Source organism: Mytilus trossulus, chromosome 8, assembly GCF_036588685.1.
Source record: "Mytilus trossulus isolate FHL-02 chromosome 8, PNRI_Mtr1.1.1.hap1, whole genome shotgun sequence".
NCBI classification, from domain to species: domain Eukaryota; kingdom Metazoa; phylum Mollusca; class Bivalvia; order Mytilida; family Mytilidae; genus Mytilus; species Mytilus trossulus.
Window position 1 is genome coordinate 10973552 of NC_086380.1, and position 72089 is coordinate 11045640.

A 72089-nucleotide genomic window follows, 5' to 3' on the forward strand; every position below is an offset into this window, starting at 1 on the left:
ATGTTTGGAATTAAAGAACTACAGACAGGATACTTACCGATGGCGAACATGGCAAAAACTATGATGCTACCTTACATATCAATAAAACTGGTAAAGCCGTATTAGGTCAACCCAACAGTTGTGACAGAAAACTTTGATGATTTACAAACATATGAAGGATTAATCAAATGCAAAGTGTGTCCTCCCCGTGAACTTAACATTCCGAAGTCACCTGCTAAGATTAACAAAAAAACTGATGTTTACCTTGGGGAGAACTTGTACAGAATTGAAACAACAAACCACTTATGAGCACAATCCTGAAGAACGATCATTTATTGTAACTTGGATAACAGACGAGTTAAAGATGGCATTGCAAAAGGGATACGCGGTGGATACAAATTATGAAGCATGGCACTTCAATGATGTTGAGCAATATGATCCAAGATCAAAATCAGGAGGAATCTTCACGGAATACTAGTACATCAATACACTTTGGAAAATGGAACAAGAAGCCAGTAGTTGGCCTAGCTGGTGTATTAGTGGAGAGCATAGACAGAAATATATTCAAGATTATTTTGAAAAAGAAGGAATCTTACTGGATTATGCAAAAATAGAACCGAACACTGGCCTCCGTTCCATTGCTAAACTTATGCTGAACAGCTTCTGGTGTAAATTGGGACAACGGACAAATTTACCTCAAGTTGAGTATGAGTCCGACCCTATAATTTATTTTGATATTTTTACCATTGATCAAGATTTTGTAACTGGAGTTAACTTTGTTACGAGTGAAATGGTATAGATAAGATGGAAAAACAAGGGAAAATTCCGTGAAACTTCTGGAAGAGCTAATGTAGTAATAGTTGCATACACAACAGCTCAAGCTAGATTAAAATTGTACAGTTATTTAGAAAAACTAGGACCCCGAGTCAGGTACCCCGATACTGATTCAATTATATTAACTGTAAACGAGGGTGAGTGGGAACCTCCACTTGGTGACTATCTAGGAGATCTAACAGATGAAGTCCCGTTTAATAACATCACACACTTTGTTACCGGTGGCCCCTAAAACAATGCTTTCAAGCTGGAAAAGCCAGATCCCATAGGAATTGGAACTGTATGCAAAGAACGCGGAATAACACTCAACTATAACAAGTGTGCACACACTGAAATGTCTCGCCTTCTTTACTAATAATTGATATTATGTTGATGGTCCTAAATATAAAGCTTTATTACAACTTTTACATAAACTTAACATTAACCAAGATAGCTAAACAAAGCCCAATGAACAATGAAAATGAGGTCAAGGTCAGATGAACCATGCCAGGCAGACATGTACAGCTAACAATGCTTCCATACAACAAATATAGTTGAACTATTACTTATAGTTTAGGAAAAATAGACCAAAACACAAGAACTTAACACTGTGCAATGAACCGTGAAATTGATGTCATGGTCAAATAAAACCTGTGGGACTGACATTTAGATCATAATATATTTATATACACCAAATAAAGTTGACCCTTGGCATATAATATTAGATAAAAAGACAAAAACTCAAAAACGTAACTTTGACCACTGAACCATGAACATGAGGTAAAGGTCAGATGACATCTGCCCGCTAGAAATGTACATCTTACAATCATTCCATACAACAAATATAGTAAACCTATTGCATAAAGTATGAGAAAAACAGACCAAAACACAAAAACTTAACTATAACCACTGAACCATGAAATGAGGTGAAGGTCAGATGACACCTGCCAGTTGGACATGTACACCTTACAATCCTTCCATACACCAAATATACTAGCCCTACTGCTTATAGTATCTGAGATATGGACTTGACCACCAAAACTTAACCTTGTTCATTGATACATGAAATGAGGTCGAGGTCAAGTGAAAACTGTCTGACGGGCATGAGGACCTTGCAAGGTACGCACATACCAAATATAGTTATCCTATTACTTATAATAAGAGAGAATTCAACATTACAAAAATTCTGAACTTTTTTTCAAGTGGTCACTGAACCATGAAAATGAGGTCAAGGACATTGGACATTAGCCCGAGATTACTCTGACGTCCGACGGCTGTTTAGCCAGACAAACTGGGGCCGTGGGACGTCAGAGCTTGTCCCATATCAAAAAGTGGATATTTGCCCACCCAAAATAGATGCGCTACTTCCTCGCTTCTGGAGCCGACTGAGGGCCTTGGAATTATATAAATTGGGCATCAATCTCTTCAGTTTTCATTTATCTCTTCATTTATGTAAGTTTCACCTACCTGCCAAACCTTTAATTTTCTATGTTTTAACATTTTTCACAGAGACCCATGATTTCTCCATTTTTGACTTTCACTTTCAAATGGATGTCAAGTTACGAGAGATTTCGTGGCCTCGAGACTGAAATATGCAAATATTTATATTTTGTTACCTCCTTTATAGGAGATCGATGAATAGCATTTAGAAGCAACCATGTTTTTTCACCTCCTTTATAGGAGATCGGTAACTAACATTTAGTTCCGACCACGATAACAATCGGCAGCTCTCGGACATTTGGGTAACTTACAGCGTAAATGAACAAGGTGTTATATTATGGTCATTTGCACTGTTTTCTCGTGGTCACGTGATAATCTTTCAAAATGAAAGGCAGAATGGAGAAATCATGGGTCTCTGTGAAAAATGTTAAAACATAGAAAATTAAAGGTTTGGCAGGTGGGTGAAACTTAAATGAAGAGATAAATGAAAACTGAAGAGATTGATGCCCAATTTATATAATTCCAAGGACTTCAGTCGGCTCCAGAAACGAGGAAGTAGCGCATCTATTTTGGGTGGACAAATATCCACTTTTTGATATGGGACAAGCTCTGACGTCCCACGGCCCCAGCTTGTCTGGCTAAACAGCCGTCGGACGTCAGAGCAATCTCGGACTAATTGGACATGTGACTGACGGAAACTTCGTAACATGAGGCATCTTTATATACAATTATGAAGCATCCAGGTCTTTCACCTTCTAAAATATAAACCTCTTAAGAAGTAAGCTAACGCCACCGCCGTCGCCGGCTCACTATCCCTATGTCGAGCTTTCTGCAACAAAAGTTGAAGGCTCGACAAAAATGCTCTAAGCATTAATTTATAATACCGTGCGCGAAATGTTGACAAATTTAAACGATCAAAATGTTATTACAGTTGTTGATGAAAACAAGATTTCGAGAGACCCGAAGAACGCCCGAATTATAACAAAAACAGAAAGTAAAGATTATAAAACTGTTGATGATTACAAGACAATACCATATGGCTTTTAGAATGTATGTTTAGAAATGACAGGTCTTGTGAAATTCTTTGTTGTTGTGATTTTTATACAATAAATTATATGATATATCTTACAGATTTTATACAGATTTTATTTATTTTGTAAGCCCACATATATTTTGAGGTATTTACACTTCAAACCTAATCTGGATACAAAACATTAAACCTTTAAACCAATGCAGTTGAAACGACCATACACATGTTTATTGTAAAAAATATTAAATGAATAATATATTAGACTCGGACACTGGTCAACACTAAGTTTAATTAGGAAATTTTAATTAATATACTGAGTTATATTATTAATTATCACAATTAACTTTTAATTAAAAACACAACATTTACTTAATTATGTTACTAATTAAAACAATGACCACTTGACCCATGTCGAAAATTCCCTCTTCCCTCCAAGATGGCGGCATTAACGTTAGGGCTATGGGGGAAAGTGGTATAGTCTCACAGGGATGACAACTATCGTCAACCCAGCCGAATTCTTGTGCTTGTCCCAATTATGAAGCATCTGGCCTTTGTTAGTCTTATATGTGTGTTTTTTTTAAATTCTAGTTTATTTATATGTTGAGAAGTTTAGTATATGGCGTCCATTTTCCTTGAACTGGTATACATTTTTATCCAGGGACAAGATGAGGCCCACCTCTAGTGCGGAATTTTCTCGCTGCATCGAAAACCCATTGGGACCTTCGATTGTTATCTGCTCTTTGGTCGGGTTGTTGTCTCTTTGGCATATTCCCCATTTCCATTCCAAATTTTACAATTTGTACATATATATATATATGCCGCATCTATCGTCACTTTGTGTCACAGATTTTCAACATAATTAGTTAAAACAGCCTTTTCCATTTAAAGAGTCAAATATAGTTGTGTAATGTTGCAGTTTTTCATTTAGGTGCTTGTTTATGCTTCATATTTGCTGGTTTTAATTTTTTTTAATATGCCTAAATATTTACCGGATAATGTGCATGTCTTCTTTGAAAATGTTAAAGTAACTGATAATGATTGCATTTTTGTCATAGCCTTTGAATGGCCATAATGGGAATTGACATATTGTGTTGTACTGTATCTTATCATTTGTGCTTCATTCACTGGTGTGGTAAGTTGTTGCTTACACACTTTACAAACAGAACTTAATGATCAAAGATCAAAGGCCTACTTTTATTCAATATACATATTTTTAACAGCAAAAAGCAGTCTAAACTTAACTTATACAAAAGAGAGTACCAGTTAAAAAAATGTAACATGTAGCTACATAAATATACACATACTATAACGCCGTTTGTAAATGTTCAAGTAATTAAACATATAACGCTTATTCGATCCGATCTGATAAGGAAACAAGGCACAATAACATGAAAACAAATGCATATTTGCCACAAAAACGCGATCATTTAACTCCATAAAAAATGTAAACGGGTGCATCTAATAATAGTCTTCAAAAGACATGAAACCATGTCTGTTATGTTGATGTGTAACACCGTATACCGGTCGCTTCTGTAGAGGTCCAAATATGGAATAAACAGGCTTCCGGTAGGTCGATGTCATATAGTTAGAGAAAGGATAGAAATTCTCCTCTTTTGTTAGGAACATACGGTTGATGCCACAAGCGCGTGTGGTTTCTGCTGGTGGTCGACCTTGTTTTAGGTAGCTGGAAGAGACGGGCCAATTCTTCCGGTCTTTGGTCCACTTTGGCACGGCTGACACGCCTAGCTGGTATTGCCAGGTCTGGTTGCAAGGTTCTTGTCGATCAGTTAGCTTTGGTAATTCTTCCCTTCTAAGAGTTGGATATCCAGAATCGTACCATTTGTCAGTCCAGTGCTGAAAAAATCAATGATTTATAAAACATAGACTAATGGGTCATAGACGACTAATGGGATATGTATGTATATCTGATCTGTAGTCAAGTCCCTATGAAATTGCTCTCATTCATACCAATATAGGATAATTTTGATCTACATATATTAAATCTTCCATTTGCAAGTCGATAAAAAATATTACCAAGTATTACAAAGTTAGATACTTTACAAACGAGGAGAACAAGCCAACTATCAATGAGTTTCAAACCTAGTGTCTGCATGAACGATAGAATTTACCATAAAATTGGAAACTGTACTACTACGACAAATCTGGAATTCCATGTTTCTGCGTCAACGTATAACTGGGCTGATGTATAAGTACTACAATTCATAAAATGTTCGGGTAAAATATATATGGGTCTGGCATGGATTAGGTTTATTGAATTATGTAACACATAAAAAAAAACAATTAGAGAAAATGGTGTAAAAATGAACGAATACAGCAATAGAGATCACAACAATCCTGACCTCATGTATGTAATATTTGCAAGCGGACAGTAATGAATTTGTCGTCGCTAACGTAAAGTTTAATTGAAGTGTTATCAAATTAGAAAAACACACATTCAAAGTTACCTGTGTCGACTTTCTTCCAATTATCCTCGTGTATTTTTCAGGAACTTCCCGTCTGTAAAAAAAATAAAAATAAAGATCATGAACAACAACAAGAGACTCCTTAGATCCTGAATCGCTCATCTTCTGTTTTGATTTGTTGATATTACATCAATGATGATAATGATGTTTTATATGTTTGGTTAAATGTCTTCTGAAGTTTCTATTTATTTTTCATAGTTTCTGCAACAACAACAAAAAAAAAAACAACAAGAGGAATGTGCACATGTATTGCCGGTCTTTATTGTTGTTTTTAGTTGATCTTTTTCTTTTAGGTTTCATTTTCCAAACACAAAATGGTAGAAAAGTATCATGGAGGGCAATCACTCCTTGTAGTTATTAACGATTTCGGAAAAACTTTCTTTTTATCTAAGATTGTGATTATTTTGGTCGAGTCTCGAAAGCGATAATTGAACTAACATGTTAATTGTTTAGGGGCCAACTGAAGCACGCATCTGGGTGCAGGATTTTCCATTTCCTTATGCCCATTCTCAATTTGATTCACGTTATTTCAGTCAGTAACAAACTCGCTTTTTAAGTTAACATTACACTTTTACAAAACTGAAGAACAGATATGGTAGGTAAGACACAGGGTTTCACGGAACCACTCACGATTTGTATTTAAGTGTTAAAATTATCTTTTATAATGTCTAAGATGATAGGTAAAAATGTTAAACAATGTAAACATTGTCATTAAAGAATAAGAACTCCAATAAGGAATTGACTGATCAGTTTGGCCATGCATGTTGACTTACTTGCAATTCTTCGTTGGTTCGTCACTTTTGCTACTTTTTTTTTATTGTTTTTTAAGCATAATACCTCCTATGAGATTAAGTTGACGGTTATGTCCGGTTATGTCAACTTATTTGTAGGTCTTGTTTTGTTGAACATTTCTACCATGCATTTAATAAATTTCTCGATATCAATAGGTCTTTTGTTCAAAATGAATGTCAATCTACAACGGTTTCCGAAAAAAAGAATAAGTAAAAAATAATAAAAAGTGTTCCTGGAGAACTCCCATAAAGGAATCAATTAACTAATTAATTGGGTTCACATTCCAATAACCATTTAGAAGAACTTAATTTGCTAAACCTTTTTGATTTTTAAAATCTCGCTTTATTTATAATACTAGTTTCAATATAGTAACAAAAAAAATCCTAAACAGTGACACGAATAATAATTTCTGCAGCAATTAATTAAAATTGGGCTGCAACTAAATTTACTAAGAAAATATATCTTGACATACAAATAATTTTTACTTCATCTCACTGCTTTATATATGTTAGATGTAAGAGGCAGTAAGGCACAAACCGAATTTTACTCCTATGCTCTTTTTGTTTGCAATGCCGGCCCTGGTTTCAGACTGACCATAATAAAAAATAACTATTTAAAAATGTTGCACAAGATACCATATAGGTGTCATACCACCAATTAAAAGTCCATACTTTGGTTAGTTTAAGTGAACAATGACATCAAATACACTATTTTTTGTCCGAGTAGGCCTACTTTCACATAAATGCATCAGAGAAGATCTTTAAAAAAAGCTTACGATAATGACGGAGACCAACTGATGGCAAAAATGGCATAACACTTGAGTTGTATTGACTTCATTTGCACATTAGCTTTATTAAAAATAAGATGTTGTATGATTGCCAGTGAGACAACTGTCTACCAGAGACGAAATTAAACAGAAGTTAACAACCATGGGTCATCGTAGGGCCTTCAACAATGAGCAATTCAATACCGCATGGTCATGCAGCTATAAAAGGCACCGAAAGGAAAAATGTAAAACTATTAACACAAAAAACTAACGGTCTGATTTATGAAAAAGATTACACTTTTTGAATCACCATGCATGCATATGCATAATCATAAATGGTTAGTAATACAGCAATATTAATATTAATGTGCAACTGATTTATTAGTTGTTCAGAATCAGATTACTTTTTTCGGCTTCGACATTGCAGTCCTATTGGCGTGATTACAAAACCATGCACGATATAATCTGTATCAGTGCGACTAGCACATGTGTAGAAGAGAATGGAGGTTTGTACATATAATGAATACTTACGAAAAAACACCTAACGGTTCAACTTACCTGAACATTTCTCGAGAACTTGGATATTTAGGAACGTTCGGTGGGTAGTTGTAGGCCATGTTCATGTGTTGACATGGTACATGTATTTATCACTATGACGTCATAAACACGTAATTTTTGGTCGAAATAGATATGAGCCAATGCCAGCCTTTACCGGTCAAAATAGACATTTTACATATATTTTCTGTAAGGGGACGAGCATTTGATTTTGAGGAGGAGTGATTTGAAAAATAATAGCCTGGCCTCGCAAAGATAAAAAATAAATAAATTGCACAAAACAGAGTATTAAAATAAATATTCTGTGACATAAATTAAAAAATACAAAAATTCTGCCCTTCCCCATCCTCCTCCATTTTCAAATAACCCCTTGGGCATTTATTCATATCTTTAAATATTAGCGACTCGATCTGAAAATAAGGCTATCGTTGCAGTTTTTGGAGTATTTAAATAAATGCAAGAAATTTGAAACTCTATAAAGCAAACATGATCAAACATGCACGGTGAACAAAAGTTAATAATACCATTTGGGACGACATCAAAACTTCATTGTAGGATAAAATAAACTTAATTCACATATTTTTTTCACTGACCCCCCCCCCCCCCCCCCCCAGTAGGGATACATGTAAAAATCGATGTTAGATATACAAAACTTGCAGAATTTTAACCTCCCAACCCCCACCCCAAACTATTTGATTTAAGTTTTTTTTTTTAGAAAAAGGAGAATAAAAGACAATAAAAGACAAAAGGCAGAATAAAGGGGAAATAAATTAGGGATAGAGAAAATTGTCTAAAAAGTTAAACAATAAAGAAATGAGGACCCTATTCAGATTCTTATACTTGACAGTCTAATACCCCATAAATTGTGCTGTGTTGATAACAGTGTTGTGTTGTCCTGTATTAATAATAGTGTTTTGCTGTATTGAATTGGAAAAAGTGTTGAGTTGGTATTGGTAATGGGTCATCATGTATCATGTCTATAGTACGTTAATTCAGTTGCTATCCTAGATATATGGTCATGTATCCAGAAATTGTAATTGTAATTGTAATTGTATTGTATTGTATTGTATTGTATATTGTATTGTATTTGCATTGTATTGCAATTTATTGTATTGTATTATATTGTATTGTATTGTATTGTAACTTGTAATTGTATTGTATTCTATTGTAATTGTATTGTATTATTGTATTGTATTGTATTGTTTTGTATAGCATTGTATTGTATTGTTTTGTATAGCATTGTATTGTACTGTCTTTAAATTGCATTGTATTGTATTGTATTGTTTTGTTTTGTATAGCATTGTATTGTTCTGTATTGTACTTGTATTTGTATTGTATTGTATTGTATAGTATTTGTATTGTTTTGTTTTGTTTTGTTTTGTTTTGTTTTGTTTTGTTTTGTTTTGTATTGCATTGAATTGTTCTGTATTGTACTGTCTTTAAATTGCATTGTAGTGTATTTTATTGTTTTGTTCTGTGATTATTTATTTTTTTAAATATTTCGGTTATGTATCATTGTTTGTACACATCTTAAAATTCTATTTCTTTTTATCTACTGTTGTCATATTGGTCATGCATTATTGTGTGTACACTTGCCTAGTATGTTAATTCTATTTTTATTTTTAAGTTGTTGCCCATGACCTTCACAAAGAGAACACAATAATTCGTGAGCATACTTTTATTCCATATAAATATAGTTTAACAGTAACAAGCAGAATAAACATAACATGCTAAACATATAAAAAGAAGAATCACTGTATATTTCTAGAAATGTAACATAAAGCTACATAGATATAAAAGCTGTTTATAAATGATTAAATCATTAAACATGGAACATACAATCTGTTTCAAAGGAGATATGGCACAAAAACGTGAAGTTGATGCTTTTTGATAAATTTAATATAAACCAAAGCTAACCTACATTTGGAAAGCATTGAAGACGAAAATTAACGCCAGAGGATTTGGGGAGACATGATATAATAATTTGAAAAAAGAGAAAAATCATAGTAATGGTAAGAGTACCTTGACAAAAGCTAAAAAACGTCAAAAAAATAAATACAAACACCCAATTTCCCACGCAAAAGTTGCATGTTTTGACAAAAAATAAATGTGTAACAATAATATCACAATATATAGCATAACAAACTTAACCATTAAAAATCGCAATGTATATATTAAACACAAGGTCATTAGAAAAAGCATTGCCAACACTATGTTATTTTTTTTTACAACAAATATTTATTACTACTATAGGTCATAATTGTACTGATTTTGCTCAATTACAGAATAGTGGTCATATTCATGGTTTAAAGTATTCACATAAAGTTTAAAAAAAAAAAAAAAAAGGTATTCAAGATTTGGATATATTTGATGGAAATATTTATTGCAAAATGAACACAAATGCATCTATGTGATAAAATGCGATCATTTAAACGTTTATAGAAAGTTCTGTAAACGAATGTATCTAATAATAGTCTTCAAAGGACATGAACCCATGTCTGTTGTGTTGGTGTGTTACACCGTATACTGGTCGTTTCTGTAGAGGTCCAAATATGGAATAAACTGGCTTTCGGTAGGTCGATGTCATATAGTTAGAGAAAGGATAGAAATTCTCTTCTTTTGGGAGGGACAGACGATTGATGCCACGGGCGCGTGTGGTTTCTGTTGGTGGTCGTCCTTGTTTAAGGTAGCTAGAAGAGACAGGCCAATCCTTCCCCTCTTTTGACCACTTCGGCACGGCTGACACGCCTAGTTGGTATTGCCAGGGCTGGTTGCAAGGCTCGTGTCGATCAGCTACTTTGGGTAATTCTTCCCTTCTAAGGGTTGGGTATCCAGAATCGTACCATTTGTCAGTCCAATGCTGAAAAGTAAATGAATTGTGAAACAGTTTGATTTTGCTAACAGTGTCGGATTTCAGATCGATTGGAATTATTTGGCAAAACATTATTTCTTCCAAGACAAAATAAAAAAAGATCCCAACTAAAAAATGAGATACTCTTCTAGTAACAAAAGTTTGTATAAATTGTATAGTGTCTCGCTTTCGATGCCTGCCTGCACATATAAGTGTGCCACAGGCACTTGTTTCTATCCATGGAAAGGTATGATTATTTTTAACCTTGGATAGTCTTTACACGTACATATATTTTTAAACTCAAAGGAAAACGAAGTCCTTTACCCAAAAAGAATACGAAACAATTTGCTTTGGGTTATGTCTTCTGATCAAGAAATAGCTTCTGTTCAAGTTTGGTAACATTTCATTAATGTTTGACAAAGTATGGTATCGTTGCCTAATAAAAACTTAAATAAGATTGTAAAATATACATCTTCTTAACTTTTATAACAAACAACCCCTCATTTTAATAAAGAAATACGGACCCTCGCTATATATATGATATATTGACCGTAGTGAATTGCTTTAACCGCAAAGTCCTTCAAATTTACCTGTGTCGACTTTCTTCCGATTATCCTGGTATATTTTTCAGGAACTTCCCGTCTGTAAAAACAAAACAAAATAAATGTCAATGCAAGTTGCAAGTTAATGCATAAAGCCGCAATTTTGCGCCTTTCCCCCAAGTCAGGAGCCTGTGGCCTTTGTAAGTCTTGTGTATTTTTTTCAAATTTGAGGTCACTTATATGTTTCAAGGTTTATAGTGTGGCGCCTATTTTCGCTCAACTAGTAAACATTTTTGTTTAGGTAAAGGGTCAGTTGAAGCCCGTCTCCAGTTGCGGGATTTTTTGCTAAGTTAAGACCTACTGGCGACCTTTGCCTGTATTTTTGCTCTTTGGTCGGGTTGCGGACTCTTTTACCCCCCCCCCCCCCCCCCGTTCTCATTATTAGTTTAATTGAAGCTGTATTGCATGCATTTGAACATTCATTTGTACATGATTTATATATATATATCAGGACAGATTCTGGATGATCTTACTAATCATTTTTTTAAAACAAATATTACGTCTTTCAAGACTTATTCAATTACTTTCATATTTTTAATGCATTTGTGGTTGTTATTATTTGAGTGAAAAGCATGTCATGCAATAATATGAAAACTGCAGTGAACTTAATTTATGAAGCTATAACGAAAAACTGAAATTTTTTTTTTATCATCATCGGCTCATCCTCCCTGTAACCGTATATGGACCATGATTTTAAATCAAGTTTTGCCTTCGTGGATTTTTATGAAATTTTACTAATCCACGTCTTTGCTAGCCAAGGGTTACGTTCCATTCCCCAGGAGATGACTAAAACCCGGCTTCCATTCCATGACTGGAGACCTACACTTACAACTGACCATGGAAGTAATATTCAATATAACTTCCATGAACTGATCAATCGTGAATATTCACCAAGAAGTATCTATTATCGTCTGCATTTTATACTTAGTCTAGAATACGTTGTCTTCTCTTTTTGTCATTTACCATAGTTTTGTTTTAATGTTGAAACACATTTAGAATATTATACAAAATGTATGTAACTTTCTTCACCGAGCGTACTTGTACATGCATTATACCAAAATAAATCTTGAATTGTGCAAGTACAGAGTCGGTTGCATCCCCTTACATGTATTTGCAGTGGAATTTGAATTTGCCGCAAGTTCAGCCTTCTAAGATGGTAGATTTTCATTCTTATAATATAATGTTCTTTCTTAAAATGTTCGAATAGATTTGATGATCGATTTTTATTAATTCTGCTTCAGTTGTCTAAAATCATGATTAAAAATCCGAAGAAAACGACAATCTCATGTATGCAAGATAATCTGAATCTGATAATCTATGTATGAAGAGAATAGTTACGCATGAAGAGTTTATAGTTACGCATGAAGAGAATAGTTAGTACTTACGCATATGAAGAGAATAGTTACGCATATGAAGAGAATAGTTACAATTTATGAAGTCAATTTGAATTAGACAACATAAATTGGTTTTCCATGTTCAACTTGCATTCACTGCAGTATATATACTTCCATATTCGTTATTCAGAATCTCTGACTATAGATTTAACTTGTCACTGGTGATGAATATAAGAATCGAAGTTGTGTAATAACAATCGTAATTTCGAAAGAAGATAGTCAAGATGTTTTGCTATTGTTTCAGAAAAAGGGAGAAGGTTTGGATCCATTAAAACGTTTAATCGCGCTGCAAACTTGAAATGTTTGCACCTGTCCTAAGTCAGGAATCTGATGTACAGTAGTTGTCGTTTGTTTATGTAATATATATACGTGTTTCTCGTTTCTCGTTTTGTTTATATAGATTAGACCGTTGGTTTTCCCGTTTGAATGGTTTTACACTCGAAATTTTGGGGCCCTTTATAGCTTGTTGTTCGGTGTGAGCCAAGGCTCCGTGTTGAAGGCCGTACTTTAAACTATAATGGTTTACTTTTTAAATTGTTATTTGGATGGAGAGTTGTCTCATTGGCACTCACACCACATCTTCCTATATCTAAGAATCTCATTCTGCTTGATAGAGAAATTGATCGTTTATATGAATGACTAGAGCCTTTTACAAATTAATAATTCCAAGGTACCATTATATACATTTCAAAAACTAAAGAGTATAACTACGACAGAACAACAATGAATGTCAATGTGACAATCAATCCTTATCATCAGAAGTCCACCGTATTAATAAACGTGTTATATCACCATGCAAATAATTAGTACAACAGTCATATTCAATGATTACACAATACATTTTTGTAATTAGTTTAGAACTAGATAAACGTTTTTGTCTATGACATTACAGTCTGGTTGCCAAGATTGCCATGCATTATAAACTAACTCCACTGTGACTAGAAAAAATATATACATGTGTACTGATGTAACTTCGTCATGCAAATTTATATACCTTACCATAATTACTTGACATTTCCTAAAATCATAAATTTAACTTGGTTGCGTTAAAAGGGCAGATTGTCGAATTCAACAATTACAATGTACTTTTATATTTGGAACAAGACTGAATCATTTGAAACTTGCTCGAGCTATTATAATTTGGCATATACGACAGACACCTGCAGTTATAGGTCTATCATGTTTATGTTTGATGATGCTTAACTTCTGTGACATGATTATACTAACCATCTTTCATGGTTTCAGTTGAAATTTACCGGCTTTCAAACTTTTAAATAATAACACATTTTAACAAATTTTTAGAGTGCTGATGGAATCAAACAACGTGTCCTTAAATTAGTACACGGCCCCCTATTCGCACTATCATTTTCTATATTTAGTGGACCGTGTAATTGAGGGTCATCATTCTAATTTGGCATTCAATTTAGAAAAATCATAGCATATGGAACATGTGTACAAAGTTTCAAGTTGATTGGACTTCAACTTAGTCAAAAACTACCATAACCACTGAAAAACTTAAACCTGAAGCGGACAAACGAACGACGGACGCACAGACCGGCCGAAAAACATAACGCACATAAATTGGGCATAAAAAGTGAAACATAAATAATTCTTTTTAAAAATCAGATATAATGTCTGTTGTCACGGTGGAAAAGAGAATACGGTAAATTGTGTCCATGTAATGAATTTTTAAAAGAAAATTATAAGATGCGGTTCAACTTACCGGAACATTTCTTGAGAACTTGGATATTTAGGGACGTTCGGAGGATAGTTGACATGGTACGGGTATTTATCCTGTTTCCCGTTAAAGAATAAAGTATCTGCCATTGCCATTTTGGTAAGTATGTCAGGCCCTGATAGACAGATAGAAGTTTCCAAAATAATAACAAATCCGATATTGTCGCTTACACCACACACAATAAATAGGTGCCCGTTACGGGTAGTAGATTAGTTTTATTTAACTACTTTAATCAACTATATATAGATTACTATAAGTATTTCAAGTTATTTGTGATTCAAATTGTTTAAAATAAAATAATGAATTTGATATTTGAAATAAATAAATACAGAATTTTCTTAAGGGTTTAAGCGACAGAGAAATGGTTACCAAGCAAACTATTTACAAACGTTGCCAAGTGATCGCTACTATCGCTTACGACATTCAAGGAACAGATTTCTGAAACGTTGAAGGACTTATCGGGTGGGGGGCTGCAACTTATTATTTATACACAAAGAAACATTTTAACGAAATTATTTATTCTTAACTCTAAAAAGAGAAAGGCATATATATTTTTTCAGTCACACAAGGGACACATAATATACGATGGCAGCAGCACAACAGTTTTTATCAACGCCTGCCAAACTCCCTAAGCAATGGTAAGCATACAGAGAATACGGTCTTAGCATCAATTTTAACAAAAGAATGTTTAGGACAACACTACTTGAAGATTTATTATCTTTAAAATCGCACCTCTATTGTTAAAAAATCGTATGTTTTGCATAAGGACTTTAAAATCTATAGACTATGATACAAAAAATAGTATAGAAAGTCCCTGTCTTGCATGACAAAAATTAACGGACTATTATATAAGAACGGCACATAGTCATAGTGAAAAGTGTTAGACTTTCAGTCGGGTTACTTTAAATGACTTCGTTAAATATCTAGGTATAGATTGCACTATGATGCCCCTACCTGCTATACTAAAATGTAGCTACATTTGTACCATGTTAGTCCAAATAATTATGATGTCTGGCAAGGCTATTTTTTTCTTTCTGGGACGCCTTCCTAGGAATTATTAATTATTTAGTCTTTTACCTTGTCAGAGTACCCATGTGAGTTAACCATTCACTACAATTTTGACGCTATAATACAAAATATCTAACAGCACAATGGAAAAGTGATTGTAGTATCAATAGACGTCAAGTTCAAGCAGGGCATCTTGAGTCAACCGGGACAGAGTTCCAAATGGGGATTAGGAGTATTGTTAAAAAGAAATAACAATCATAAGTTTACCACTAATTCATAAATTAAAAAAAATCTGTTTTAAAAGACAACTTGAAAGAACAGAGTAGAAATACAGTCAATATTATTTGAAGAGGTATTTTAAATTTATTTTCTTGTGTATAATTTCAGGCAACCTAAGTTAAATGAATGGTCTGTGTACCACAGTAGTCATCCAGATGTTGCTCAGGTATTAAAGATTATAAATTATGTCTAGTTAGTTTTAAGTGGTATAACATGTCAAAATAAATCTTACAAAATTTCACAATATGTTTAAATTTTCCGTAATGGGTCTTTTGGAGAGATTTTCGGTTGGTTTTTTTTTTAGCATCATTAAGGAAATGTGTAAATGTATATATTTTTACTATTATGTGTTATCATATATTTATGGGTTCACAGTATATCAAACTAAATGTAAACAAATCATTAATGTACATGTACACAGAGGTCACAGGTTCAATATTTCACTTTAATTTTAATTCACCAGAAACTTGTATAATTAAATTGTTAGAAAACATTTCTTATGAAATATAAAACTGCAGAAAAAAGGATCCTTGCATTGTGTGTCTTCACTTTCCATGTTAATGTCATCTATTTTAAGAATTAGTTATTTTACAGTGAAGAAAATCTTGGTATGTACTTTAGTGACATGGCTGCTCTTCGTTAAGAGTTTATTGAAAAGCATGAAGTTAAGATATATGATAATGACAGCCATGTTAAGCTGCTTGAATGTTCAGTATAAGTTTACATTGCATGTTTTAAAAAAATATGTATTTTCACTGCTAATGCACAAAATCACAATTTTTTTACAGTATGCTGGTTTTATATATATCAATTACCTTGAAGTAAGGAAACACTCATATTAACAGGAAAGGGGGGGATTCAACATGTATGATGTAGTAATAGGCTTTGCATGTTTCAAGTGTTAAGATATTATATATGGTACACATAATGATATTAAAGGTTGCTTTAGTTCACTAGTTTCAAATAAGATTATATATCACAACCATAACATATTACATTAATGATATGCAATGAATTATTCATTGTTCAATTGTGACCTTGCTGTTTAGGTGAACACAAGTTTTCCTTTGTTCCGCAGGAGGAAGTTTTATTATCAAAAGAAGGAAATATGGTATGATTTCCAATGAGACAACTATCCACTAAAGTCTTTAATAATGAAATGCATGTACATCATGAAAAATAAATTATTATGACAACCATAAATATAACCTGAAAAAATGAGAAAAACTTCATGTTATATTTCTCTGGAATATGAACTTGATGACATTGTATTTTCTCAAAGTTTTTTCAGGCTTCAAATTAGTATTGTATTGCTGTTTTAGAAATCTGAAAAACATAAGACCAATGGGATATACCTAAATCCTTTAAAACTGGTTTGCTAATAAAAATACTCTTGACAATAAAATAATGTATGCTTAGTTCTATGTTTAAATACTTTTAGGCTGGTTGGAGAAAATGGAGTGCCGAACATCCAGACTGGTATGCCAAACGATCTACCTCAAGACACCCTGATTGGTACAACAGACAAACTAATACAACCAGAAGAGGTATACACTAAATGTACTATTATCATGATTATAATGGCTACAATTGAAAAGATTTGTAACATTTTGACTTTGGAATCTTATGATGTTCAACAACCATACATGTAATGTATATATCACTACTGTTTAAAGCAGTTATTTGATACAGGTACCAATAAATTTAAAAGAAGAACAGGTGTATACATAAATAAGACATCAACTAAAATTAATAAAATCCAATTGTGATCAGAATAGGGTGTTCATGTTCAGGAAATGATAAAGCCAAAAAGACCATTTAAACCAGGAATTACTGGTGTAATGACTATTTAATGAAATGTTCATGGTTTCAAATTTTAGTTTATAAAAACTTTAAACACTATGACTTAAACATATAATTTTCTTCATTACTTTTTCAGTGGATTACAAAAATATAATTTTCTTCATTATTTTTTCAGTGGATTACAAAAATATAAACTGGCATTATGAGAGACCATCAAAACCAACAAGCCGAGTACATGATGACTTTATCCCTAACAATAATGAGGTCATGCACAAAGCTGTACAGAGACCCATGCCACATAATAAGGCCTACATGGGAACATTCTCTTATCCTCGACCATTCCCAATGGAAATACCACCACCAAAATGGGGCTTATACAACCCACCAAACTACGAGGAGCCAGCAAGATTTGACCATTTTCCACCTCTAAGATATAATGGATATTAGCAATAATAACTGCCTATAGAAATTAGAAACTAGCAAATTTACTATGTAATGCAAATTATATTATTCTGTCACTATATAGTATAAGATATTACCTGTTTAACCTGAGAACTTTGAAGAGGAGTTAGGAAATTTCTGTGCCAGTTTTAAGACATTATGATCATTAAGTGCTGTTTCATACTGCCATATGCACTTAAATTTGCTAAATTTTGAAACTATGAGTGGTAAATGCACTTCAAATTAAAAAAAATTATACAAATTTTTGAAAATTCTTCCTTAGATTTTCTGCATGTGAAAAAAAATTAAATTCCAAACTGAAATGATGAAATATTTGACATACATTTAACATGTTTAAGTAACTTAACAATTTTAATGTTACAGATACTTAGGTGTGAGACTGTGTGAACTTATATAAAAATAACATATTAAAATAAAACTATGATATTTTAATATACACCAGTTTTTTGTTTACATACATTTTTAAATTATAATGAGTTTTAGTTTTGACAACTTTTAATTATGTATCTACAATGTACTTACTCTTTATGTGCAGTTTACATTTTGCATGTAGCCTAAATTTCAGCTGGCTTGTAGATTATATTTTTATTAATTTTTATATAACATTCTTTTGATCATGCATAATTCACTTGACAATGAAGAGAAGTGTAATATTAGTCTTTTTTCACAGTTTGGAATCACATAGTGAGTGTTAGATCTTCACAGTTTTAAATTTTCATATTCATTATACTAGAGATAAATTTTGAGAGCTTACAATCACCGACAGCTAGTTAAATGTTTAATGCTGATATTTTTTGTGCAAAGGTAGAGATAAAATCTGGGGACACACTTAGAGGAGTTGTTATAGTTGTGATTTTCGACATTATGTTATTTATAAAATGCAATTACTAGGAACAGTGTCCTCATTATCTTTACCTTTTTCGAAACCTTATATTTTTTCGTCTCAACAAGCTTTAAGTTTCATATTAATGTAGTGCCATTTTTATAAACATATATAACTTTTTTCACTTAAATTCTCTTTTATTTTTAATTTTTTTTTTTTTTACGTAAACCAAATATATTATCAAAATTTATACCAATTCAATGGTAAAAATTTGATTGCTTATATCAAATTATTTTGGCATATCTTGGAAGAATTTGTTGGAAATTATTGTAAAGTAACAAGAGGTCTATTAACAAATTTCTATGTTACTAAAAGTCTATAGATAATCAAAAGTACTTGCATAATATTTACAACAAGAATATATCTGCAATTGTCGTTGAATAATTGAACCATGCTGTTTTGTATACCTCTATCTTTCTGAAACTTTGCTTTTTATATTAACTATGTCTTTATTTTTTATGGCTTTCCTTTGTCTTTGTCCTGGTGATAGGAGAATGAATGTGATAAAACATATTGGACCAAATTAAATTGATTATTTTATTTCATTTTCGAATCTAGAATCTAGATATCAATAATGCCAGAGTTATCTAAGGATATTACTAGAGTTTTACATACAGTTAAACTGATTAAATGGTATTTGGAATTGTTTCTAAACAACAAAAAGCAGAGTCTTTAATAACACTTGCCTTATGACAACATCATAATAATTTTAAAGTAATTACATGTACAAGTTAGTAAGAAAGTTCTATATACGTGTCTTACTTAAACATGTTAAAAGATTTAACATAAGAACTATTTTTATTAAACGTTTATCAAGTATGAAGTATTAATGGTTAGATCATAGCATATTATGCAAGAAGTTTTTTTTGTTTCGTTGTCTGAGTAAGCTCAACACTATTGCAAGTATCAAAACATTCAAAGCTATAGAAATAATTCCAGTTAAAACTTTAAAAAAGTTAATTTAATATGGTCCTAATATCAACCATGAGTTTGAGGGGAAGGGGAATAGAAGTTGATTAGATTTAACTTTAGAAGCTTTTGTTACATATTTATTTTTATTTGTTAAATCATTTTTGATTCTTTGTACAATTTTAATCCTGAAATAAACCAGTATAGAAATCTTATTTTTATTTTGACTCTTAATCAGTTGGAATTGGACAAATTGGCCGTTTCAGAATCTAAAGGACTATGAGTAATTTCATTGTTCATACCCCAAAATGAAAATAATGTTATGTCATTGGTTGAATTTCCATTATTTAAAACGTTTCTAACCAATCACGACGTTTTGGTGTACACTTTTGAAAATATTACCCAGAATGCATTAGATTCTGAAAAAGCGAATTGGTTTAATAGTTTGGATGTTCATCCTTGGGTTATACAGCAAATAATTTCTGAACTCCAGTATTTCTAACATCTGATTAGCCGGGACATCAACAGATAGATGTGAATATGTGAACAAATTTCATATGACCAGGACTTCTTTCATTTCCCAGTTATATAATGGAAACAAAGCGGTTGGTTTAGACCATACAATTATTTTTTTATAAGGCTTTGTGTTTTGTAAATGTTGGCAAGCAAATGACTATGTGTGATGTATTATGTCCAGTGACCAGTATTTAATAGACTATTATAATGGGAACTTATTATACAGTATTTTATCATGAAGAATAAAAGCTTGAAGAAAGGATACTTGAATTGCAGTAAAAGGATGAGGGCATGTAAACAGTTGGGTCTGATAATAAATTTGGCTCTGCAATATTTTTCATCGATTGCAGTTGTTGCAATTGTTCTTTAACATGCACAGACATTGGTACTCTACAGACTTGGGACAATAGTTGAGAAATTACTGGTATTTTGTTTGCATTTTTATTTGAAGAGAATCACAAGATCTTCAGATATCAACTACAACTCTCTCATTTTCAAAGTTTAATGATTATGTTTTGATGATGACACAATGTTCCTATTTATAAAGAATTTTAACCAGTGCTGCAGTCATTTTGATAATATTTTCAAACAGCTTTAAATTCTTTACCAGTAATTATGACTATGGTTCATACATGATTTTACTATCTGTCCAACTTAGTAATGTTCTACATTCCTTTTAAATTGCCTTTTTGTTTTTAAATTTCAAATTCAATTGAAACATTTACATAAACTGCATTCAATTTTATTTTAAGAGTTTCTCTCACTAAAATTTTCACTGAAGACTGCAACTTTAATCTAAAGAAGTCAATTCTATCATCGATCTGTTTGTAGGTATTCCATTTGTGTTTTTGTGCGAAAAAGTCATTCATGAAATCTCAAACCTTTCATATTCTTTCATGAAAACTCAAACTGTTCCATTTCTAAAGGATCATCTCCATACAAAAGATCATCTTTATTCATGAAAACTCAAACCGTTCCATTTCTAAAGGATCATCTCCATACAGAAGGTCATCGTCATTACAATACATGTCATATTCTGACTCCTCCCAACCATTGTCCATTTCAGCACCAGCAGCCACCACTGATACAGACACTGGTTTATTCTCACTGTTTTCATCATCTTCTGAATCTGTATCTGGATCTGTGAAATAAATATTTATAATTCATTTTGTGTTACCAATTTTGATCTTAATACTATCCCTACTCTAAATATATTTCTACAAAATGAAAAATATACAAACAGTAAAACGTAAATGAGAGAAGGCAAAAGACAGCACCCTTAATCACAATGATTAATAAAATGTGCATTGATGAACCCCCTGAAAATGCACATAGCTGAGAGGGTGACAAGAAACATTGCCAGCCAAAGCTTAGCCAAGGTTAAAATTGGTATTATGGCGGGTTACAATCATCTTGAGCTTGATCGTCTGATGTCATGTGCATAACAACTTTACAGTAATTTGAAGAAAAAAACTTCAAAAGTGATTTTTTTTTTATGTTGATAGTATATGAAGACTAACATAAATGTGAGCATTGTCTTTTCTTAAAATTATTGATGTCAATGCAATTCATTGCATTTAAAAATTATCTCCCCCTGTGCCATGAAATTGAGTAAATTATCTCCCTTGTCTTATAAAAATATGTGGTATGCTTGCCAATGAGAAAACTACAGTGAATTCATTTATTTTTGTGGGTACTGGGGACAATTTGAGTGTAATGGGGAAAACTTTAATTTTTCGTGGATATTTGATTTTGAGGTTTTGGTCTCTGCAAACAAAACCAGAATTTGTGGTCACTTGTACACACAAAACCCATAAAAAAGTAAATAGAAAGTAATATAATAAAGAAATAATTTACCTTCTTAAAAAATAATATTTCCTATGAGCTAAGAGGTTATTCCATGGTGAGTCAAGAAGAAAAACAAGCCTTACCTGGATCAGGGAGAATAATTCTTGTATCAGCTCTGAGGTAATTCTGAGATAAGTCATGTAAGTCTTACCTGCATCAGGGAGAATAATTCCTGTATCAGCTCTGGGGTAGTTCTGAGATAAGTCATGTAAGCCTCACCTGGATCAGGGAGAATAATTCCTGTATCAGCCCTGAGATAGTTCTTATATAAGTCAAGTAAGCCTTACCTGGATCAGGGAGAATAATTCCTGTATCAGCCCTGAGGTAGTTCTTAGATAAGTCATGTAAGCCTTACCTAGATCAGGGAGAATAATTCCTGTATCAGCTCTGAGGTAGTTCTGAGATAAGTCATGTAAGCCTTACCTGGATCAGGGAGAATAATTCCTGTATCAGCCCTGAGGTAGTTGAGATCTGAGATAAGTCATGTAGTCCTTACCTGGATCAGGGAGAATAATTCCTGTATCATCCCTGAGGTAGTTCTGAAATAAGTCATGTACAAAAACAAGTCTTACCTGGATCAGGGAGAATAATTCCTGTATCAGCCCTGAGGTAGTTCTGAGATAAGTCATGAACACAGAAAGTTATATATGGATGATTCAAATCAAGATCTTCTTCTACTACACTTGTACCTACAAATAGATGATAATTTTTAGCATGCTTACCAGATACTTTAATTGTAAAATTTCCTTGTGTTTTCGATATATTTTTTGTTGTTAAGGCTTTTGCTTTCATTGTGTTTTATAAGTGCTTCAGGATATACAAACAGTTGGATTGAAGGATGATGATGAAGGTTTGTCTTCTTTATCATTTCCTGATGATCATTTAAATAATTTCACATTTCATATTGTCTAGTCTACTGAATTTTACTTACCTCCAATACAAAGCATTAATTTCTTATCCTGATCAGAAACTGGTGACTCAAGAAATGAAGTGACTGTATGATTAGTAATATCCAGACACCCACTGACATCCAATGACTCCAAGTTAGGACAAAGACATGCAAGATCTTCAAATGCTGAAATTATAAAATATATAAAAAATAGAATTTTTATGATTGCCAATGTGACAACTATGCAACAATAAGGTCAATCAAAATATCTATTAAAACCTAAATTCCAATGCTTTATTGTAGCTTAACTTAGATACTAACCACTGTCTGTCAGTCCAGAACAGGCTCTGGCTGTCAGAGATCTCAGTCTACCATTTCTAGATAACACTTGTATACTTTCGTCATCTACCTACAAGGAAAACAGTAATATTTATCATGAAGAGAAATTTAAATATAGATGGAAATAAGAAGTATTGAAGACTTAGTTTACTGTGGGTTCATTTATTTTTGTGGGTACCAATTTTCGTGGATTGCATTTTCCTTGATATTTGATTTCGTGTTTTTCCAAAAGTCTGCATTTAATCATAAAGCAAATTTGCAATTGGTAGAACATTTATTTGTGGTTTCCCTGTACCCATGAAATCCACTAAAAATTGGTATCCAACGAATAATAATGAATCTACAGTAATAGAAAAACAGGGTTTCCATCAATGACACTAAATCAGTACATGCAAATAACACACAAAAACAAAATGACAGAGCTTTTATTGCTGTTCTTCATCTCAAAGTCACTGTAAAGCCTTCAACAAGAGGAATGTTGGCATGCCTTCAAACTAGTTTATCCCTGCCACAGTTTGTGTGTGTCTGTCTGAAGTCTGTAATTCTGTGGTTGTCGTTTGTTGCTGTATATCATATTTGTTTTTCTTTCATTATTTTGTACATAAATCAGGGTGTTGTCTCCTTTAAATTGTTCTATATTTGTAATTTTTGGAACCTATTTTATTTGACTATGCAATATGGGTTAAATTCATTGTTGAAGGCCCAAGATAATTAATGATAAATCTTTTGTCAGTCATTATAATGAAAAAGCTTCATGTGACAAATACAGTGGTAACAACTGGTATATGATGACATATACTAACCTTGTATAGATAACTAATATCTAATGTTGTAAGACTAGAACAGAATCCCAATGCCTTCACGCCTACTCCTGTCACATCTCTATGACAACTGCTGATATCTAATGTTCTGAAATAACAACAACAAATCACAAAATATTCTTACAACCGCAATGCCAACAGCTTACATTCAACGGTTAAATCTAAACTAAGATAAATAAAAAAAAAAAGAATCCAAATAACTTTTACCCCCCAGCTAGTTTCATCTGTATTGCACAAGCTAATACTCTATTGAAAAAAACTATTAAATGAGGTGCAAAATATTAAACTTTCATATCTCTGTCGCAATAATAATGTCCTGGAATAAAAAGTAAATAAGATAATTTGGTATATTTAGCTGATATCTAACATACTGAAATAATTGAGAATAAAATTTTCTGAAGCTTTTACTCCACTTTGAGATGCATAATGCATGGAAGCAGCTTGTAATCTTTAGTTTAGTGTGTAATTGTGGTCTTTTCCCTTTCTTGCTTTCAAAAAAAATATGATTTTTTCATTACTGGTAAGATAATCTCCTGAAACCTATAGTAATACTTAAGTAGGGCTCCGTGTAAAAATCGTGCAGCCATCAATGATATGGTGATACATGGGTCAGAACAAATGTGTGATGTTGCATGCTTAAAATGAAATATTGATTGCTAGCAACTTATACCCAGGTTTTTTTCTTCTAGAATGGTGTACTTGAAAAAATATTAGGCATTGTATTTTAACTATAATCATTGTGATATCCTTTAGAAATGTGCCATAATTCATCACCCAATAAACAACAAACCCATTCTATTACATAAAAGATTTTAGTTTTATAAAAACAATAATTTATTTGTATATACATAATATGATGATGTTACTTGTTGGGTTTTGTGAAAAAATTTAACTTCAAAATTGGTCAAAAACAAGAAAATTCCAATATTAAGAAAATGGTGTTGTTACCCTTTTTGGTACAGAGGTAACAAAGAAAAAAAATTTGAAATATCTCTTTATTTTTTGTTATTGTGTTTAGATAATATCTGAAAATAAATAATATATCACTGCAATTTGTCTTCTTTTTTATTTATTGTTTGTAAATGAATGTTTAATATACTGTAATTTGTGTATATTTGTCTAAACCAGAACACACAATCTGACAGTTGGTTGCCATGGCAACCAAAGTGTCCTAGCAACAAAAATGAATATTTTTTCATTAATCTTGATTGAAGGCAAGATAACATACCAAATTTGGTGATAATCTGTTGACCCCCATGTATCACTCATTGCATGATTTTTACACGGAGCCCTACTTAATACCACAACACACAAGTGAGACATGTTTTTCCTTATAATTTCATATTGCTTCTAATTTTTGTTATTAAGGGCCCTTCTTGATGAATATTGTAATTCCCAAACTTACTCTAGAAATGGACACCCTATGGCTATGGCTGATAGTAAGTCATCATTTACTACTAAATTCTGTGACATGTGTACATCTCTCTGAAACAAGAAAACGCAAATCACAACTGGAAATGTGTTTATTTTCCAGGGCATCCTTTTTTTTTATATATTGTAGATATATATATATTTAATATTGATATTTCAAATATTTTTGGTTTTCCACTTTGTGGTGTACATGCGTACATGCATACAAAAATTGTATCATTTGCTTTACATTTAGGTTGTTACACAGTATTGAGGTTTTTTATAAACTGTATGGTGTCACGAAAAAAAAATCAGTTCTTCAAGTATAAAACTTGTACATTTAATGTATTGAAAATGCATAAATATGATTAAGTAATGATAATAAGTCGTGCCTTAAAAAAATATTGGAAATAGATTGAGGAGTCAGCTGTCTTCATGAAAATAAGGGATGAGGTGCTTTATCAAGGTCATTTATGTATAGAGGTTTAATTCTAAGCTGCTAAAACTATGTCTAAACCATCATACAAAAATACTACTTCTAAAATTATATAATAAAGGTAAAATTAGAAATGAATTTCTATTTCTAGAATATATACCAACCAATTTAGAAAGTTTAGAAATCTTCATCAGTCCCTCTCTAGATACTGAAAAAATAAATATCAATTATCATTCAACTAAAATCACCTGGCTGGAATTATTACCTGCTGCAAATGTTTGCTAAAGTAAAGTACATACATAAAATGACAAATGTGGAAATGACAGCTAGAATTATACTTACACGAAAGGGGAAACTTACCTAAAAAAGGGGAAATATGGTACAATTCCAAATTAACAACTATCCACCAGAGCTCAATTAATGTTGAAGCAATTATTTAATCTGTATGGCCATGAACAATGAGTTAAACCTAACCTGTATAGTATACAATTTTCTAAGCAAACTATATTCTACTATTCGTCTTACCAATAAGCAACTACTAAACATTAAGTCAGAAAGGACTTTTGTTTTAGTTTGTGAAGGAGTTGGCCTTGTTTATACATTAAAACACTGTTCCAAATAACCTTATAATGAAAATATGAACAACTAGATTGAGATGAGATAAACTATTTTATAGCTCCCTATGTGGTATCATTGTTGAGTGCAGTACGGTGACCTATAGTTGTTAATTTCTGAGTCACTTTGGTCTCTTGTGGAGAGTTGTCTCATTGGTAATCATATCAAATCTTTTTGCATGAACCCCCTGAGGGGTTCATGCTTATATATTGGTGAGTTTTGAATGTGTCTATGGGCCACTCGATATCTCTCGGCCGGAAGTCAAAATAAATTTCTCGGAACGTCTCGATATTTTTCGGTCATTTATACAGATCTAAACAGGTTGTTATCTACGTCTTTGATATGGTCCCTTGGTGGCCCTTGACGAAGCAATTATATTTGTTTTAAAACGACCACTGTATACTGTGTGTATCTGGGTCAATTATAACGTTGTCTCGATAACATGTAAACTAATTATGTTTGAAGATTTATCCACGGGATACTGACAGTGTATTTCATCATAGACTTACGTGGAGAACATTCTGGTTATACTATTTATATTAGATCGGAAAACAGAAAGATGATATTCTAATCAAACTTATTTAATTCAATCGGAATGAAAGAAATATCTAACAAATTAATATACTGTATTTATGTTTCTGAAGAAACTAACAATGATTGAAATCAGAATATTTTCAGAGCTACAATCAAGGAATAAATATTTTATATGACAAGATACTCGGCTTTGATATTTTAAAATATTTATTTGCAAAGGAAACATACAAATAAGATTAAAATAAATTCTTGAATCCTACAAAAAAAATGTTTACAAACAATAATTATTATATTTCTACGTTTATTATTTCATCCCGTTTTAATATTTAATAGGTTTTATTAGTAATTATCTATTTTTTTGTATTGTAATATATCCATAAAACGGAAAGTAAGATGAATTTATTAAATATTTAAATTTTAAACGGTCGTAAATAAAAATACTTGTGTGTTCTCAATAATAGATTACATAAAGCATTATTTCAAATCTTTGCAGCTTACAACAACCGTAAAAAATAATTTACAATAATCACAACAAAATTTAATTACAACCATAATGTTGATTATTTTATACTGTTTTAGTATGGATTTAGTAGTCTTTGCTTATATTTTGTATAGTAATATATTCACATATATAGTGGAATGTTATGATTTAGATTCATTCGATAAATACAATGTCCATCCGCAAATATTTGAGGTTCGTGTTTATTGATATTATATAGTATATATCTAAAAGAATTTGGAAAAGATTACTAACAGGAACGTTAGTTAATTGTAAAATTGTGATTCAATTTTTCAAAGTTTAACCTTATAGCATCTACATATTTTTACTATGGTACGGTTTTAAAAATTGTGTTCATTGTGTTGAACAACTAGTTTACACGTCTTGATTCGTTCACCTTATAAATCACATGTCAAAGGCCAATGTCAATGAATCCGAAGTCAAAACATTTAATGTAGGCCGTTTTACATTCGAATTCAACTATGATATTAAGATATGTGATAACGCAAATGCGTATTCTTTTCCTGAGTATCAGTGAGATGCTTTCTATTTACTATTTCGTGCGCTAAAATACAACTTGCATACAATACTATTAAATTCACTCGTGAAAGCTTATTTTCGTTTTTGTTATCTAAATTCATAACACGGCAGAAAGAGCTTTACATGTGACTTCCAAGCACGGTCATTATAACTAACGGTATTCTGACCTCGAGATGTTTCTCTTTTGTTTCTTTTTTGAGTCACTGTCCTATTATAAACTTTGACATTTTCGAAACGTTATATAAGGATTGTCTACCCAAAGAATAGATTCCTTAACTTTGTAATGTATTTAGCCTTTTAAATTTTTTCATTAGAGCGTCACTGATGCTTTTTTTTGCAGACTTAACTCGTGTCTGGTGTACATCATTTTAATTCTGGTATATTTTTATAACTACATACCTTTTTATATAAATTGGTTATTTTGAAAGTGTATACAGGTAGTCATAAACTTCTGAACTAAGAAATTCTTTAGCAATACTAAGTTTCCCTGTATAATGTTTGAATTGATTTTAAAGTAAAATCAGGAAATCCTTAAAATTTGAGATGTTTTATGAGACCAAAATAAGTCTCTTCACAAGAGGTCCCAATCAATAGACCACTTTCGAGTTCATCCGTCACCGGCAAAAACTCGTCAATTATGCACGCCTTTATGACGTCATTTACCAGATTGAGGGGCTCGCCTGTATCCCTGCACTATTTACGTTCATCAAGCGTCTTAGTGATCGTTTTTGTGCAGGATAAACTAGAAATAATGGTTGCTCTGTAGGTACTTAATGACAATTCCCTAATGACAGCAGTGTTGATTGTCTATTTTCAGAATTCAATTTGCCGATTAATTCGTACAATATAGAATTAAAATTTTCCAACCACTCGCTCAACATTGTAAGGAAGTGACGACGCCCCTAAACGCACAAATGACGGTGATAAAGGCGCGTATAATTGACGAGTTTTTTCCGGTGACGGATGAACTCGAAAGTGGTCTATTGCATGTCACAGGTTTCACTGCATAAAACATCTACCATGAGTAAAGACAGCTTCAAATACGAGTTGGTCATAAAGGCATTCATGTAGGAAACAAAATATAAAGATATGATATATAAAATAAATGCATCCAGAATTCCAGATTATAAAGCAAAGTGAGAACATAAATTTATACTGCGATAGGTTTGTGCAATTTGCATAAGTCATCAGGTTAGGAGAAATGACAATTTGCCAAATGCTTATAATTGGAAAAATTATGCACATTCCCAAGTAATAAATAAAATAATTGAGCTTCTAAATGACTATCCAAATCGGCCCATTCAAATAAAAGCTGTAAACATATACTTTCAACTAGCATCTTCTATTTACAGTCAGTTATTTCAATACAAAAGCAAACACAAATTCAGCAACGATCTTTTGGTGACACGGTAGTCAGCGGTCTTAGGTTCATGTATTGCTTTTCTTTTTTTAAAGAAAGCAACTTGTTTTTTATATCATTAACTTTAAATATTGACATAACTCTGTTTCAGATGCAAAATATTTCAGTTTGATATTAGGCTCTAACAAAGATATGGTGGACTTTTGAAGGTCATTACTTTTTGTCTCTGATTATTTCTTGGAGATATATTGTCTTGTGTATATATCTTACAAGTTGAGTCCAAACTTATTGAAATTAATCAAAGAGCAGAATGCTCTGAGGGATACGATTGCCATAGTTTTCATTGACACATGTATAGCAGTTCTGCCAAATTTTCATTAAACAAATGCATGAGAGTTGGCCAAAATTCAAAAGATCAAAGAGGAAAGAAATAGATCCAAGAATACTGTTGCAAAAAAAGCATGAACATGCGCGAGTCTCAAGCATTTTTGGCCGGTAACCCTGGTACAGCTGGATAGTATTATTCTCTAAACTAATTCAACTGCACATGCAAAATGTAACAATCTGAATAGTCACTCAACTTAAAGAATAGCCAATCCCTGTTACAAGTGTATGAGCCATGTACTTATTGTGTTTTATCGAATTATAGTTATCCTGTACCATGTAAACTCGTACCATTGCTAACTGTTACCAACTTATTTAAATGCATTCAAATGGTGTTAAATGATGAATATACATGATATACGTTACTTTCACCCAATACCTCTTAAGTCTGTAAAATGTATATAATTTGAAAGTACAATGACCAATTTGTAGCTTATGTTCCTTGTATATTGGATAGAAAATACTGTGGCAGATGTAGATAATTAAGGTATATACAGTTTCACCCGAAGAAAATTTTTCATGAATAATTAAATCTTAGCAGTTAGTCAAAATGATTGCCAAAATTATTTTTACTATCTATAAATAAATGTAACAATGAAATTTAACTGATTCCTGTTAAGGGGGTCCGGATTTTCCCCGCAAAAAAAGCACATGGCTTTCAACAATTGTAAACATAGCATTCAATTTGTGATCCTGGATTACAGCTTTAATTAACTTAAATTGGATATATATGTCGTGTACAAGTTGCGTTTTTGTACAGGTTATAACATGTACAAAAATATTGTACGTGTTATAACTTGTATAATGCAAAAATACAAGTTATAACATGTACAAAAGTACCTCATACATGTTATAACCTGTACAAAATATTGCTTAAAAATGGTTCTAACTTGTACAAAATTTAAGATAAATCTTAATGAAGGAAAATGAACATTTAAATTCACCAATGCATAAAGAACAACAATAAATAGGCCATAACGTGTCTCTTTCTGTCGAGGACAATGATCACATAGTTACAGAAATATATGTTTCATCACTTATGTTGGCAAAATGTGTTTTCATGTGATTGAATGTTTTATGTAGTCCATCATGGCTTAAATAAGTGTGACACTATTTACTAAAAGCTTGTATTTCCTCAATGACAATTACATTAGATACTAGTACATGTAACTAAATTCTTCCCAAAATTTTAAGAACGATGCCTAATAATTTTGGGTAATACTCCTCCCTCTTGTTTTATAGCATGCAAAGACTAAAACAATGTCTTATATGCTTACTCTGTAAAATCAAGAGAGAGCTGAAAAAGTTTTCAATTGACTACGTTTCATTATAAATATCTTTGGATCTACTCTTCAACATTTTTGACCTTCAGCATGACTTATGTAAATTCATAACTCAATTTTTTTTTATAAACTATAAGATTATTTCATTAGGCGAATGTCATTTTTATGTTTTAAATATATATCCTCTACTTTGAAAGCATGTATTTGTGTCCTTTGGATGTTGTCTGCTCCATGGGCGGGTTGTTATCTTTTAGACACATACCCCATTTCAATTTCCAATTGGTTTTGTAGACACATCTTCCCTGGCTATCCTCTTATGTCTTTTAGTGTCAACTAGAATGGAAGTATTTTACTATTGCCTTCAAAGTGGACACTCACATTTATAATTCATCAAATAAAGATATGTCTATAGATAGTCATAAGAGAATCATAAGACACGTCCTAAGATATACATGCATCTTATGACAAGTCTTAGGAATGCTCCGTAATACCGACCCCTGGACATTAACTGTATTAAAAAAGGACAAAACACACTAACATGAAAGAATAATAAAAAAGTTATGAAATATTATTGATGTCAATAACATCTGTTGCGATAATAGAAACATATCCTTATTTTTCGATTTTGTACAAGTTAAAACCATTTTTAAGCAATATTTTGTACAGGTTATAACATGTATGAGGTACGTTTGTACATGTTATAACTTGTATTTTTGCATCATACAAGTTATAACATGTACAATATTTTTGTACATGTTATAACCTGTACAAAAACGCAACTTGTACACGACATATACATATTCAACATGTTCAATTTTAATAAGGTACAGTTAAAGCAATGTTTTAACTTTCCTCTGGGTTAAGTTCTACAGTGGCAGATCCAGAACTTTTCCTAAGGGGGAGCCCGCTGACTGACCTAAGAGGAGGCCCGCTCCAGTCATGCTTCCATATTCCCTTTATTATCAACCAAATTTTTTCCACAAAAAAAGGGGGGGGGGGGCTGGATCCGCCTATGTTCTAGTTTGAAAGATCAGTTAAAACATTAATGCTTTAAAACATTCTTTATTTTTGTCTAAGTTTTCATTTAACTCCTGTGTAAAATTCAAGTAATTCAACTTTATTTCCATTGAGTTTACAAACAGAAACCCATAAAACATCATATTTTTAATATATTTTTCTGAATGTTGCGACTTCCCAGTTGTACAAGTTAACTTTTTTTGGTTCCAATGCCGTGGTACGAGTTAACTTGCTTCCGTATCTTATCACCGTAATTCTAGGAGGAACCCTAAACTGGAGCCCTATCATATTGTGTTCACTTATCGATACACTGACCTTCGGTGCGAAGCTATATATAGAACGGCGGACCAGTTTAGGAGGAACCCCATTTCTTACTCTTTAATTATTGAAGTTCCTTCGGGTCAGAGGGCATGACTCCTTTCCGTACACACTCCTCTGTTTACATTGAGATCGTTCTTAATATAATACGACGTTTACCGGCATTAACGAGTTAATTCTTCTTGACGAATACTTCGAAAAGGGAGACAACTCGAAACGATAACATGGAAGATTCCATTTCTGCTGAAGGGGTGTTATAGGTAATTTTTACGATGAAACATTTATTTCAATTTAAATTAACGATATTTATCATGTTTATGCATATAGATTGAAGATTAAAGGAAACTGATGACAATCTTGAGTTTTCAACAGGTGTTCACTATTCGGTACAATAATTTTATATCAACAGAGTAGAGGAACAAGGATTGCTTGTACTATTTATTCTTAATCCATCAGCAACAAAGTTTAAAGAACTATTCAAACTGAAGAAATCAATCTGTAAAGATATTGAAGCTATTACAAGAACATTATGTTACAGTCTTCATATAAAACGAACTTTATTGAATCAGACTAAGGCTTGATCGGATTGCAAATTTATCAAATATACAAGAGCATTATGCTTAACATCAGAATGACAATCTAAAGTGAAAGACATTGTATATATTGAGAATGTGTCGTTAGTAATCAGGGCATAAAACTTGTGTATAGAGTGATGACTTTTATATATGGGTAATGGTGCTACTAATGGGTCCCTGTAAATATTCATATACATGTAAATATTCATATTCTTATCCTTCGGGAGTGCTCCTTAGATAGGAGGAACATACCAGTAACAGTAACAGTAACAGTATGCATGTGATTTAAAATCATGCAACAACAATAGCCCTCCATATGCAGACAGGCATAGAAAGAATCACATGAGTTTCAAATTAATCAATGAAGCGGGGAATCACTCAATCTGATACCCCTTGAAATCAGGAAAACTACACGCATGTGGGGTCTCACTAATTAGCGACAAAAAGCGTCAAGAAGCGACAAGAAGAAAAATAATAAGTGACAAAAAGCAACAAGAAGCTATTTAGCGACAAGAATACATTTTGTTATCACATACATTAAAATATTTTTTAGGATTATATTGAAAGATGAAGAAATAAAAAAAATTCGATGAAGAGATTGTGTACTTTTTATTATCATATTGATAGATGTAGAAATTAAACATGTGTAAGAGCAAAGGAAATGTAAACGCTATAAAATGAAAATAAAAACAAAGATTTGTCACCTTCCTTTTGAAGGATTTAATAAAACAAAAACATGAAATATTATTTCCTTCCTAACTGTACAAATAATTTTTCCGGATAGGACCAACATTAGCTGTGGCTTCACTCTAAGGTAATACACAATTAAGAGCAACAAATGAGATTAACTAGGTGCGTGTCCTTTGTTTTATTGCAACAATAACATCCATTAACACCTTCATCAATTACACGCACCAGAATATAAAATTATTGTACCGAATAGTGAACACCTGTTGAAAACTCAAGATTGTCATCAGTTTCCTTTAATCTTCAATCTATATGCATAAACATGATAAATATCGTTAAATGAGACAATACACTAAATAAAATGATGAAAAATATTCACATTTTAATTATGTTTTCCTCTTGTTTGATTTCAGTTCTTAATTTGTATTCCACAATATGTGTATGTATTTTCTGGACAATTATGCACAAATAATGCATTTTGCAAGTTAATTATATATTGTACAAAAATGGTTTTAAAAACAAATAAAAAGACAAAATATACTTCCTGTGATACCTTATAAAATATCATGTAAATAAATGTAGCAACTGAATTAGATTTACAAGTTTCATTTCCCCCCCCCCCCCCCCCTAATCAAAATTAACTTTCCTGTCGTTGAAATTGTTTTCTTTTGCATATTTTCTTAATATTTATTTCGAATAAGTAATATAAATAAAAAAATGTTTTCTTGTCGCTAAATAGTTTCTTGTTGCTAATATTATTCTTCTTGTCGCTTCTCGACGCTTTTTGTCTCTACAATTCTTTTTGTCTCTAATTAGTGAGACCACGCATGGACATTAATACATAAATTAATGTCCATGCGTGTGGTGGTTGAAGGTGGTGGTTGTGTAATTTATTGAGAGCCAGTTTTACAGATTTTACAGATTTTTACAGACTTGATAGTGTTTTAATGTGAACTTTTATTTCCTGTATTGCCAATGAGAACCCTGAATGATGTTTTAGCAAAGTGAAAATACATTTACTGCCATTTCTCGAAAGAAAATGAGATACACGAGACAAAGAAATAGCCGATTCATAGTCGCCATCTTGGTTTTATGAAGAAATTTTAAAGAAGTTTTTAATTAACAGTCCTTTTACCTTTTAAACATAGAACACTTTTAATATATAGTGAACAGTTTTAAGAAAGACAATTGTTTTATTTAAACATTTTTTCCAAATCACTTGTTTTTGAGTAGATACAACCAACAGTAAATTCAAAATGTCGAGAAGGTCAAGTAGAGAATTAGTTCCAACTAAAATATATACACCCAGCAAGAGTATTCAAACTACTAAGAATTATGTATTAAATGAGAAAAGAACTTTGAATAAAATTAAGGAAGCTGCAAATAGAGACATTGATATTCAAGCAACTTTGAAAAGGGGGAATTTAATCATACAGTTTTCATCGGCTGCATTTTTGCAATTCAATACATGCTTCGACCAGTATTTTAGCTCAAACCAAAGTTTAAAACTAACAGTACATGAAAGGTTCGATTTATCAAAGAAATTATCTGAGAGGTCAATTTCATTTGCTGACGTTAGTAATCCGTCAAAGCAATTATATAGGGTGAACATTTTTAATACAACATGTCGTATTGAAGTGAATGGGAAACAATTTATGTCATTCATAGATGAATTTTCTAAAATTGCATCGCATATGAGTAATGATGTAGACTATAAACATCTCAACACCAAAATTAAAGAGCAATGTGATTTTTTATTATCATCAATTAATAACGGTCATAATCCGTCAGTTGTAGTGGATAATACAAAGATTAGTCAATCTAAAGCTGTTACAAATGCTGCCGCTGGTAGTAATGACATTAAGGACCCTAAAGTATGCCCTAAATGTACTAGAAATTGCTTATCTAGAAGTGTCTGGTGTAATAGGGGTGAACATTGGATACACTATAATTGCGAAAAACTAAAAAGTGAAATGATTAACATTTTAGAGAATAATTCTGATACAAACCATTATATATGTTCAATTTGTGATATAGACTCCATAGATGATAAGCAAGTATTATCTGTGAATTCTCCCACTCATACTCAAGTATGTGATAGTATCAACTTACCTTTGGTCAACATGATTAATGAAGAATCTTTTTTAGAAGGAAATGGAATAGAATCCGATACTTCAGTAAAACATATAGATAAAGATCAAGTAATACCCAAAGTAACTTTTGCTCAATCTCTTTTATTGGAGGAATTTCCAAGGTCTTGTGCCTTATGTTTAGAGTTGTTAAATACTGATGAACAAATTTGTGAATTATGTGATCAATCTTATCACATAAAATGTATGGGAAAAGAAAATAAAATATGTCTAGGATGTGAAGCAACACATAGTCAAAATTCTGAAAATTTGCATTTGAATATTGAAACTTCAGTAAAGAAGGTTAATTCACCTCGTCCAACTTTAGTCTGTGTAGACAAAAACATTACTGATAAATCTAAAGAAAATCAAGATAAGGATAATGAAAATAGTGTGTTGAAACAGAAAGAATTGCGTCAATTAGAACTAAAATTAAAGAAAAAAGAAGAAAGTCTGAAATTAAAAGAGTTGTCAGTGAATGAAAAACTTAAAGAGAAAACCAAGCTTCTTGATTATCTTCACCAAATTGAAGCCCGAAATTTAGAGTTAGAACAAACCATAAAAACAATGAATAGGAAAATTATTATATTGGAAGAAAATCAAAATAACTCTTCCCTGCGTAATGAAAAATTAGAATCTGGAAATTTAAATAGTCATAGGGATAATAGTGAAGATTTACTGGTACAAGTAAGGAATAAAGTCACAAAATTTATTGTGGACAAGATTGAAAATGAATTGGATAAATTATCTGACAATATTACTGAAAGCAATGATAAATTAAAGGATACACAAAATCATGTTTATCAACAAAATGTGAAAGATAACTCAGAAAATCAATATTCTCAACATAATTGGGATTACCAAAATTATTATCATCAATATCCATATTATTATGATCATCACAACTCATATTATATAAATAATTATGGAACTGTAAATGAGAGTCATAGTGATTCAGAAAGTAGATGTGATTATGAAAATCAATGGTTTCAAGATACGTCTCCGGACAATACTCAAACTGTTACTCATTCGAATCTTATTGATGTATTAGCGTCAGACAACCAAGTAAGGACAAATTGTGATTCACAAAGTAATCAACCTAGGGACTATTTGGGACAAAATTTATATTTCCAAAGTAATAACATTGCCAAAACTTTACATGGAAATAATTTTTTATGGAAAACAAGCCTCAGTGTCCAACCGACATAATGGAACAATTAAATCATGAAAGTAGAGAGGATGATAAAAAGAAAGAACTTAATATTTTAACTTTTAATTGTAAAAATATACAAACATGCGGTATGTTTTTTGATGAACTTTTTAAATCAACAGATATATTTTTAATTCAAGAACATTGGCTGTTTAATTTTCAACTGAATTTACTTAATGAACTTCATCAAAATATTTGTGGAATTGGAAAAGCGGTCGATGATAAAGATCCAATAAATCCAACCAATTTACCTCGTGGTTATGGGGGAACAGGAATTTTATGGAGAAAAGACCTTGACAATTTTATTAATCCGTTAGATATTGGAAACGATAGAATTTGCTGTGTTGAACTTTTAGGATCTTCAAAGCTACTCCTAGTATCTGTTTATTTACCATGTAAAGGAACACCATCTGACTCATTAGAATTTTATAACTGTATAGACCAACTACATGAAATCGTTCAAAGTTATAGCGACTCTCACTCTATTATAATTGGTGGCGATTTTAACGAAAATATTTTAAGTAAAATAGATACGAGAAGAAACAAATATTTAGTAGACTTTTTGAATGAAAATAGTTTATATACTGAAGAAAATGGTATTACTTTTGTAAATTGTAGTGGTAAAGGAACTTCAACTATTGACTTTTTACTTTTTAAACAAGATTTTAAAGAGAATGTGATCAGTATGGAAACAATGGACAATGTAGCTACTAACGTGTCTGATCATTTTCCTGTTAAAGCAAAATTGAAATATATCATCAATGCTAAAGAAAAATTGAAATGTTCAAATTCAAATATTCTACCCTCTGGAAAAACTCCATGGAAAAAAATAGATAAAGACGCATATAAAACTTTAGTTGAAAATGGATTAGATAATTTTTCATCATCTTTAGAAAATAAATATGAAGTGGATATTGCTTTTCAAAATATGAACAGTTTACTCTTCAATTCAGCAAAAAGTTGTTGTCCAACTCCTCGAAAAAGATATAGAAAACCAAAATTAAAAGTAATGAATGAAGATATTTCTGGCGCAATTGCAATGAAAAAAAAGGCTTTTTATCAATGGAAGATTAATGGGCGGTCGGAAGATCCAAGGAATGAACTTTATATTCAGAAAAAAGAGACAACTTATAATTTACGTAAACACTGTCGCAAGGCAGTTGCGATGAATAGAATCGATGAAAGAGAAAAAATAATGGAAGCAAATATCAAAAACAAAAATTCATTTTATAGACTTATTAAAAAACAGAGGGGAAGATTAAGTAATCATATAGATGAACTATCTGTAGGAGACACAGTGTATAGTACAGAAAACAACATTTTAAGTGGATGGAAACATCATTTTGAAAATTTAACAAAAAATTCTATTCATGAACATTTTGATAACAAATATCAACAAAAGATCGAACAAGAATATATTGATATAATTGACATTTGTAGAGCTATGTTTCAGCACCAAAGTATTACTGAAAATGAAATAGTAGAAGCTTTGAAGTTATTAAATTTAAATAAATCACCAGATATATTTGGAGTTTCAACTGAAAACTTATTATATGGAGGACAATCTCTTATTTATCACCTTAAAGAACTCTTGGATAGTACTTTTAGACTTTGTTATATACCAGACGAACAGAAATTAGGGATAGTAATTCCGCTCTTTAAGAATAAAGGAAGTTGTAAAGACAGTAAAAATTATCGTGGAATAACAATTACTCCAACATTATCCAAACTCATTGAGGCTGTTTTAAAGATCAGAATTAATCCTGACATTATAAAATATCAAAATCCATTACAACGTGGCTTTACTAAAAGAACAGCACCATTAAACTGCTCTTTTATTATAGAAGAATATCACAAGGAATGTATCGAGTTAAATGATCAAATAATAATAACTATGCTTGATGCAAAATCTGCATTCGATGCTGTTAAACATGCTGGGCTTATCAGAAGATTATATCAAATGAAAATTCCGGAACAATCAATTTTAATTATTGATAATCTATATAAAAATGCTGTTTCTTGTGTTAAATGGAATAATCAAATATCGGACACTTTTAGAATAGAACAAGGCGTAAGACAAGGAGGGACTCTTAGTGCAGACTTGTACAAAATCTATATAAATACACTTTTAGACATTTTAGCTGATTCAGGATATGGAGGCAAAATTGGATCTATTTCTTGTTGTGCTCCTACTTGCGCAGATGATTTAGCCATTCTTAGTAACTGTCCGTATGAAACGCAAATTTTAATTGATATGGCCTTTGATTTTAGTAAACGTGAGGCATACTTACTACAACCAGCAAAAAGTTGTGTTATACAGTCTAAATCACGTCACCATGAGAAAGTAAATGAAAATTTTTGGAATTTAGGCAATTCTGTTCTTCCAACTTCTAATAAAGCAACACATATAGGAATATGTCGTACAGACGATGATTCATGTAAAGCAACAATAGATGAGAATTTAAAGAAAGCAAGAAGGACACTATATAGTTTAATGGGGGTTGGACTTTATGGCGAAAATGGACTAGATCCACAAACTTCAATGTCAATAATGAATACTTATATTATACCGATAATGTTTTATGGATTGGAAATAGTAATCCCTAGAGGAAGATGTTTAGAAACTTTAAATATCCAATTTAAGAAGTTCTTGAAACAATTGTTATCTTTACCAAAAACAGTAGCAGATCCTGCTATATATATGATTTCTGGGATGTTACCTGTAGAAGCTCAAATAGATGTAAAAATTTTAACTTTTTATGGAAATATTACTAGACAAGGAAAAAATTCTATTGAATGGCAACTAGCGGAAAGGCAATTAAATGTTAAATCTATTAATAGTAATAGCTGGTTTAGTTTACTGAGGAAAATATTTTTGAAATATGAACTTAATGATCCTGCACAATACTTAGTTAATCCAATTAGTAAATACCAATGGAAAAGGGAAATAACTTCCAAAGTTCAAAAATTCTGGATTGAGAAGATACTGAATCAAGCAAAACTTTATACCAGTTTAAGATACTTATCGTTGATATATAAACCAGGACAATGTCATCCTATTGCAAATACAAATACTATGAATTCAAGGGAAATTATTAGAATTCCTACAAAATTGAAAATAGCTACTGGGAGTTACATTCTGCAAACAGTTAGAGCCAAGTTTAAAAGTAATACAGAACTGTCTATATGCAAACTGTGTAATGAAACAGAAGAAACTTTACCACATTTCTTATTAACGTGTAAAAGTTTAGAAGATATCAGAAAACCAATTTTGGAAGATTTAATTAATTCCTGTAGTGAAGAACTAGCTGCTTTTAATATGAAAGGTGAACATTTTGACATTTTACAACTGATCATAGATCCCTTTAATTACATGACAATGTTAAGAAATGAAAAAGTTTTTAAAGTGATACAGAACATTATAGATCCAAAATGTAGGCGATTATGTTACAATCTCCATTGTGAAAGATATAGACTGTTGCAATTAGATGATATAAAGAAAAAGAAAAGAAAGTAACATTTTATGAATCCTAAGTGTCAATTGGTTGTCTACTCTTAAACAGTGATATCTTTAGATAAATATTTTTAGATTTTAAAATATTTAATGATTTGATGATATTGACATTAAGTCCAATTTTATCGTCAAGAATATGATGAACAATGTAAATAGTGTATAGTGATATTGGTGGAAGATATTTTTATTCATGATGTGAAAAACCAATACTCGGAAGAGGTGTGCCTACATTGGCAGAATATATATTACAGATTACAGATTACAGATAAACAAACCGCGACTTGCGATTTGGAACAATAACGTTTATTAAATGATATGATGAATGGTTCTCCATTTCTTTATGAGAGTACAGTATCAAATATCAGTTTCATAACGGTAAAATATAGAAATGCTCCACTTCAGTTCTTGTGACAGAAATAGAATTATCGATCGGCTTTCAGAGAACTCTCGCAAGTTATCAAAATTTGGGAATTCCCTCTGACGTGTTTCTAAATGTATAAAAACACTAAATATAAATACTGTTTAATTCTGATTTTCCGTATTGTTAAAAACACGCATATAAGTCCAGGAAAATATCACACATGAAGATTATGAGTAAAACATTACAGGAAAGTTGTTTATGTTCAATTGTTTTGCTTGTTTTTACCTTTTAAAGCAAGACAATCATAAGAATCTGAGATGTTGCCGAATGATTAGAATAAAACGAATGACGTGAGGGAGTGTGTCATAGGGTCAATGGTAAAAGTCTACAGATTGCTTGACAGCAATCGTATCCCAAAAACAGTTTGATACATTGGCTTGTTGTTAAAATTATGATAGGGATGCAGTTCAGCTCTTATGAACATGTTTGCCCCCATTAATTCACTCTAGCACATTTGCTTATATCTCAAGCCAAAAGCTAAATGCGCAGTTTAATCCAGGTTTTTTTCAATTATATTTTTTTTTCTATTTTTAATTTAATTAAATTTATACCTCCATAATCTTTAACTCAAATCATAAGTCATATGTGGCCTACAGACTTTTGTCTTTGATTAAACTAGAAATAAACTATTTAAAAGTTCTACAAAATAGGTCCCATCAATAAAACAGGCTTTTCCAAAATTTGAAAACTATCATAATTTCCAAGAATTGGACAAGGAAACTCTATAGAAGTATTGGATATCACTAATGTAAATTTTGCATGTTTCAAAAAGAGGTTTCATATTACATGGCAACATATAAAATTTATACGAAAGGTCATAATTGACAAAACAGTTCCAAAACCACAACAAAGTATTCAAACTGAAACCAGTATTCAAGCATTAACATAACCTTTTGGTAACCATGAGGTAAGACATTTTTTATTTAACTTTATAAATTTGGTCAACAATGCAAAGTTTTGTCCTGCTTAGGACTTTAATTCTAGTATTATGTAAATTTCTTTTTCTAACTGATTCTAATCAGATAGTAAAACTATTGCTTAAATAGTCCTATATTTTCTATAAATATTCAGTATTTCATATACTTACTGTTAAAGTAGTTTTAATCGTGGATATCAATCTAATAAATGGTTTGCCAAAAAAATTGCAGATTTTTGTGGATTTTAATTTGTTTTTTTACATTTAAAACATTTTGACTAATTAAAAATTGTATTTGGTGGGTAGGCTTTTTTTTTCGTTTAGAGGGAACAACTAACTCAATTATAATACAGATAAATCGGATAACATTTCAAAAATCATTGTACAATATTTTTCATATAGATCATGACAGATCAAGGTGACATGTCATCTTCAAAGAAAAACCAAATATTTTTATTGTTTTCAGTCAGTTCAAAATAATTGCTTGGATAGCTTTATTCTCAACAGTCATCGCTCATAAGCAATGTTCTAAAAATACCAATCTTTGGAAAAGTATTCAATATCAATTAAGGTTGGTTGAGAGTTCTGATGGAAAATGTGACTGTGGATCTAAAGATAAGAGTAAGTAGTTTAATATCTAAATACAAGTGCTACTATTTTAAAAAGCAACTTTAACTTGTCTGGCAGCATGAATAATATTTGCCTCACATTAAAATTCATAAAAATGGTTAAAACTATTGAGCGTCACAAAATCTAAGTATCCACAAAAATCCTTCAATAAAAAATGCTGTCCATGAAAATAAATAAAGCAACAAAACATGAATACATACGTATATACATTGTATTACCATGATTACAATAAATGACAAACCTAACTGTCAGATTCCTGGCTTTAAACATTAAAAATAAGAATTACTATACACATATGCGTGAGCTCTACTCAAAGGTCAAAGGCAATCAGAAAATATAGACGAATTATAAGACACAGTTTCCATTCTTAGAAGAAGATATAGAACTCTTTTTCCAGTTTAATGATAGACAATAATTTCTTTTACCTGTACATGATATATGACATTCTGTAAACTCAGAAGTTATTGTGATGTTTTTAGTATTGTGAAAAATGTGACAGTATTATAATTGCAATAATTTAAAATCGCTTTTTTATTTTTTTTATTTGATATAAACAGAATTTTCTCTATATTGCAAAAATTAATATCACTAAAAAAAAAATGCACCCAGAATTCAGAATTTTATAGACTGTCTTATATTGGATCTTTTTTAACCTATTCAGGCAGTCATGAGGTTGGATTTCTAGCTAAAAGTTCCAAGAACATACAAAATTTGAATGGAATAGTAGTCTATGATACAGTTGTTACTAATACTGGCAGTGGATATAATCCTTCTAATGGACACTTTGTTGCCCCCTATGAAGGACTTTATTTCTTTTCGTGGACAACACTTACTCTAGCAAACAGTTATTTCTTTACTGTCATCCAACATAATGGTAAAACAATTGCAAACAATCACACTGGAGCTAGAGGAGTGACTACAGAGAAGATTGCTACAGCACAAAGTGTTGTATTACAATTAGCAGCAGACGATAAAGTCTACATAAAAACATATGGGATGGGAAAAGAACTGTATGGTGGAAATTGGTCTACTTTTACTGGTTTTAAAATCTAACAATTTCAAACACATTGAGGAATCATATATCCAATGCATGTTGTATTTTTTTATAAGTAATGATTTATTTTAAATTAAAAAAATAATAGATTTTGATATGAACTAGTCTTAAAAGAGCCTGTTTCTTTTATGTGTGCGTTTATGACATAGAAACCATTAATTCATGTCTATTAAGATTTCATTTTGTTGATCTTGTTATTTCTACTGGGTTTCTTTAACTTTACAAATCAATGTGACAAAATTAATCAGTAATACTTTCTTAATTTTGAAAACCATACATAATAACAACAGATGTTATGGGAATCATATTGTTGCCAGATTTCCAATCACTACATTACTATTTATATATACCATTGACAAATGTCTTTTCTATGTAGATGGTGGTGATGTTTGTCAAACTCTGTAATAAAAATAAGGACTATTAACTCTTTGAAGAACATATGCAGAATAATTTAATATTGACAAGATTTCTATTTATCTAGCTAAAAAACAACTTCAAGGAAATGAAATTATTGAAAATTCATATATTTATTTGGTCTTCTTTCTACTATCCTGACTTATTTAAATGAAAAGACCTTTTTTTTATTCTTCTCTTCAAGATTAAAAAGTGGGAGGGTTTAGTGCTACACAACCAAATTCATGTCATAAAAACTCAGCATAGAAGTACTACATTCAGAAAAATTAATTTCAAGTTGATTCCTCATAAATTGATTGTTGGTTGCTTTATGTCCAGTGACAAATATTTCATGCATGATAAGAACAAGATTTCTTATAATATGAAAATTATTTTAATCTTTTCCTCAATATGTATTTACATAAAACCAATAAAGTTAATTCTCATCCGATTGATAAGTTAAAATGTAACCAATTAATAAAAATCTGATTGACCAATCCTACTTGATTTCGTGTTTGTAACAGTAACAAGATTTTTTTTGGACCATCTCCTTTATATCAGTTCTAAGACTTCCTGATATATACATCTCTCACAACTATTTCCTCATATTACAGATCTTACCTCAGAAATTTTCTCCAAACTTTTATCTGTGAGTAATTGACAATTACTGATTGATAATTCTCTCAGCTGTTTACAATGACGACATATTTTCATAACTCCAGTGTCTGTCAACTTAAACAAAATAACATCGCAATTAATAAAAGTTCTTCTTTTGACTTTTTATTTTCAAAGACTACACAGAATAAATTGATATATACTATTGATACTTAGATTTGACAGGCATTATGTTTCCTTTTATCCTTTCTCTGAATTAATGGCTGGAGTCCATATTTTTAAAACAAAAAAGGGTATCACATGTCTGCAAAGGAGTACATTCAATTTTCCTGTAATTTACCTGGGCAATTAGTTACTTATCATTTTCTCAAGGATTTTCACTCCTCAGTGTCTAAATAATAAGCTGTTTTAAAGACTGTTAGTATTTGAGCTGCGTCGGACAGAAATCGACCTTATGCATATGAATACATGTATCAATAAATGTATATGTTAACTTATTTCGGGTTCAAAATTAACAAAATCTCTATTCAAAGTCTGTAACTATTTGAACATTTAGTTGTTATAAGAACCCTACAAAATAAACCCAGTTTCATCTTTTATTTCACATTTAAATGTTCCAAAATCCACCAAAGTATTTACAGAGGGTGGTAAAGGGTTATTTTCATGCTTCGTTTTCGGCCTTTTATTTCATGTATTTTGGTGTTTTATTTCTCGTTTTCTCGTGTTTGGTGTGATGTACGTGCTGGGTATTTCCCCTTATCTATTTTCCATGTTTCGTGTCAGTGCTCCTAATTTCTCGTTCTTGCCTTTTCTCGCAACTTGTGTAATATAAAAGAAATTGATGTATATTGCTACCATTCTACTTTCTATTGTATATGTATGCTATACACGTAATAAAGTACATCATAATAATATTTTTTCAAATCAGATGCAAGTAGCAGATGCTTAAAGGTGACCACAAGGTCTGTATGTCCATTAACAATGTTTATAGAATAGAATATAGCATATTTTTATTTCCCAAATTACAGGACCCATAATGGGCATAAAATCAGATACAATTCATTTACATAATTGGTAACAACAACAATAATAGAGGCAAATACATATATATTTGGAATATAAGCATTATATATACATGATCTCCAAGAAAGGCTGAGTAATAACTGCTGGTACTTTTTTTCGTCATATTTACAATTTCATTTCTCGTGCTTGGTTTTTCCCGATTTTTTATATCTCGTGCTACATTTTTGCGATTTTTGTTTCATGTGTTAACGTGTTCAGTATCTCCCTTTACCACCCTCTTTATACATGTACATGTGTACCTGAACTTGCATGCAGTCGATTTCTGTCTAACCCAGCTCATATGAAGAAATTAAAGAAACTTAATAAAAAATTGAAATAAATTAAAAGCCCTTGACATCATCTTCGCTAGCCAAGGGTAACGATCCACTCCCGCTCTCTTCACCCTTGGCGGATTGAGATAAAATTTCGGAGACACAAGATAAGGATTTTTATTGGTTGCAGTCAAAACTCGCTGCATCCAATCAAAATGCGCCTGTAACATGATCACGTGTAAATGTAGAAAGTGTTTGTAAACAATTGCCACGTGTTTTTTGTGCAACAAGCCTTTACATCCCTAAACATACGACTGTATTTAGTGAAAACTTGAATGTTTTTAATCAACAAATGGAAGTTCCTGTGTATGTTTCATGCACAAATGCATGAATGTTGACGTATGCTTTCATTTCCGGCTTTACCAAGTGTGTAGCATCTAGACGCTACCGTGTTTTTACCTCCAAGCTGAAGAGTTTAAGTGCTACCATTGGTCAAGCCTAATGTATTCGGAATTGGCGTGGTTTTTATCTTCCGATAGATGGCGCAACATTGTTATCACAAATGTTGGCTCAATCCGCCAAGGGTGAAGAGAGCGGGAGTGGATCGTAACCCTTGGCTAGCGAAGATGCTTGACATCAGATCCTTGTTTTTGTGATATAATTAATGAAAATTGAAAATTTGGTGGGAAATAAACATGAATACATTAAGTGTCATGCATGATTACCTTGCTGCAGTCTGTTATTTTTAACACTTTACAGTTGTCACCAATCCTCTGAAAACACTGTAATTAAAATAAGGAAAGTTAGGTTTCAATTCTAATTTTGCTAAAAACAATCTATATTTGTATAATTTTGTGAACATATTTATTTTTAAGTTGATCTTTTTTTTATGCCATTAACAGGAACTTTTGGTAAATATCAATAAGACAGTAAACCAACAACAAAAGTTAAGTGAAATTTGTCCTTTAGAGGTCTTATGGTCTCCAATGAAGGAACAGCTTACACTGAATCACAAACAGTTCTTAAACCTCATTACATCTTAAAATATTGTAAATAAACAAACTGACAAAGAGAGTAAAAATATTTTGATTTCTATATTAGACAAGGACAAATACATGTACAGAAACTTAAAAAATAAGGTAGCAAAGATAAACACATGTGTCTTTGTCCTTTATATTGTAGCATCTAAATTTCATTTTCTGTAAACATGGAATCATACAAGTGGTGGTTACTTTGGTTTATTTTGCAAACACATTAAATTCCAGAATATTTTCAAAACAAAAGTCATAGTACAAATCAACAATATTGATGCATAGGGTTCAATTCACAAATTTGACTGAAGAAGGAAAAGTTTATACATTGAACCACAAAATTACCAGTTACAGAAAATATTCACTTTTACAGTATTGCTTGTATCACAAGTCAAGTTACAGTTGTTGTGTATAACTTACATTACCAGAGATATTATTGTTTCCCTGTAAATTGACATTTTCTATCTGCTTACAATTCTCAAACAACCATTGAAGTCTGAAACAAAATATCAAACATTTCTAAATTATGTTGAAGCACCTAACATTAGATCGTTAGGTTTTTGGTCAAGTTTGTGCTGCTAAGTTTTAAGTGTATTTGGTAGTGCTTACAGACTTTGAGTGTCTGTTTGTCTATGTTTTGGCCATGGTGTTGTCTGTTTGTCTATGTTTTGGCCATGGTGTTGTCTGTTTGTCTATGTTTTGGCCATGGTGTTGTCTGTTTGTCTATGTTTTGGCCATGGTGTTGTCTGTTTGTCTATGTTTTGGCCATGGTGTTGTCTGTTTGTCTATGTTTTGGCCATGGTGTTGTCTGTTTGTCTATGTTTTGGCCATGGTGTTGTCTGTTTGTCTATGTTTTGGCCATGGTGTTGTCTGTTTGTCTATATTTTGGCCATGGTGTTGTCTGTTTATCAGTTTCCCTTATGTCTCTTCTCATCTTCTCCCTCTTTTTCATACATGACAGTCACATCTAAAGGCAAAATCTATGTGATAAAATTATTGTATGCACTACATTAACTAATTTCTAAATTTTGAACTGATATTAAAACAATGTAATGGACATGAGACTAAAAAGATCTGTAACATTCTCAATGCATCTTTGATCAATGTCTAAATTTAGCCTTCATAAGAATACAGAAACTATAAATACTTTTAATATTTTAGTAATGTTATCATTTTTATCATAAACAAATCTGTTTACATGTCTTTAATTGGAAAAAAGATTCACATTTTAGTTATGTTTAAACATATTTATTTACAGTGGATTGGGAAACAAGTTATTGTAACTTACATTAATCCCTTTCCAATTTGCAGGTGGGAGTGTTGCATTATAGCGGCATAAGCCTACTCTTTTTTCAAAAAAACTAAAAGAGTGTCTGTTACGTGAAAAAGATATGCCTATATCTTTGAACTAGTCAGCCATTTATCGTCCTCTTCCGACAGACTATTATTGTTACCATACTCACAAATGGTTTACAGGAAGCTGAAAATTCAGTCCTTGAAATTTTCTCCCCAGAACAGGGATCAAACCAGGAATAACACAGCTCTCCTCATATTTTAGTAAATTGTATTCCTCATAAATCAAAATGTTAACAAAACCATTTTAGAATTTCTGGCATTGATCCTTGACCTTGTTTTGTAACAGTATTGACCTACTTATCTTACTTACCCTTTATCACTGACATGAAAACATCTCTGTAGACAAACTGACTATAAATCGAAAGAAAATTAAAAGAATGTGTATTTGCCAGATGTTCTACATAGGTATGTATGAAGTATTCAGTATTATTGACTCTTTTAAGTAATTTTTTTCATTTCACATTTTTGTCAGTAAGTAATTGTAAAATAATAAGTGATTTGCTTGATAACTTTATTGAAGTACTTTTACAGGAGAAAATCCAGAGTTTTGATATATCCAAAACAATCTATTTTCATTCTATTTTTGTACTCATGATAGGGCCTCAGTAGCCAAATGGTCTAAGTTGTTCTACAACCTTATCATTAGCCTGTCAACACTAATGTTGCGAGTTTAAATCTTGCAGGTAGCAGGTTTGTTTGATTCAAATCTTTATTAACAAGGATTGTCACTTTTTCTGCATTAGGTTTAGATTCCTCTACAAATAAAAACTGACCGCCAATTTATAGCCAATTATCCTGAAAAAAGTGTTTAAAAATTTGTGAGCAGCCAAAGCTTTGTGTTGAAGACCATACTTTGACCTATAATGGTAAACATTCACAAATTGTTACTTAGATGGAGATTTGTCTCATTGGCACTCACACCACATCTTCTTATATCTATTAAAAACAAATTAATTAATAAACAAATCTACTAGCTTACAACAGTTATGTAAATTATACGCTCATATATAGAAATAAGTTTGTCTATAAAATCCTACCTTTAACTTTATACACTTCTGTGCCAGTGTTCTCAGAGATATATCAGTTATTGACATTCCAGATAAATCTACTACCTCCAGGTTTAGACAATGTTCAGCTATAACAAAAATACAAATAATAAATATGTAACACTATATCACTCATTACTCAATTTGTTAATATAACCCAAATAATTTGAACAGAGTCTCATTGGGAGAAAACCAAAGAAAAAAAACATTCTTTTTAAAAGTTATGATAAATTTAAAATTGAGAATAGAAATGGGGAATATGTCAAAGAGACAACAACCTGACCAAATAAAAAAAACAACAGCAGAAGGTCACCAACAGGTCTTCAATGTAGCGAGAAATTCTCTCACCCGGAGGCGTCCTTCAGCTGGCCCCTAAACAAATATATACTAGTTCAGTGATAATGAACGCCATATTAATTTCCAAATTGTACACAAGAAACTAAAATTAAAATAATACAAGACTAACAAAGGCCAGAGGCTCCTGACTTGGGACAGGTGCAAAAATGTGGCGGGGTTATAAAACATGTTTGTGAGATCTCAACCCTCCCCGTATACCTCTAACCAATGTAGTAAAGTAAACGCATAACAATACGCACATTAAAATTCAGTTCAAGAGAAGTCCGAGTCTGATGTCAGAAGATGTAACCAAAGAAAATAAACAAAATGACAATAATACATAAATAACAACAAACTACTAGCAGTTAACTGACATGCCAGCTCCAGACTTCAATTAAACTGACTGAAAGATTATGATTTCATCATATGAACATCAGGCACAATCCTTCCTATTAGGGGTTTAGTATCATACCATCATAACATATATGAGAAGAACATAACCCGTGTCATGCCAACAACTGTTTTTAGAATAAATGTGTTTAGTTCCACCGCAAAGACCTTATCAGTGACTCAATATAAACACCAAAATATGCAATCTTTTACTGAATGACTTGACAACAGTATCGTAATTATATCCCTTCTTAATAAGTCTATTCTAAGGTTTTGTAAGTGTCTGAGGTGAATACTGACACCTTTGTGCTTTATAAGGAATATTTCCATAAAAAATTGGATGTGAAATACCTGAACGTATAAGAAGTCTGCATGTTGAGCTATATTTACGAATGATGTCTTTATACCGATGATAAAATTTAGTAAATTTTTTGACTAGTTTGTGATATCGAAAACCCTGGTGTAATAATTTTTCAGTAAAACATAAATTTCTCTCGTTAAAATCTAAAACATTGTTACATACACGAGCCTTCTTTCCAGATGTCACTTTTATACAGTTTGAAAACAAATTATGTTAAACCTTACAGCTGTTTTAAATTTTCCCATCAACATTTGGCATATTATTTTCTTCTATTCCTAGTTTAGCTCTCTTTAAAGTGTTGACATATATCATTTGAAGGCATTAATGCGATTTCAATGAAATTCTTAGCCAAGTTCTAATATTTTTTGATATTACTAATATCAAAAAGTATTGAAGGTTTATGTAAAACCATAGCCATAGACTTATCATATATCTCTAATTATTGACTCAAATTACAGTAACAGCAATAATATATAATACATGAATACAAGTTTTGAATTAACAACTTTGTTTGCATAGTAGGCACAAAAACATGTTGTATGAATAATGTGTGACATGATTGCTTCCCTTAATAAATGTGGTAGATCATTAGTTAGCCATAAGCTGTTGACGCTAAGAAAGTCATCTTTATCTCAGTCCCTATATTCACTGCCTTATAACACAGAGGTCCAGGGTTTGAGTTATTTTGGAGACAATAAATTTTGAAAGATGAATCATGCTTTCTGGTTATATTTGCAGCTAACTAAAAAACCAGGGTGGATAGAGAGGAATTCTACCTAGGGTATGTGACTGTGTGAGAGTCATAATTGTATGACGACTCTGAAGGTGGGGAAGTGTGACGGGATTGCTTCCCTTAGTAAATGTGGTAGGTACTTAGTCAACCGTAAAAGCTTGAGCTAAGGAAGCACTTCTTAAGCTCTATTGGAATATTTGCTGCCTTTTAACACAGAGTTCCCAGGACAAGATTAGCAATTTTATAAGTTGAATCATACTCACCTATAACATCCATGGACATGTCTGTGAGAAGTCTAGGTGATGCTGACATATCCAGTGTTCTTAAATAAACTCCACATCTTACTAAGACTGAACACAATTTGGTATCTGTTAAACCTAAAAATAGACATTTTTATTTCTAATGAACATAATCTTATATCTGTTAAACCTATAAACAAATCACATCTTACTTTCATAGTATATTTCATAGTTGCCTTGTTTGTTCTTGTGTTTTTGTCTATTTACTGTAGAAACATTAATTTTCGTAGGGTTAAAATTTCATGGTTTTGTCTAAATATAATGTTTCATCATAACATTATAATTATGCTTACCATCAAATCTTTTGAACATAGACTGAAAATGTATGGAGCCTTGTTTATGCCAGGACCTCTGTGCTAAAATCAGCCATTTTTTACATACTCTTTCTAAACACATTCTTTGTCTCCATGGTAACATAGACATGATCAATATAAGAGTATCATCACAAAGTTTATTTATATGACATTCAGAGAGACATACTGAAGTTTCTTTATCGTTGTGATCTGCAAAATCATCACCTATGACCAATTTTTCAACATTGTCTGTCTGAAAAATAAAACAGATGGATTTTTATCAGTCCTTGTTTTTTTGACAACACTTTTTTGGCTGTAAACTGAACCAGATGCTCCGCAGGGTGCAGCTTCATACAACCACAGAGGTTATCCCTGAACAGTTGGGGCAATTATGGACTCAACATTCAATTTAATACAGCTCTGAATTTGGATTGTGATTAAATAGTTGACACAGAATGAATGTGGTCTAATGAACTTCAAAATGTTTTTTTTTTTTTAGCAATACACTATGCTGTTGAATATTAATCCCCTCCAAAAAAAATATTTGAAGAAATTTTTAATTTAATTTCTGAAATCTGAAATGAGAAAAATTGTACCCTCATCCCCCTTTCCAATATTTTTTAATCATTTCTTAATGCATAATTTTCAAGCAGTGTAAGCGAGGTAATCAAACATTTATAAAACCGTATTCTTTAAATGGAATTGGATTACCTTCCCTACACTGCTTTTAAATTGTCTTACTTGTCCTTTAACCAACAAAACCCATGTTTTCCCCCCTTTTTTTAACCCTAATTGCTACATGATTTGAGCCATTACCCCCATAGCAATCTCTTTGTAGTATGGAAACATGTGGTATAATTTCAGAGAGTTTTATACACTTAAACACAAGTTATTGACTAAACACTACAAAAATGCTTATTTGAGCCCCTCTTTTGGCCCCTTATTTCTAAACCTTTGGAACCATAACCCCCAAAATCAGTCCCAAACTTCCTCATGTTCCTTTTGTGGTTATAAACATTGTGTTGAAATTTTATTGATTTGTATTTACTCATACTAAAGTTATTATCACGAAATGACGAGGCTGACAATGACTTCATGATACCGATTTAAGCCAAAACTTTTATATAATTTTTGGAGTTGTATAAAAACAAAAAGATAATTTAATCAAGAACTATTATGAGGTCTTTGGCTGTTTTCTGCTCTTTGTTGGTTTTTTGTCTTTTTGACACATTTCCCATTACCATTCTCAAATTTAAATTCAACAATGTTGGAAAGTTTTTTTTTAAGATACACATACAGAATGGAGTAGTAATTCAACGACTCTGACTAACCATCGGTAGCCTTATTAGTTGGCAATCATCACACATATTTATATATTTAAACCATTATGATGATTGTGACCAAGTTTGGTTTCAATTGAAAAAGCAGTTTCAGAAGAGAAGATTTTAATATAAGTTGACAAAATAACAAAGACTGGTGAAAAAAGCTCACTTAATGCTTTGGACGAATTGACTTAAAAAAAATCAGCAACTTACTAGAGATGGACTATCCCAGACTGTTCCTTCCTTGTGTTTTACTCTACTCGACTCTTCAGCACATAAAACTCTCATTAACCTGAAAATATATAATATATCTGACTCTAAACACATACATGCATGTACATTTATGACTTAAATAATTACTAAATAATAAAAGAGGATAATGTGGGACACAGATGATGCCCCTGCTTGCATATCATATAAAGTTATTAAGAGAAATAACTGAAGATCATTAAATTTTACCCTACTTAAATTTGTACTTGATCTGAGTTTTGCTGTAATAAGTATTGTGTTTATATTATATAAGATTTAGTAGAGGCAAACTTAAGTTAGAGAACAGAAACAAAAAATTTAGCAATTGTTCTATTTGTGAAGGAGCATAACTCTAGAACAGTTGAAGTGACACCACAAAAATTTAAACTTGATCTGTATTTTATGGCAATAAGCATTGTGTATAGTTCCATAGCATTTGGTTGAGGCAATTTAAAGCCAGAGAATGGAAACGAAAAAATACAAGATTTTTTTCCATTTGTGAATGGGCATAAGCAACACCATAACTATAGAAAAGTTAAAGGGACACAGCCAAAATTTGATCTTTGTTTTGTGGTTATAAGCATTATATATAAATTTCATAGCATTTGGTGGAGGCAAACTAAAGTTAGAGGACGGAAACCATCTTAGGGACGTACAGACATACAGACTGAAAAGGGTAAAACATAATGCCTCCTTCACTAAAAAAAAATTTCACTCCATCGTAGAATAGTATAACAAGAAAGAATTACTAAAAGATCTGGTATAAAAAAAAAATGAAATTTAACATTTATTCTATAGTAGTGCTGCAAAATAATTCAGATCCCTTGAATACCAGCTTGCTTGCCAGTTCAACAGGGAATTGAATTTTGGCATCTGGTAAATTCTATCAAGTTTTATTATACTGATTTATTACAATTTCTTGTGAAGTTTAAATTTATGTTAAAATGTAAGGCCAGATGGAATTTTTAAAGATTTCCTTCTTGCAAAATCCTAAAAAGAATATTATCTCTGTAAATTACCTTCCATCCAAAGTTAACTGTTCTTCTGTTGCATTCAATGCAACTGTAAGATCTTTTGTAGAACTAAATGTTACAAATGCTATTCTGTAATTAAAAAAAAGTAACAGAACATTCTTAATGAACTAAAGACAGCATCATTACGAATGTGATTCTTTACTCATGTTTTTTCCTTACAACACTATATAAATGGAACACTAATTTTAGAAAGTATTTAATGTTTTGAAAACTAGTTGGATTTTCTTGGATTGAATTTCATAGAACAAGAAGAAGGGTGATAGCCTTCAGATGAGATGTAATTGATAAACTAGGAGTTGAAAGATCATAGATCATCTGTTTATTGCCTTGTTATTTGGCAAAGTCAATGGTGTTGGCTTAGAGTGTCATTGTGTTGTCTCTTTACTCATATGAGACACTTCATTCTCACTCTACTCAGTTAATGGAGAAGAATAATTATCATACAGAAACTTCAATATTCAAGAAAATAGTGATAAATATATAAATTCTTGCATTAATATCACTTCTAATATCACCCTATGCAGTAAGTAAAGCACAGAAATAACATATTTTGTTTAAAATACTGAAGGTTATTGTGATCATGTAGATATGAACATACATGTAAGCCATTCCCAAGGTCGCCAGATATTGGACAAAGACAAGTTAATATCAGTTTAGTCAAATTAAGTGAAATATGTATTACAAGACCAAATGACTAGTAAATTTTTTAATTTTGTACAAATCAAGTATATTTGTCTGGTAAAAACAATCAAACAAACCAGTTAAGAACAAAGGTTTACTAGACCAAATGTTCAGTTTCATTCTCAAAGACTTAAGATACAATGTGACATGCATTTTGGATGATAGTATAAAGGGAAGTATAACTGAAATATATATACACTACAATGCAATATTCTCCAATACTTCAGTAAACACTGCCTTTCATGGCTTACCCTTTAGGTCGTTTATGTATATGGTCTTTTACCATGTAACAGTAATCCACGGTACCAAACTTGGAGAAAAACTTTGTCAATCTCTTTTGTGTCACCTGTAACAGATATACATGTACATGTATATAGAAAATTAAACTATTTTTTGTGGTGTTTAAAGAAGGAATAAAATTGAGAAAGGAATGGGGAATGGGTCAAAGCAACAACAACCCGACCATAGAGCAGACAACAGCCAAAGGCCATCAATGGAAGTATACTAATATGGTTTAAATATCATTCTCTCCAGAAAGGCTAACAAGTTTAACAAGTTTAATAAAACAGATATAATTGTTTTATATCTTTTATCCTAGGTATTGTCAATGTTGAATCATGGATCTTGACAGTTTATGACATTATCACATAGAAATATAATATAAAGCAGGAGGTGTGATAAGACTATAAATGCTATTGTTTTGCCAACCCTTGTATCTATGTTTTATTCTAGTCTAAGACAAGTATCATTATTTGTGTACATTTCATTATATATAAATAAATAATGATAAAGAAAAGAAAATAACACTGTTTAACAAAAGATAGAGAAATGTGATTCAAGTCATCATAGAGGACCTCACTGCAAGTAAATAAGTAAATTTTGATCAAAGTCCCATTTAATCATAATGCTTGTATAATCATCATTATGTTCAACACCATGGGATTGCAAATAACGATGATTGCAGTATAAAATAGATATAGGAAGATGTGGTGTGAGTGCCAATAAGACAACTCTCCATCCAAATAACAATTTAAAAAAAAGTAAACCAGTATAGGTCGATGTAAAAGTTTATTAAAGTTCAAAAGTCCTATAACTCCCATACAAATGGCAGAATCTAAAGGAGGATACAATATACTGCTACTTAAAGTATGATTTTTTTCTGTCAAACAGTTTCAGAGAAATTTTTTCACAAGGGTCATTGTTGTAATATAAAGTATGTAGTTCAAAAAATTGTGGAAGCCCCCACAACTCCCATGGAAATGGTGGAATAGAAATGCCAGGACATTATAATCATGTACCAAATATTAGAGATTTCTGTCAAATAGTTCCAGAGGAGTAACATTCACAGGGGATGATTATCAAACATACCCAGGCAGGAATAGATGCAGAAACAAGCTCATACTAGACCTACAAAATACTGATGATCAATCAGCTAGATTCTAAAAAATAATTCTTACTAAAGAACATATTTTTTCCTTCAATATCTAGTGTCAGTGATACACATTTATAAATAGATATAACTAACCCTGTAACTTATGTTTCCAACAAATATCTTTCTACTTAAATTAAATCTGTCATTAATCTGTTCCTCTTTGTCAATATTATTGTCTTCTTCTTCCATAGCTCTAAAAAATAAAGTAAAACACAATAATTAAAACATGTTAATATGAATGATTTAACCAAATCATGTATAGTTCATAAAGACTAAAAGTATGGCCTTAAGGATAATGCACCCTTATATGTTGTCAACATATATAAGTTCCACCAAACAGAAGTTCCAGTGGAAACTTTATTATAAACAATGTCATTATACATGTACCTGTACCCGATGGAACAAATATTCTATACTATTTATTCCGTGAGGAACATCTACTGTAATATTTATTGCAAGTAATATTCCAGAATATTTTTTCCATTTGGAACTTATATTATGTTGGAACTTCTATTCCGTGACACCATTACTTCAATGCTAATATATGAGAATTTTACAAAAAAAAAATCCCCATAATTACCCTTACATTTTTATGTTTGACAATTCTGTACTTAATCATGTTAATATGCAGTTCTTGCAATGATTTTCTAAAAACAAGTTTTTGTATGTAAGTTTTGGTTAAACTAGTTAAAATATAGAAATATTCAAGCACACCTTCAAGGGTGCACTCCACTGGAGTGATTTGTAATGGATTGGCTTTTGATTGTCTCCCTTTGGCTCACAATTAGTAATTCGTCAATTAAATGTTTATCTAATGTTGAGTTTACAGGATTTCTGCAGTAACAATGAACAGAAATACTTCAGATGAAATGCTTGACTTTATAGAGGATTTTGTTTTAATTTCTCATGTATATGCTTCTCTTTTGTTTTTATATATATTTCTCTCATAATTATCAACTGTCACTCCTTCATTGTATATGTGTTATTGTAGTTTGTCATTAATTTGTTGCATAACCATTTATTGTCAATGTGTTATAGTGCTAATAACGTTATCTTATCTTATCTTATCTTAACTTATGAGGATATTTAAAACCAAAAAAATGTTGTTCATATTTATGAGGCAGAAAAAGGTTTTGGAAAACTTTTTTTTTATTTCAAATGAATAATTTATCATTAGACATTATTGAATCGAAGTGTTCTTCAGTTTAGTGATGATAGACTTGTTAAAATCTGGTGGGCAAAAAAAAACATTATTCCTTCCATCCAAATTTCCAACATTATTCAGCTTTGATGCAAATATATCTTTAATCATGAAATAAGAAAAACTTATAACCATTTCTAATGCCAGCAATGATTATTTGTTTAATATTTACATTTTTCTATATTTGTTGTCGAGATGTGCACAGCAAAACATTCAAATATATGTTGGGCCAAAAAAAATAATTAGGGTATGTAGGTCGGTATTTCCATTTTATTATATTTTTCCATTTCTTTTATTGTGCTGTGGTCTGTGTTGTCCATGGGCCAAGTTCACCCATAGTTTTAATGATTGGATTATTTCCCTTAGTAATTGGTTTGAAAAACATGGTGGCGAAGTTTTTATTTCATTACACAAGTTGCGAGTTTCCTTAAAAAAGCTGTCATATTCATGATTGTGAACATCATGAACATTGGGATGTATCAGACAATGGATTAAATTTATCGGCAACCCTTACTTAGCTTTTGACACAAGTTCTATTAATTTTTTACTTTATGATGGAAATAAAATGGCTTAGGGTTGTCGCTCAAATTAGGGTCTGTCGGGCAATCGTAAACAGACATATAATTTGTTTTGGCCTTGGGCTTGGCATCTTCGCTAGCCAAGGGTTACGATCCACTCCCGCTCTCTTCACCCTTGGCAGATTGAGCCAACATTTGTGATATCAATGTTGCGCCATCTATCGGAAGTTTAAAGTCGTGCCCATTCCGAATAAATTATTCTTGACCAATGGTAGCACTTTAACTCTTCAGTTTGGAGATAAAAACACGGTAGCGTCTAGATTCTAACCACTTGGTAAAGCTGGAAACGAAAATATATGTCAATATTCATGCATTTGTGCATGAAACATACACAGAAACTTCTATTAGTTGATTAAAAACATTCAATTTGTCACTAAATATAGTCCTATGTTTAGTGATGTAAAGACTTGTTGCACAATAAACACGTGGCAATTGTTTACAAACACTTTCAACATTTACACGTGATCAGGTTATAGGCGCTTTTTGATTGGATGCAGCGAGTATCTACTGCAACCAATAAAAATCCGTACCTTGTGTCTCCGAAATATTATCTCAATCCGCCAAGGGTGAAGAGAGCGGGAGTGGATCGTAACCCTTGGCTAGCGAAGATGTGGGCTTGGCTGTGAACAACGTTTTCATTTGATATACAGAATGATATAATTATATCTTTACTTTAGTATTTTTTTCTGCTCTCATAGTTTTGTAATTATGATTTTTAGGAGGGTTTTTTTCTGGTCACAAAAGGGGCTGGTCATTAACTGATTAACATCGCTAAAACTGAAGCTCTGTGGTGCAAACTGCCACTGGCACTGGCAGGTTTCTCGAACAGACTATTCGATTTAAATAGAAATATATTGAGAAAAAATTCAGCTATAAGTTATCGAGCCCTTGTGTTCTTGTTTCTTGTTGCAGAACATTTGTGGAAAAGTCAAAATAGCACAAAAGCTACACACTTACGAGTCCTTACGACCGAGAAATTCGTCTGCTTCCGGAAACAGTTGCTTCAAAATAAAAACCAAACCAACAACGGATAATTTTACGTTCTAAAAAGAAAATTCTTGAGTAGAATTAAAAATAATTTTCCAAGATAACAAAAAAACAAGTATATGTGTAACAGGCAGAAATGTACAATAATTTCTATTTGAAAACAACAAATATAAAAGGGACACCAGCTGTCAAATTCATGTATCTCGATTTGACTTTATTCTCATGTAAAACATTTATTCAAATTATACAAAACTATGAAATGAACAGTTTACAGAGCATGGACTCGATAATAATGAAGCTTTGTTCCTTGTAGTTTTGACACCATTTAATTAACTATCGACTTGACTTCCGAAGACCTCTGATGGTCATATAAGCGATATGAAATAAACGTAGATAGAAATCGAAATCGAATGTGCAATTCGCTGTTTCAGAATCTAATGCATCGGCTGGGTTATATACTCAAAAGAGTACACCAAAACGTCCTGATTGGTTAAAAATGTCATAAACAATGGAAATTTAACCAATGACGTGATTTTTTCATTTTGGGGTATGATTGACATTTGTTTCACTTTCAATGTTGATATTCCTTACCAAACACGCACATTTTAGGTTTTATCCATCTCTAGGTAAGGGGGGACATTTCAGTTTATATGAACTCGTATTCAACTTGCAAGTGAATAATTCATCATCAATGTTTCTTAGCTTTAATTGGCAAAAATTAACCACACTACCTGTTAAGAGCAAATAAGTATTTCCCTGTTTCACGTTCATTCATTTTTTTTTATTACGGTAGCTGTTTTGAATAGAGAACATATGAAAATAAGGAAGGGCATAGAAGATCAGATTGTACCATTACACAAAAAGAATGATCCACTGGATAAAAAGAACTATAGAACTGTGAGCATTTTACCAACAATTCAAAAGTATATGATATGGTAATGTCTGACCAGTTGACTTAACTTTTTGAAATATATTTCGTGCTTTTTTTATGTGCATTCAGAAAAGGTCATGGATATCAGACAACTTTGCTGAGATAACTTCAAGATTGGAAAACAGCTTTGGATAACAATATGTATGTGGCAGCTATTCTAATGGATCTTCCGAAAGCTTTTGACTGTTTACCACATGCTATTCTTTTAAGTAAATTATCTGCCTACGGTCTTTCTTCTAAATCAGTGAAACTGCATTAAAATTATCTTACCAATCGTAGGCAACATATCAAACTTCAGGGAGTACTCAGTAGTTGGGCTGACATCCAAAGAGGGGTACCCCAAGGCTCAATCCTGGGGCCCCTATTATTTAATATTTTTATAAATGACATTCTATTTTTTTAACATGGTACCTTGTATATAATACTTATGCCGATGATAATATACTCTTTCATATGCTGATAACAATTTTGAAAATTTATTATATAAAAAAGAAGATGTGGTATGATTGCCAATGAGACAACTATCCACAAAAGACCAAAATGACACAAACATTAACAACTATAGGTTATGGTACGGCCTTCAACAATGAGCAATTCCCATACCGTATAGTCAGCTATAAAAGGCCCCGATAAGACAATGTAAAACAATTCAAACGAGAAAACTAAAGGCCTTTATTATGTAAAAAAAAAATGAACAAAAACAAATATGTAACACATAAACGAACGTAACACATGTACACTTGAAAGAGAAAGTGCTGTTTTAATTGACTGGTTTAGATTTAATTGTATGCAGGCAAATCCTGATAAATTACAATCCATTGCAGTTGGGAAAAACAACGTTTCCAAAAAAAGCCTGTTTTTAATATACAGTCAGCAAAAATATCCTGTGGTGAGATTGTCAAAATTTTAGGTATTAATATTTGACTATCAACTTAATTTTAATCACCACATTTAAAATATTTGTCGCAAAGCATCCCAACAACTGAATGTTTTTACCTTACTAAATTGAATAAATTAACCATTTCCCCACATTTATTTTATCTAATTTTAATTTTGGTCCTTTGGCATGGCATTTCTGCAACAAAAGTAACACCACCATATTGAAAAAAATTCAGGAAAGGGCTCTTCGTTTATATATGCAGACTTTTACGAGCAAAGGTTCAATCACTGAAAATAAGACGTATGCGCAACATGGCTATTGAGCGTTTTAAAATTTTATATAAATCGTCAGTCACCACCATGCTTACATGATTTAGTTGTATTGAAAGATTGTTAATATAATTTTAGATATTTTTATATTGTAGACATACCTAGGGTCCGAACATCAATCTATGGTAAGAACTCTTTTAAATAGACAGCTGCTGTTTTATGGCATGATCTACCTGATGATTTTAGAAAAAATGCTAATTTCACTCAGTTCAAAAATATTTTAAAGTCATGGAATGGAAATGACTGTAAGTGCACAGTTTGTGCAGACTTTTAGTTAATATATTATGCAAATTTATTTACCATCTAGATCATACCTCCCTCTTTTTAAATATTTAATGCCATGCATTTTTGCGAGCTTTTATGCCTAGTTTACACTTATATGCTTTTAGCACTAATACCTAGCTTATGCTTATATTCTGCTTTGTGTGCTTCATTTGTGTGCGTTGAAATTAATTGCATATGAATTATGTGTTGTATTTATATGAATTTTGAATTGTCTGATATGTCGGTTAAAATGCATACATAGTTTTGCTGATTGCATACCTGCCCACTGTCACGAATTGTGGGTGATTTCCGCCATCGGGAGGCTCCCAAATGGAAATTTTAAATGAGCAACATGGTCCACATTTTAAAACAATCAATCTTACCTCAGATAGAGTATTGTTTATAAGTATGGAGATACCTCAGATAGGGTATTGGTTATAAGTATGGAGAAGCAAAAAAAACCATAACATAACATAACATAACATAACATAACATAACATAACATAACATAACATAACATAACATAACATAACATAACATAACATAACATAACATAACATAACATAACATAACATAACATAACATAACATAATATTTGAAGGCCCCTTAAAGGTTTTGTAGGATTGTAAGAATCATTTTGCACACAAAACCCTCACATAATGGGAGTTTTGAAAAGTTGGCATAGGTATGCTCACAAACATAACATAGTTTTTAAAACATTTTATAACCTTGAGTTTAATTATGTAGTAACAACTTATAAAATCTCTGCCTCCCTCTTCACTTCGACTATGGACATTCAATATGAATTTCCATGTGAATAAACTCATCATAGATACCAGGACTAAATTTAGTATATACGTCTGATGTATTTAGATATTTTTATGAATCCGTTGTGGTGCTTTGACATTTTTGTTTTTAAATGGTAATAGTGATATCTTAAAATAAATCCATGACGGAACGATTCAACTGAAACTTCGGTTAACCGGAACCTTTAATTATTGTGGAAACAACTTCACAGATGTAAACAATGTGATGCAAATGATCCCATGATAGTTTTTAATCATCCAAGTTCAAAACTAAGTTGAAATGAAATCGATAATATGGGATCAAATCCAAGTAAACATACAAAGCCTAAAAGGTCCCTCTCTGCACCACAGATAAGCATAAGAGCAAATGGGCACGTTCCAGTAAGACGAGCAGCTACTGGGATCAATAGTCTGGGAATAGAGCCTAATGACTCCTCACTGTTAACTAAAAAATCAGACGAGGCACCATATATTGAATTTCCTGAAGAAGAGTACAGAGATGGACGACTTGGTATCACGGTAAACATTTGCAAATTAATGTTGTCCGCTAAATGAGACAAATGACAGTCCTCAAGTGTCATGTTGTAACTGCCACAAGCTGATCCAGCCTTTCTACCCGATTCTATCTGCACAGGTTCACCAGTCCTGTATTGTGGTTCAATTAAGTCCTATATGGCAAATATTTATAAAGGATAAAAGTGATGTTTTCAAGTTGATCTGGCCCCCAGTCGATTCGGTATCAGGTCCATTCAGGCCAAATACACTTTTGAACCCTACACATTTGCATCTCACATCTTTGCCCCTTAAGTCTGTTAACACCTTACATGTTCACACCCAATTTTTATTTAAATTTTAGTTGCATTATTATATAGTAGATATTTTTTAACCTGAGGGAACTCAAATTGCACTGAGAACCCAAATTTCACCTGCATGTATTTGGCAAAAATAGCAGCGGAAATCTTACAAGATCTCCTATAGTAGAGACTAAATAATTTGTATTTTTATGATTTGATATTATGCACATATTTCATGTATTTAAAAAATGTAGAGATACACAAAACGTTCACAGTATTCATCAATTACAGATGAAGTGTTTACTGAAAAAAATGAAGTGTACAGAAACACCTCCATGGGACGTCATCAAAACGTCATCTTTTAAAAATTAGCAACTACAGTTGTGTTACAAGTTTGGATTTCTTAAAAGATGAAGAATAAGCATGGACTTATATCCAACTGTTTAAAATATTTGATGAAATTAAACTAAGCATGGATGCAATTTGGTTTCTCCTCATTACAGAATCATTGATGGTTTAGAGGTCAGTTCAGACCAATTTTTGTAAGATTCCATATGGATTCAACATAAAATTGGTGAAACCATATGATATAGCATGTATAGTAAATAATGATACATCTACAAAATAAACACAAAATGAAAACTTTTGAATGAAGTATAATTACATGCAGGTTAAAAATCTGTCGAAATAGGTTCAATATGGGTACCCTCACGTTATATAATACCAAATAATTCTATTTTCTAGAATAAAATTTGAGGAATGATTATGTGACTTTTTTTTTATTAAGAAACAATAAAAAAAATATATCGTTATAGTAATTTACACTTACCAAAACTTGGTTCCACAAAACCAATAAAAATTGGGCCCTACTGTCATTGACTGTGTATGGTGCTAACAAACTTTTGGTGTGAACATGTAGTGTGAGAAAGTGAAAGGGGGCCAATGTGAGTGGGCTTGAACAGATTCCTATTCATTGATTCCATCCAAAATCCCTCTGCACAAATTAATCCTTCCAAAGTTGTTTGGGCCCAAGCCAATCCATCTAAATTTTGTTTGTTGCTGAATTTCTGGTTTCAATTCTATAACTTTAGCATGTTTTAAAGTTTGCCTCAACCAGATTTTATGAAACTTATGCAAAATGCTCATTGTCACAAAACACAGGTCAACTTGGAATTTTGGTGGTGCAATTTTTACCTATCTAGAGTTATGCCCTTTACAAATGGAAAAATCTCTGAATTTTTTGTTTCCCTTCTCTTATTATGTTTTTACTTTTTACATATGTCTTCAAAAGAGGGACGAAAGATACCAAAGGGACAATCAAACTCATAAATCTAAAAACAAACTAACAACGCCATGTCTAAAAATGAAAAAGACAAACAGACAAAGAATAGCACACATGACACAACAAAGAAAACTAAAGAATAAACAACACGAACCCCATGTCTGAGAATGCCTAATTAGGTGTTACAGTAAAAGATGTCATTGTGTACACAGTGCTCATGATGCTTATTGCCACAAAAACTCAGATAATACAAATTTGGGTAGCATTATTTTAACAGCTCTTGAGTTAAGTTCCTTGTTAACATTGTACTGCCAGTGGGGGTTTCATCTGTGTCCCATGGACATATTCCCCCTTTATTTCTTATATAAATTCAGATGTTTTTTTTAATGCATACCAAAAGGTTTTCACTTAAATTTCTTCATTGTTCAGGCATTGTAGAATGTGAATGTGTTGACATTACCTTTCTTTATTATTTATTTAAATTATTTTGTCTAGATTATTTTGATTTTAGACTCAAGAGAAAATAAGGAAAATTCTTGGATCACTTGACGATGAGAAACTTTTTAATGACACAGACTTCCCAGCAGACACTGCAGCATTATTCTTTAGTGATAAAGATTCCTCTATGATCACATGGAAAAGACCAAAGGTAAATATTGATACTGATACTCACAACAATCATTAGCGTTGTACAAATGTACTAGTATGTTGTGCGTTTTTCTCTTTTGATGGTTTGGTGATGGTGTCATCAATTCAACATTTAGGTTCAATTTGTTGTTAAATATTTTTAGACATCCAAAATTTTGTAAAACCTACTTGGAATTTTATGATAAAGCGACAGAAGCTATTTTATTACCAAAACACTGTATCCTGAAGAGTTGGTTTCACAAAAAAACTTACAACTAAGAATTGTCATAAGTATACTGAATTGTTCATGACTTAAGATCTTTCTTAGTTGTAAGTTTTTTTGTGAAACTGACTCCAGAGCAATATTAAGATTTTCTTTCTTTCATTTTTATGTATTTTACTGACAAAGAGATTATTTCTGGGATTAGATATATATATATCTGAAATGAAAAATCTGACAAAAGCTAATCTTTGGGACCAAGCAAAGTCATCTATAATTTTTTTTTGTGAATTTCTTAAAAATTCTTTGATAAATGGACTCATTTTAAAGTCAACATTACACCTTCACACTGACAGAAGTATTTGTAAGTGAGACACAGGGCTTCACTAAACCCCTTACAAACTTTAACTATAATAGTTCTAGAAGTAAATTGAGTACTGTAAATTCAGAAATTAATGTGATGTTTTTATTATTGCGAAAAATAGGACAGAGTTGTGAACGCAATAATTTAAACTCGCATTGTGAAATATTGTATATGAATTAAACAGGATTTTTCACAAAATCGTAAAAATTAAAATCACATTTGAGTCTTAAATGAAATATCGCAATAATAAATGCACACAATAATTTCTGAATTTACAGTATATGCTACAACATTTACAATACATGTGTTGATTATATTAATTTTAACATTTTGTTGATTCTTGGGTTTTTGTAAATGTACATGTGTTACACCAGTATTTATATCTTGATTGTAAAGTTATTTACATTTCCTGTGTTAAATATATATAACTTTTAAATCTTACTTTCATATAGGATCTTGTTGAAGAATGGCAGTCACCACAACTTATTTCAGATGGTGCTACTAGGGATGATATAAAACAGGGAATTCTGGGAGATTGTTGGTTCCTGTCAGCTTGTGCTGCTGTGTCTCAGAGAGAATGTTTCATGAAAAAAGTAATTTATAGTAATTTCAACTTTAATATTTCCAAAAATTACACAAAATATTTGTTTTTTGTTTATGGAAAGATTGAGACTATGTTTTTATTCTACAGAACCTCCTCATTTGTTTAACAACTTTTATGACAACAATAACAAATTAATCAAATTGTTCAAGCTTTTAATTTTTTTTTATGTTCTATCTTTTTTATCTTTAAGTTTTCTTCGTTTTCAAAATACCAATAAAACTTTATTTAATTGTATCAATAAAACAATTTTTCAAGATGTTTCTGCCATTGACCTTCTTCAGTTCTCCTCTCAACTACATGGCTGACATTACATTTTTCTGTTAAAGAGTTGGGCATACAATTCAAGATTTGAAGATTATGAAATAATGGAAGACACTCTATTAGAATATTATTGTTCTATTTTTAGATTGTGCCAAGTGACCAGTCATTATCTGGTGAGGGTTACAAGGGAAGCCTAAATTTTAGATTTTGGCGGTTCGGACAGTGGGAAGATGTCTATATAGATGATTTATTACCCACTGCAGACGGTAAACTGATCTATGGCAAGTGTACAGATCCTTGTGAATTCTGGGTAGCCTTCGTAGAAAAGGCATATGCAAAGTGAGTAGAAATGTAGGCAAGATTATATCTTACATTGGTATAACATATAGTGGAAATTGTTTTGCTGGAATACAGGCATACCACATCTTATTTATATATATATACATCAGACTAAAAAACTTACTAAACCTTGCAGTATAAAATTATGGAGATGTGGTATGGTTGCTAATAAGACAACTTTCCACCAGAGACCAAATGAATTGTAGCATTGTTAGTTGGTCGTACATCCTTCAACTCCCATATTGCACATCTAGCTATAAAAAGCCATGATGTGAAATTGTAGGACAACTTAAGGGAGAACACTTATGGCCTAATCAATGAACAAAAATATAAACCAAAAACAAATATAGTATAATGCAACAAACTACAACCTCTGAATTACAGGCTCATGAACACTATTTATTTGCAGGTAGGAGGAAGAGAACCTCAATAAGGATCAAGATTTCATTGTAAAATATAATTAATGAATTGGCAGGAAATAATAATAATCAGCATTCACATAAAAAAATGTTTTCAAAAGTATCACTGGCAGTCAGGAGTACTACTTGTACAAGTGTATTTTATTTACTTGAAGAAGTAAAAAAAAATATACTCATATAAGTAAATTTGTAGGATACTTATACAAGTGAATTTTATTTACTTGTATAGGTAAAAAAAAAATGACTAAGTTATTTCCCTTCGGCATTCAGATTTTTTTTTAATTGTTTAGGTAAAAAAATCATTGTTTCTTCTTTTCTTGAATTCTGAAGATTTCTTTGCTCTAATAGAATTTTAAATTGTGTACCCTTTGCAGATGTCTTTACTAATCATTCAAGTGTAATTTCATGGACAATGAAAGTCCCATTTGTCTGTTATCTTCTTAATACTGCTCATTTACAAGCCCCAAAGGAGCAATTTTTGAATGCCTTGCGCAAATATACAAGATCTTTGCTCAATCAGTTTCTTTGATGATTATAACAAGATGAAACATTGAACTTTAATAATGAAAAAAATTGAGCAAACATGGGAAAAATCATTGAAGGCATGATTTTACATCTCAAAACTTGAGGATTTTTGTGGGATTGTAAGAAATATTTACTTGTACAAGTAAATTTTTCAGAAAATTAAGGGGAGATTATTCAAACATTGTTTATTTACTTATATGTGTATATTTTTTTCACTTCTTCAAGTAAATAAAATACACTTGTACAAGTAGTACCCCTGACTGACTGGGTCCATGATTTTTGTAAGGGAGGAAAAAATAAAATTAGAATATTTCCTGACTTTGTTGTTTATAAGTACCATACAAGTTGATGTCATTTTTTGTTTTACTTTAAAATTTTGAATTATTAAAGCAGGCTTATATTGTTTCATTCTGTAAACTTGTATCATCCTTTTACAGGTTACATGGATCTTATGAGGCCATAGAAGGTGGACAAACAATGGATGCTCTGGTGGATTTAACAGGAGGTTTGGCAGAGAGACACATTATACAAAATAAAGACCCTCAGCTTTATAGAATCATAGAGAGGGCAAGGTCATCTGGTGCTTTTATTACCTGCTCAAGAAAGGTGAGTCATTGTTGAAGTTGTCTATGGTCCTTTGATTAAGATATACATTACAATTAAAATGCATACATAGCTATTTATTTATACACATGTTTCAGTTTTTTAACAGTTAACTGTATATATATTATATATTATCATTATATATATTGGAATAGGCATTTCATCAATAAATTGTCTGTTTTCCTTAGTGGAAGCTGGTTTATTTTAAAAGAAAATTTGCTTATAAATTTTATACCGAATGCAAAACTTAATCTCTCTTCATTGCCTTCCAGTGTCCAATCATATATTTTAAGATAACAAATAGGATATTTCTTTTAGAAATTCAAGTATGGTTTCAGTCCACATATCGTGCATGAATCAAAAGCAATATAGTGCAAAATTTGATAGTTAACATTTGGTATGATATCCATCATGTCCATTGTTTGCTTCTGTTTGAATGCATTTTCCTAATGTTAAACAAAATACAAATTTCTATTAAGTTGTATTCAGACTTTGACAGAAGCAAGAAATCACATATCCATGAAAATTGGTAACCACTAAAATAAATGAATTCACATTATTATAAAAATCTTATTTATAGAAATGACTGAACTATTTCAGGGAGACTGGAGATTTAGTAATAAAGCTGATCCTAATGGTCTAGTATCTGGGCATGCCTACACCATTACAGCTGTCAGGAAAGTAAGTCGTCATTATAGTTCATTTGGTTTCTGGTGCAGAGTTGTCTCATTGGCAATCATACCACATCTTCATATTTTTTTATGTATTAAAAGAAAGACAAACAACAATAAACAAAACTTGGTCAAGACTATGTGATTTGGTACAGGCTTAGAATATGATGTGGTTAAATTAAGTTTACATGCACAAAATCCTTTCTTTGTGTCTGTATATAACTATCTAGACCACATAACACTTAAAAAAACAGTGTCACAATGTACTCAGAACTTCTTTAGCTACAATTGGATGAGATATTGCAGCTCAAGGGAACAAAAAGTCAGTCAGTCAGACACACTTTTTGTCTACAAAAGACTCAACAGTAATGCTTGAATCAAATAATCAATATGGTCATAAGACTTTCCTCAAATTAAATGAATGAGTTTGTAATAATGTTATAGATACATGCAAGTGAAAGATTAACAGCTTTTTGTATTTTCTTTTTTGTTAGATCAAACATCAACGAGGGGAAGAGAAAATGGTGAGAATACGTAATCCATGGGGAGATAACAACGAATGGAAGGGATCGTGGAGTGATAAGTACGAAACTTTTTCATTTGAAAGAAAACTATTTTTTGTTTAATCTGAGTGAAAATTAACAAATTAAAATTTTAAAAATAATGTAAAGGGTACACAGCTGGCTTGCTTTCTCACGTCTGCTTTTAGGAGAGGATGAGGGATATAGAAGTATGAACTTCTCTCCTACAAAAAATAAGACCCATGCTGAAGGTGGAATGTAGAAGTATGCAATTATTTGCAACACAGTGTGGTAAGAATGACTATGTTCAAGAGAGGCGAAAGATACTATTGGGATATTCAAACTTATAAGTAAAAAAACAAACTGACAATGAAAAAAAAAGGAAAAACAAAACACAACAAATAAAACTAAAGACTTTTGAACATGCCATATTGCCTATATTAGAAAAAAGCTGGTGTGTTTAGGAGATTGCTATACACTTAAAATTTCAATTATTTGTAAAAAAGGAAAGGATATTTTATTTTAATTTATAATATATATTTTTGGTGTATTATAGTGATATTAATTGGAATTTAGTAAATGAGGACATTAAACAAGAGATTGGCCTTCAATCAAAGGACGATGGAGAGTTCTGGATGTCCTACAGAGATTTCTGTAAACAGTTCCAGGAAGTTACAATATGCCTCACTGGTCCAGATTTTGAAGATGACGAGGAAGTAGAATCTGCTGGTAAATTACACTTGTCATTAATATTCATCCATTTTTCCTATAAAAGAATATGAATCTATATATTATTGTAACTGGTAGATAAGAAGTAGTAAAAAAATGCATCTGAAGTGCTTTTCTGGATTTACCTTCATTAGTAAAAGTGCTCAGGGTAAAGATTATTTTTTCAACCAAATATTTCTATCGTACAAAAGAATGCTTTTAGCTATATAGATATAGGAAGATGTGGTGTGATGAGACAACTCTCCATCCAAATAACAATTTATAAAAATAAACAATAATATTAATAGGTCAATGTACCGCCTTCAACACAAAGCCTTGGCTCACACCGAACAACAAGCTATAATTGGCACAAAATTACAAGTGTAAAACCATTCAAACAGGAAAACCAACGGATATAGACAGTTTCAGATAATAGATACCCTATCTACAAGAGATTTTGAAAAGTACACTTAGTATTGAATTTTTGAGGGGATAGTAATTATTTGGTCAAGTGCATTCAGTGGGAGTAATTTATCCTCATAGTAAATGCTTTTCTTGATAAGGTATTATTTCAGTAGCAAGTCAAGACATATAGGGGTCTTTTTATTCACGCTTTAGTCACTATATTCTATATCTATTGCAGGTCATGTAGAGGTGGTAAAGGGAGACTGGATTGCTGGTAAAAGTGCCGGAGGTTCAAGGAATAACCTTTTCGACTTTGCTTCTAATCCACAATTTGTTCTTACACTCCATGAACCAGGTAAAAAAAATTGCTAGCTGATTCAGCCATAATGGATAAGACAAGAATCAACACTACATCTACAACAAAAGCATAAATATACATAAGACACCAAATGTTTTTTTTCCCTAAAAAATGATTAAAACAACAACAACCTCTCTCAAAAATATAAAAAACAACCAAAAGAGGTGCAGGTTATCTTATTTAAAAGACTTCAAGGCAGTTTAAAGGATGTTTACATCATTAATGCATGCCACAAGTTTTAATATCATTACCAGTTTATTTTTATACTCCAATTATGGGCATTAAGTTTCTGGTCTTTGTGTATGTTTGTTCTTTTGTATGTTTGTTCGTCTGTCTGTCCATCTTTTGTCTGTCTCGCTTCAAGTTAAAGTTTTTGGTCGAGCTAGTTTTTGATGAAGTTGAAGTCCAATCAACTTGAAACTTAGTACACATGTTCCTTATGATATGATATTTCTACTTTTAATGCCAAATTATAGTTTTTACCCCAATTTCATGGTTCACTGAACATAGAAAAATTACAGTGTGGATGGGGCATAAATATTCTATGGACACATTGTTGTTTCATTAAATTTTTGTGTGCTTCAATTTGATATTTTAATAGTTTAATTTTTAGATTTGAATTGAGAAATTTTATAATTTTCAGATAATTTCAATCCACTAAAAGATGATCCTGATTCTGAGGGCATGTGTAGTGTAGTCATAGCCTTAATGCAGGAACATCGTCGCTCAAAAAGAAATGTTAAAGTCAAGAGCCTACAGATTGGCTTTGTCTTAT

The 72089-nt window shown here is 31.6% G+C and overlaps 5 protein-coding genes across 6 annotated transcripts in view; 2 read left to right on the top strand and 3 right to left on the bottom strand.

The window, feature by feature from the left end:
* Positions 1 to 4676: 4676 nt before the first annotated feature.
* On the bottom strand, positions 4677 to 5847 carry LOC134727329 (uncharacterized). The gene is made up of 2 exons (XM_063591708.1): positions 5728 to 5847; positions 4677 to 5116 (listed from the first exon to the last, which is right to left on the bottom strand). The coding sequence occupies exons 1-2, from the start codon at positions 5845 to 5847 to the stop codon at positions 4721 to 4723; spliced, it is 516 nt and encodes a 171-aa protein (XP_063447778.1). The 3' UTR covers positions 4677 to 4720.
* Positions 5848 to 9521: 3674 nt separating this feature from the next.
* LOC134728275 (uncharacterized) lies at positions 9522 to 14632 on the bottom strand. Its single transcript, XM_063592823.1, has 3 exons — positions 14429 to 14632; positions 11300 to 11351; positions 9522 to 10718 (listed from the first exon to the last, which is right to left on the bottom strand). The coding sequence occupies exons 1-3, from the start codon at positions 14536 to 14538 to the stop codon at positions 10323 to 10325; spliced, it is 558 nt and encodes a 185-aa protein (XP_063448893.1). The 5' UTR covers positions 14539 to 14632; the 3' UTR covers positions 9522 to 10322.
* A 179-nt stretch (positions 14633 to 14811) lies between these two features.
* Positions 14812 to 20002, top strand: LOC134728276 (uncharacterized). Of its 2 annotated transcripts, none has more exons than XM_063592824.1 (4): positions 14812 to 15081; positions 15839 to 15896; positions 17172 to 17277; positions 17670 to 20002. In XM_063592824.1, the coding sequence occupies exons 1-4, from the start codon at positions 15029 to 15031 to the stop codon at positions 17978 to 17980; spliced, it is 528 nt and encodes a 175-aa protein (XP_063448894.1). In that variant the 5' UTR covers positions 14812 to 15028; the 3' UTR covers positions 17981 to 20002. The 2 variants fall into 2 exon arrangements, with proteins under 2 accessions (XP_063448894.1, XP_063448895.1); XM_063592825.1 differs by having other exon boundaries at positions 14820 to 15081; positions 17709 to 20002.
* A 726-nt stretch (positions 20003 to 20728) lies between these two features.
* On the bottom strand, positions 20729 to 57396 carry LOC134727330 (F-box/LRR-repeat protein 2-like). Its single transcript, XM_063591709.1, has 20 exons — positions 57352 to 57396; positions 56731 to 56830; positions 55457 to 55551; positions 54510 to 54593; positions 53455 to 53533; positions 51920 to 52172; positions 51591 to 51704; positions 49499 to 49596; positions 48772 to 48812; positions 47526 to 47601; positions 46800 to 46856; positions 44747 to 44857; positions 44083 to 44131; positions 26211 to 26254; positions 25606 to 25685; positions 24183 to 24288; positions 23362 to 23449; positions 23083 to 23226; positions 22724 to 22840; positions 20729 to 21444 (listed from the first exon to the last, which is right to left on the bottom strand). The coding sequence occupies exons 2-20, from the start codon at positions 56824 to 56826 to the stop codon at positions 21260 to 21262; spliced, it is 1917 nt and encodes a 638-aa protein (XP_063447779.1). The 5' UTR covers positions 56827 to 56830; positions 57352 to 57396; the 3' UTR covers positions 20729 to 21259.
* Positions 57397 to 62767: 5371 nt separating this feature from the next.
* The window catches only part of LOC134728277 (calpain-A-like), a 14822-nt gene continuing 5500 nt past the window's right edge, over positions 62768 to 72089 (top strand). Inside the window, exons 1-10 of the mRNA XM_063592826.1 lie at positions 62768 to 63132; positions 65201 to 65338; positions 66353 to 66493; positions 66911 to 67104; positions 68486 to 68654; positions 69252 to 69332; positions 69817 to 69905; positions 70400 to 70572; positions 71195 to 71311; positions 71958 to 72089. The exon at positions 71958 to 72089 is cut by the window's right edge and continues 5 nt beyond it. Coding sequence (XP_063448896.1) covers positions 62908 to 63132; positions 65201 to 65338; positions 66353 to 66493; positions 66911 to 67104; positions 68486 to 68654; positions 69252 to 69332; positions 69817 to 69905; positions 70400 to 70572; positions 71195 to 71311; positions 71958 to 72089 — 1459 coding nt within the window. The 5' untranslated portion in view covers positions 62768 to 62907. The remainder of the gene's footprint in view (positions 63133 to 65200; positions 65339 to 66352; positions 66494 to 66910; positions 67105 to 68485; positions 68655 to 69251; positions 69333 to 69816; positions 69906 to 70399; positions 70573 to 71194; positions 71312 to 71957) is intronic.

What these genes read in the sequence shown, in the direction of transcription:
- LOC134727329 (XM_063591708.1), bottom strand. Translation starts at nt 5,847, where the DNA reads ATGAGCGATTCAGGATCTAAGGAGTCTCTTGTTGTTGTTCATGATCTT. An exon ending in TTGGAAGAAAGTCGACACAG is followed by an intron (nt 5,117 to 5,727) that starts GTAACTTTGAAT and finishes TGATTTTTTCAG; the next exon opens with CACTGGACTGACAAATGGTA.
- LOC134728275 (XM_063592823.1), bottom strand. Translation starts at nt 14,538, where the DNA reads ATGGCAATGGCAGATACTTTATTCTTTAACGGGAAACAGGATAAATAC. An exon ending in AGTTCTCAAGAAATGTTCCG is followed by an intron (nt 11,352 to 14,428) that starts GTAAGTTGAACC and finishes TTGTTTTTACAG; the next exon opens with ACGGGAAGTTCCTGAAAAAT. An exon ending in TCGGAAGAAAGTCGACACAG is followed by an intron (nt 10,719 to 11,299) that starts GTAAATTTGAAG and finishes TTTACTTTTCAG; the next exon opens with CATTGGACTGACAAATGGTA.
- LOC134728276 (XM_063592824.1), top strand. Translation starts at nt 15,029, where the DNA reads ATGGCAGCAGCACAACAGTTTTTATCAACGCCTGCCAAACTCCCTAAG. An exon ending in GCCAAACTCCCTAAGCAATG is followed by an intron (nt 15,082 to 15,838) that starts GTAAGCATACAG and finishes GTATAATTTCAG; the next exon opens with GCAACCTAAGTTAAATGAAT. An exon ending in GTCATCCAGATGTTGCTCAG is followed by an intron (nt 15,897 to 17,171) that starts GTATTAAAGATT and finishes AAATACTTTTAG; the next exon opens with GCTGGTTGGAGAAAATGGAG.
- LOC134727330 (XM_063591709.1), bottom strand. Translation starts at nt 56,826, where the DNA reads ATGGAAGAAGAAGACAATAATATTGACAAAGAGGAACAGATTAATGAC. An exon ending in TTTCATGTCAGTGATAAAGG is followed by an intron (nt 47,602 to 48,771) that starts GTAAGTAAGATA and finishes ATTTTGTTTCAG; the next exon opens with ACTTCAATGGTTGTTTGAGA. An exon ending in GTTTGGAGAAAATTTCTGAG is followed by an intron (nt 44,132 to 44,746) that starts GTAAGATCTGTA and finishes TTTTTATTACAG; the next exon opens with AGTTTGACAAACATCACCAC.